Raw genomic sequence first — 72,089 nt, 5'->3', positions numbered from 1 at the left:
GTAGACATTTTTCCAAAGAAGACATACAGAGGGCCCCCAGGCACAGGGAAAGATCCTCAACATCACTGATCATCAGGGAAACTATGAATTAAAACTACAGTGAGACATCACCTCACACCTGTCAGAATGGCTAAAATCAACAACAGAAGAAACAACCGGTGTTGGTGAGGATGTGGAGAAAGGGAAACCTTCCTGCAGACTGGTACAGTCACTCTGAGAAACAGTATGGAGTTTCCTCAAAAAGTTAGAAATAGAACTACCCTACAATCCAGCAATGGCACTAAGTATCTACACAAAGGATACAAAAATACTAAATGAAAGGGATACATTCACCCCAACGTTTATAGCAGCATTGTCAACAATAGCCAAATTGGACATCTATGCTCTCAAAAAGACTTGTACAAATGTTCACAGCAGCTTTATTATAGCCCCAAACTGGAAAGATGCAGATGTATGTTAATAGGAAAATGGATAAACGAAATGTGATATATCCATGAAGGGAGATATACTTAGCAATAAAAAGTAACAAACTACTTATAAATACAATATAGCTGAATTTCATGGACATTGTGATAAGCAAAAAGAGCAGATATAATACATTCTGTCTGTGTTTCATTTATATGAAGTTCTAGAAAGGCAGTAATACTCTTATGATAAAACTTAAGTGTTTGCTGCTGGGAAAACTTGGGCATGGAAATGTTCTTCATCCTAGTATGGGTGTTGACTTAGTGTGGGTGTGCACATTTGTCAAAAGTCATCAAAGTATAACACTTATGATCTGTGAAATTCTCTGTAGAAAAATCAATAGAAAAAAGTTAAAACGAAAAAAAGTAAAGGGAAATAAAATCAAAGGAAAATTTTTAAGAGGTGACAGAAAAACATCAGATATAATAGTCATATTTGGTTCTTGATAAACTTTAATAATTAATGAGGAAGAAACATATTGATATGTTAATCACTTTGTAATTTACCCCTTTTTATTTAAAAAAGATACTAATAGGTTTTATTATGCTTCTTAAAATTACTCCGTTTAAAGCAGAGCCATCTCTTTGATAATTAGGTGTGGCATTGATGATGTAGTTTCTCTGCTGCTTTGAGATGGTTGTACAATCATGTGCGAACCATTTATGATACGTACACAGGCACCAAACACTCCATTACTTTATTAAACAGATATTTATTAAATAGCCATTAAACGCTTGACAAAAGGCTAAGGATCAGTACACAAAGATCCACAAAGCTTCTGCCCTTTAAGAATCTCCATTAATATTAAATGAAATAAAAAACCCTTCTTATCATTGCACTTGACAGCCAACAATTATTCAATAAATGTTAATTGCATGTAAAACAGTATTTCTACCTTTTTTGGTCATTTTGGGAATTTGATGAAAGCTATAGATATACATTCTGGAAAAAATATATAGGCATATCACGGTTTCCTTACAGGAACTCTCCCTTTAGGGAATTCATGGTCTCTTGAAATTGTTTTATGAAACCTAACATCAGACCTTAGAAACTCTTATCATATGAAAGACATTGGAACAAATAATGTATGTGTGTCAACATTCTAAACAAAAGAATGTTTTGGGCCCTGTTAAGGGAGCAGCCGATTAAGAGCAGTACATTCAGAAGGAGAAAAGTCACTGTACAGTGGGTTGGATGGCCAAAATCTGCTTCAACTTGCTTATTGCCACATCTAAATTATCGGTATGGAAAATCCTTGTTTTGACTTAAAACATACAAGTTTTATTTCTTTGTGTTAACTCAACAGTTGCAATATACTTGAGAAGTGGCATAACGTTGAATTCTGAGGTCAGACTTTTTTGGTCTTAAAGCCCAGCTTTTAATAATTATTCATTCTAAGTTATGGGGTTTTTTTTCTCCGTAAAATTAAACTCATACCATCAAACTTATGGTGATTCTTGAGGTTTAAATTAGTTAATATTTGTAAAGAACTAAATGTGACATGTGAAAATACTAAAGGGCATATGAATAGATATCAAATAGTATCTCACTGCTTTGTCATGAGGTAAGGAAATCCTGAGATGTGAAGACATCAAATTAGAGAAAGCAAAGCGAGTTGGTAAAATTACTGAGAAAGGCCTAAGACTGACAAGTTATGCCCACATACTATTTTTACAGCTACAAAAACTGTTGTAGCATGCTATTGAAAGTAAAAAGAGGATTCTGAAAAATCTCTTTGTATTTAAATCTCTATACGTGTACTTCCACAATGATCTGAACTACTAAAATGCATATTTTTTAAGCAGCTTGCTAGGGGCACCTGGATGGCACAGTCGGTTGAGCATCTGACTTCAGCTCAGGTCATGATCTCTCGGTCTGTGAGTTAGAGCCCCTTGTCGGGCTCTGTGCTGACAGCTCAGAGCCTGGAGCCTGCTTCAGATTCCGTGTCTCTCTCTCTCCCTGTTCCTCCCTTGCTCATGCTCTGTCTCTCTCTCTCTCTAAAAAATAAATAAAGATTAAGAAAATAAAGGTAAAGCAGCTTGCTAGATGCTTTTTGTAGATGTCTCAATTATGAAAGATACACAGGGTAAGGAGAATGTTTATGTGCCCATTGTTAGGCTATAGTAGGTCTATAAGGAGATAACAGAATGAAGGTTGAAAAATGAAAAGAATAGAAAAGAAAACAAAAAAAAAAAGGAAAAACCAAAGAAAAAGAGCTTGGAAAGCATTCTCTGTTGCTCATACACAAAACTAAGTGAAGGCAGAGTTAGGCCTGGATATGGGGGAATCTGAGGGCAAAAATGTGCCATTCACAAAACCTGGAATTTTTCAACCATTTCCACTTTGATTAAATATCTGGGCATATAGTCATTTTCGGTATCCTAGTAATTTCCTTTATCTCTTTCTTTCATTCAGTAAATATTTACTGAGTACTTAATATCTGCTAGTTTCTGGAGAAGAAATAAATAGAGAAAGATGCCTTGCACTCTGTCTCTGATGCTGATGTGCGTAGGCAAAGGCAGAGAGGCTTACATAAATATATAAGCTGCAAAGATATAAGTGCCATAGCAAAAATATAAACAAATTGCCAAGGAAGCAGGAAAGAAGGAATGAGTAAGTGAGGAAAGCAGAATCGAAAGTGGGTTTCTGCCATTTATCCTTCTTTAGTTACACATTTTTTTAGCTATGAGAGTCTACACTTTTCATTTTTATTTCAGTCTTTTCTCTCCTTTAACAGGCATATTTCTTGTATTTTTAAAAATCATCTTCAGGACCCTCTTCCAGAACCTTTCTTCATTATCCTCTATTTAAAATCACTTATTGTTAAATTGTGCTTTCATTTTTAAATTATAATATGTGAATAATAACAGCAAAGGATTTCTTTTCTGATTTCTACATGAAATTATTTTCAGCATTGGAAAAGAATTGATTTGAATGACATAAAAGAAGCCCCTGATCTACCTCCAATTAAAACATGGAATAGAAATATTACAAATTTTAAAGTCACCTGAAGTAATTCATAATTGTTTATGTAAGATGGGGCTCTAAATAGACCAGGTGTCTCAAATGGGCTTTTTAAAAATTAGCACATTTGAATCCATCTCCCTATGTATGACAAAAATCACAGCTTCAGTCTTCACTATTGAGACAGCGTTGGATACAAGAAAAGACAAATTCAGATACTTATTAGTCCATAACAAAAGAAAAGATAATAATCTTTTACATCTGAATTGTCCTGAAGCTGTAAATTATTCTATGCACAAATGCATAAACATATGAAAAAATCAAAAGACTAAATAAAATAGAGCACAATCATCTTGTCTCTGCTCAGGCGTATTCTCTATGTGAATCATCCTTTTGATAGAAATGACTACTTTTCTACAACATAGACTACCTGTCCATGTTAGCTCTTTCTTACTTTGCCCATTTCAAAATATGGACAAGAATTCTTAACTACTTCATACATATCATGAGGATTAATGATTCTAAGAAGCTTTCAAGATGGAATTTCTTTCAAGTATAAAGCATCATTAATAATAAAGGAAAAGGAAATTAAACCTTTGCATAAATATCTTTGCACATGATGACAAATTGATGTCCTGATGAACATAATTGGCATTTCATATTCCTGGCTGTAAGGCAGATTTTGTAATGCACCATTATAATTCTACCCAGGTACACAAATGACACTCATAATGAAACTTACGCATATGTGCATAAAATGCATACACACAAACACACACACTCACATATCAAATCTCACATGCTTTCCAAAAACTTACCAAAGGAAGAACTTAATTTCATGGGTGGGTTTAATCAACTAAATATGCTTTCATCTTCAAAATCCGAAAGCAAGTTAAGTTGACCACAAATAATATACATGCATTTTTTTTGCTATATCTAATATTTTAATATCTCTCAGGTATCTTTGAGAGTTTACCTGCAATAAATAGCTATTTTGTCAAACCACACAATGTCATAATCTGACTTTATAGGATATTAATTAAAATATGAATAAAATCAGTATTCTCAGAAAATATGCAATAATAGTTTTGCTAGTAAGAGAAATAGTGATAATTTTCAAGTCAGGTCCAATTCCGTGGTCACTAAGTAGATAGTTTTAAATCTTTGCCATCACTTAAGAGACAATCTAATATGCAAAGACACACACAGACATTTGTAGGAGAATCACAATTAATGTTGATATGTTTAAATAAGAGGGTACTTCAATCAAAACATATATTCCAAAACAATTCTCTGTGATGCTTTTGATTCAGAAGTTTAGAGATGATAACACTGATGAGAATGTGGACAGTAAAATATCAAAACTGGAAGTACACGACTTTAATTTAGAAAAGAAATTAGGTTCCCCTGAGAAATAAATTAGGAAAGGAAGTAGAGACAAAGTGTGATAGAACACAAAGAAAATTCAAGCAACTCTTTCGAAACTGGAAAGCTGGGTTTGCATTTCTGCTTCATGAACTGGATGATTTAAAGACCAGCTCCTCAGGCTTTAAATGGGGAGAGCTGGTAAAATAGTTACTGGGAACTCTGCTTTGAGATTTAAAATATCCGTGCTGAGCATGACACACTACTCTTGCCTTTCTGTAGTTCTAGAACTCTAAAATATTTACTTGTCCTAAAAATAGAGAATATTTTAATCAAAAAGTGTTTAAAGGTATAGAGTTATTCCAGTGCTAAAAGTAAAAACAACATAACATTGGTAACTCACATTTGTAATCATCTAAAATACTCATTGAGTTACTGCTGGTTGCCAAGTCTCTTTCTAAGAGGGTAACTTTTGTGGAGATAACTTTCCTGAGTGTGACTTTCTAGTAGAAGATAGACAACAGAGAAAAAAAAAATACAAGAAGACTACATAGAATATTAAAGGTGCTGAGTATTATGGAGAGAATAAATATAAAGCAGGGAAGATGGCCAGAAGGTGCCTAGCTTAGGGGTGAAGGTTGAAATATGAAAAGGTGGTCAGGAAAGGACTCACTGAGGGAGTAATGTGAATGAAAGAGGCTTGAAGGAGCAGAGAGAACTAGCCCCTGAGGCTAATTCTGGTTCTGGCTGGAGCTTACTAGCACAAATACCCAGAGGCTATAGTGTCTTGGCTACTCTAGGGATGACAGTGAGTAGTTGGAGGGCAGGGAGATAGGGAAATAGAGAGAGAGAGAGAGAGAGAGAGAGAGAGAGAGGGAGAGTGCAATAGGAGATGGAGACAGAAAGAACAAGATTCAGATCACGTAGATTTGTAGGCCATTGGAAACCTTTGCTTTACTCTGAATGAAATAGAAAAGCATTGGATGCTTTCAAGCACGAGGTGACATAGTTGGACTAGAAAGGATCACATAAGAATATGGCATTTATATATTATACATATTATCTACACATACACATAATGTTTAGATAACTAAAATATTGCTTATTTCCTTGCTAGTTTTAAAAGGTGTGAAATCATTTCCATTGATCTTTATGTAAAAGGGTTGTATTATGTACAGTAGGCATCTTATCTTCTTTTTTTAGCTTTAGAAATTGAGAACATGCATGTGCACACAAGTTGGGGAAGGGCAGAGAGAGAAAGTGACAGAGAGACAGAGAGAGAGAGGGAGGGAGAATCGTAAGCAGGGTCCACACTCCCCATGGATCTGGATGAGAGGCTTGATCTCAAAACACTGAGATCATGACCTGGGCCAAAATCAAGAGTCAGTCGCTCATCCACCTGTGCCACTCAGGTGTCCCAAGTAGCTTATCCTCTGAATTTGATGTTTTCTTTAAAACAATTCCAGTAGAATACACTATAACACTATAGTGTATAGTTATGGTAGAAACTACTTGTTTTTTCCTTAAATCCATTTTGTCTTTCATCCATAGTAGTAAAATGGTTAGCTGGGTGTGTTGCCATCTAGAATATGATTATATTACACAGCCTTCCTTGCAGATAGTTGTGACTAATTTCTGGCCAATGTCATGTATGTAGTAGTGTCTATCCTAAAGAAAGAGTTTGCATACACAGTGCCTTGTCCCTTATTCATCCCCTGACCTTCCATTCTGTCAAGGGACCACAACATTTCATAGTTCTTATGTTGCCCTCCAAACTTATTTCTGCCCTCTAGCTTTATCTTTCTGGACAGTTAAAAGTGTGATGATAATATTGTGGTTAAGACTGTGGGCTCTAATGCAAGAATAATCAGATTCAAATCCCAGATTTGCCATTGGCTTACCTGTGTGAGCTTCAGTGAGCTATTTAACTTATTGGCGCTTAAATTTTATCATCTGTAATGGGGTTATTCTGAGAATTAAATTCATACAAATGAATTCATATAAATCTACATAAATGAATTCTGGAGAGTGTCATTAGTCTTATTCTTATTCCTTTTAGCAGCAAGTAAACAGATATATCCCAACATTATAAATCAGGCCCAAAATATAAACACTTTGAAAATTGCATTCAACTAGATAGGTAACACTATCTGAAATGGGCATAAATGAGATTATAATTTTGTAAATGTTTTAAGAGTTAGTAATGATTGGGTGGAGAAAAAAGAGATGTAGTGTCTTAGTGAAAGACTGTGCTGAAATTGTGCATATTATAGAAGGAGTAAAAACCTAGAAGAGATATGGCACAGAGCTAAAAATTAAAAATAAGGGCACATCTTCATGACAAAAAAAAAAAGAAGAAACATTTGGGCCTGCAAAATAGGGCATGGACTTTCAAATTATGGAGTTATAAATTAGAGAATTTTAAATTTTAGATTAAAGAGATACTAAAGGACTGAAAGTAAAAAGGTATAAACCAAGTAGTTTGTCCTTGGGCCAACTACCCAATCTCAGTTACCTATAAAGGAGGATACAGTATAATGCTAAAAATATATTTATGATGATTTAATTAGGTAAAACATAGCAAATGATCATCAAATTTCTCCTCTCTTAAATTTCACCTCTCTTAAAGAAAGGAATTTCAGAATTGTTTGGTTAACACTAGAAATTAATGGAAGAAATTTAAAAATTTTATCTTGGAAAAACTGCTTGATTTTTTGAAAAATAGATACATTCTGTTTATCTTCTAACTTTAATAGTTAATTTTTACTAAACTACACAACTACATGAATATAAAGAAAAAATAAAGAATAACCATAAACAAGAAACTTACAGTAATGCACACCATATTATAAATGCAGCTATTACAACACTAAATGTAAACCTGCTAATGTCCCTTAGCACAGGTAGCAATAAGAATAAACTGAACAGTATGTAAACTATCATTTGAGAATTGAACTTGAAAATCAACATATTGCGGATCCTAACTGACAGAGCCAAAAATCACCTTCAAGAGATGGAAATGAATAAGAAGAAATGCCAATTCCAAGGAACCAACACTGACCAGGCCCTTCAAAGTACCATCTGGGAAAACAGTGTTCTTTGAGAGAAATCAGTTATCTAATTTCGTGACAATCTGTCAGCATATATGTGGTCATCAGAGTTGGGACCAGGAAATCTTTGAATTATTAGGATAGGCCTTTTTGCTCTGATTTGAAGCTCAGCCAGTAACCTTCTGTCAGTTTGATTTCCATGAAGTTTGCCTACAGGGAGAGAATATGCTGATATGCAAGCTGCAAATATTTCTTTCACTTAGCACTTATATTTATCATTTAAATTAATAAATTAGCACTCTGCTTTTTTATGATCAGTCTCCTGTCATCTTTGCTATGTTGGCATCTGTCATTCTAACAAACTGTGTGACAAAGACAAGGTCAAGTATAATATCTAGAAGATCAAGAACTGAACCCTTCATCATGCCAGCCTATTTTCCCCTGGATTCTCCCTCAACTACTCACTTTTTATTTTAAAAACAAGCCCAATATGTAAAACATAATGCTCAATTATTGTATTTTGCAATGTTAATCATACATTGCAGACATACCTTTGAAACCAAAAGGCCAACTACTCATTTCAAATTGACTTTGGCAGCAAATACAAGAAATAAAAAAGGATTATTATTTTGGTGAAGTGAGTAAACTATGTCAAACTATGATAGTAACATATACATTAAATCAAAAAATAGATTTGATAAGGTTTATATTTAGAAAGTTAACTCATGTGATATACTGAAGAAGAGGCAGATCACTGAAAAGAGGGCAATTAAGAGATGATAGAGTAATAAGGACCCATCAGCAGCAGGGATGGAGAGAAGATTTTTGCTTAGAAAACCCTTAATATGTGTTTTAAATTGCAACTATAAAAGCTGACTGCTAGATGAAGCAGGAAAGGGGTTTATTAAAAGGATCCTGGGTAGCTCAAGAACTGAGAAAGCTAGATAACATATTCCTAGGTGAGTTTTCAGTAACAATGCTATAAACCTGACTACCAACTTTACCAAATGAGAAAACATTGCTTTTCCACTCAAGCCATTGATGGTGATGATATATATACAGCAAGTTTTATTGCCAGCAACTGGAGATTAATGTCATTGCTACTTCTTTTCCACGATCTTGACCTTAAAATTATTGCTAGGCACCTCCCCTAACCAATACAACTAATTCTGTATGGAACCTCATTCCTCAGTTTGCTTATTTTTAAATCAGACTTTCAAACAAGTCTACTTAATTGTAGACTTAATCAGACTAGGTCCTAGATGCAAAACTTGGGGAAGCTAGGTATTTTTACTTCTACTTTGGTAGAGTCAAAGAAGAAAATCTCCCCAATGATAGTGCATGTGATAAAAAATGTTGGATGTTCCAGAAAACAATGGCAAATTCTATTACAGGGAGACATTTTAGAATTCAAAATTTTGTGATGCTTTGAAGTGGTTTGTAGGATGTAGTGAAAGTGAAGAATGAGGGAGAAGGAGCTAGAGTAGCAAGATTGGCCCCACCAAGAGCCTTCCCTGGGAACTATACTCAGCATCTCAGCTGCCATGGCTTGGAACTGTGTCTGTGAACATCTGCACTTCATCGTAATTTATTTTGTGCATCTGTTAATGAGATGTATCCTAAGGTATTAGAAAAGCCTAAGAGAGGTTATTTTTGGGATCTGGGAATGTTCAAAAGTTTTTTTCTTGTAAATTAATGATAATGGCTTCTTTGCTTTATGCCATTTCAGCTTTTTATAAAAGGTTCCATAGGAATTCTGTACTTTTGGATACTGGGAGAAACCTGTAATATACTCCGTAATTGCTTATTATTTCATAAAGCCTGTATTTTTATTACTAATTTCTATTAGTTGCAAAACACAATAGATTATTAGTTGCAAAAACACAACAAAAGCACCTCCTTAACTTTATGAATTTATTAGGGCTCTCTTTTCCAATCTCAGAAATTATATTTTTTAAAAAATATTTTTTTAATTTGTAGAGGAATTCAGTTTAAGTATTTGGAAACCACACTGGGAGATTTCTTCAGACTTGCTGCTGTATTTCCCACTTCGGTGCTGAAGTGATATAATAATCTCTTTCCTTCACAGGGGCGCCTGGGTGGCTCAGTCGGTTGAGCATCTGACTTCAGCTCAGGTCATGATCTCTCTGTCTGTGAGTTCAAGCCCCTCGTTGGGCTCTGTGCTGACAGCCCAGTGCCCACTTCAGATTCTGTGTTTCCCTCTCTCTCTGCCCCTTCCCCTGCTCATGCTCTGTCCTTCTGTCAAAAATAAATAAAAACATTAAAAAAAATTTTTTTAAATAATCTCTCCTTCACAGTCCCAACCCTCTCCCGTATGGGTAAATCCTTAACACATGATAATGTGTTAGTCTTTGCAGGCATCTAGCTGTCTTCATAGCATGTTAAATTCTTCACAAAGTGTTGTCTCTAGTACCTGCCGGAACTTTCCCATAATTCTCAGAAATACTTGTATAAATCAATCCAGATCTGAACTTCAGATTGCAAATGAGTAAATTTTTAAAAATAATACTCTACCAAGTGAATTATTTATAACATAAAACAATTCAAGTGTAAGAACAGGTCCCTGAAAAACTTGAAAATCTGATGGTTAAGAATCACTTCTTGTGAAGTGATTTACAGGTTTTACAGGTTAAAAATGAGCCACCAATAGTGCTGGGACAAAGATGCCCTAAGACAATGGTGATGGTGATTGGGAGTTAAAGTCTGAAGAGAGAAATATTTTTCAGGCCAAGATGAAAGAAGGAAGTCACATGACTGGTAGTTGAAATCTTATAAAAGATATCCTGAAAAATTATTTTCTCCTAGAAGTGAAACCTTTTTTTAACATTAAAAATTCCACACACGTAGTATTTAAAATCAGTACTGTAAGGATAACCCCAGTGTTATCTTCAGAGAGTAGGTTGATAAATTTAACTGCTGAGATCACTATGCAATTCTCAGAATAGTGCTTTTTCTGCCCCATAGATGGGTGACCTTTAAAACAGCTGGCTTCAAAAACTTTGTCTTGAGTTAACTTGCAAATGTGAGTGACAGCTTCAGGGTACAACTTACAAATTAATACAATTAATTAATCACTAAAACAATAGAGGTGTCCATTAAACATCAATTAACTGCTTTTATTTTAAGGAATGTTCTACTCCTCCCTCAAAATATCAGTTTTAATGGATGTATTTAAGTCACCTTAAATCCACAATTTAAAGTAATCTTTAACTCAAAGAATAATGTATACGAGTTCTCCGACAGAAGACAGAAAAGTAAATTGATTTATCAAATAAAATGCTACAGTTTCTGCCTAAGTTTTGCTCCAGGAAGCAAACTAATTCTTCCAATTTAGCTATTGTTATCTGGGTATTATGAGGATGACAATCAGATTGAATCAGTCTAAGAAGTGAATGAGTGAGATCTCCACCCACCGGCCCCCAGGGTTTTTGCATTTTCAATGGACAAATTTTTTCGGGAGTATGACACAGCAAAATGAAAAAAAAGAAAAAGTCAAATTATAACAAGGAGATATTTTTGAACTAGGATACATTTTTAGACTGTTAAATCTTACTTAGCCATCTCAATGTCTATCCTAGTCTGCTTGAGCTGCTCTAACAGAATACCACAGACTGGACGGCTCATAAAACAGATTTTTTTTTTTTTTTCTCACAGTTCTGGAGTCTGGGAAGGCCAAGATTAAGATACTGGCAGAATTGGTATCTGGTAAAAGCCAGCTTCCTGGTTTGTCGAAGGGAGTCTTCTAGCTTTGAGCTCACAGGGCCGAAAGGCAAGGAAGCCCGCTGAGGCCCCTATTATAAGGACACTAATCTCATTCATGAAGCCTCAGCCCTCATGATCTGATCACCTCTGAAACCCCATCTCCTGATAACATTGTACTGGGGAAGTGGCGGCAACAAATAACTTTGGGGTATACATAAATATCCATTCTATAGAAGACTATTTTTCAGATTATTTCCACCCTGGATAGGGCATCTTTGTTTACATGTTCTTTATATATGTGTAGTTTGCTCATGGGAAAACTTGATTTGAGGAAAATCTTCTAAAGCCACAGAGAATTTGGGAGAATGAGGGATGTCCATCTACCATAAGCAAGTCATAGATTATTATTATTTGGGTTAATTTCCCCTTTTTAATTTAAAAGGAAAGAAACAAATTAATTTTATTAAAGGTTTGCATTTTAAACTGTTCATGTGAAAATCAATAGTTCCTATCTTATTTAACTTGACACTTACTCTGATGACTAGGTAAATGGAAATATTTCTTCTCTTTGTCCCATACTCTTTCATTTCATTATGTGATACTGATGACAAGCTTTTCACCTAGATTGCAGTGAGCAGGCTTGAGTATCGCCTGCCAGAAGTGATTAATACCAATCAAACCGAGTTTGTTCAGTTGGAAAGACTGGCAGAAAACATTTATCATCTTCTCAAGGAATTAGAGTTCCAGATTGGCTCTGCACTTGAGATAAAGAGGATACAAATGCGTTTGCTCCAATGTTCACCTTGTTATCACATGTATTGAGCTTGTTTCCCAAGCAATGAAAGTAACTGTGCCCACACTTTCCAATGGCCTTCATGCTTAAATTGCAAACACTGACAATCTTTCAATAATAATTCTAATGTCCAAATCTTAAAATCAGGGAGAAACTGCTCACACCCACTAAGACAAAGTGTTAACCTCAAACTCTTTCTTAGATCTCTTTTTAGGTAATGGAATATAAATGAGATGCTATAAACCTCACATGTTGAGGCATTCATTTATGCTTCCCTAATGTTACATTTTATCATAAAACAAGTTCACTTTACTATGTTCCCCCTCCCAAAGAAAGATGTTAAGAGAACTCCTGTTAATACTACCATTGCCTTCTGTTTCAAGAGGGTGAAACTGGGTGGCTGAAATAGACCCAGAGAGGACAAAATGAGAGCAATGAGAAGAATAGGCAGGTAACATCTGATACTCACTTAGGGCTCTTTCCTATCTCTTCCATCCCCCCCCCCCCCCGCCCCCGAGCAGTTCCAAGACGTGTGCTCTCAGCCCTAGCTCCAAGTTCCTAAAAGTTCACACCCCTCTTCCCTTGTTGTGCACCTTCTAACTCCAACCCTGGTTATGTATATGCAGCCCTCCCAGGATAATGTAGTTTATCTCCTCATCTAATTGCTTTCCAGTCTCATGTTTGGATGTAAGCTCTGCCAGGCTTTCCTCAAATTGTTTCTCTTTCATTTTTAAGAATCTACATTGCAGTTAAAAATAAACATTAAAATAAGCATTTCTGCTTTAATAATTTTCCTCAAGGGTATGTGGTAGATTCCCAGGGAAGCCTGGGCTGGTGGCTGATCAGGGAAAGATCATAGCCAAGAAAAGAAAAGCAAACGTGGAAATCACACAACCATCATCCTGTGGTTTGTTCTTTCCTTCACATAGTAAACATTTATTCAGCATTTGCCTTTTATGAAAAGGTAAGGGGCTCTCAAGGGGCTCATTGACTCATGGGCTGGACAGAACAAAACAAAAAAAAATCAATCCTTACAATAACTTACATTAAAATAAGTGTATGTGCACAGTGTATATCTAAGAGGTCCAAGGAGAATATTTGGAAGGACACTTGATCTGACTTTTAGAGATGAATAAGAGTTCAGGGAATTCCATCTAGACCAATGGAACAATGGGAGCAAATACAGAGACACAAACAGGTCGAGTAAAGCTGGGGAATGAAAGAAAAGTTGTTCAGTTTGCCCCCTGATGACAGATGGCAAGAGGGAAACAGGAAGCAGAATTCATATCAGAAAAGGTCTTATTTATCATGATAAGCACTCTGAACATTAAGCAAAGCAAGGGAAGACATTATCAAACCTCAGAAAGATTTTAAACAGGAAGTAATACAATTAGACTGACAAATAACAAGGTTAATCACTGTAAGTGTGAAGGATGGTTTGGAGGGAAAAGAAACAGAAGACGGGGTACTGCATTTATCTAAGAGAAATTATGAGAGCCCCAAGGCAATGGAAGCAGACATTTTCAACTCAGGTTTTCAATATAGAATCTCTCTCAAGCAATTTTTATACATAGTGCTGTTTCTTTCCAATTAGTTACTGCACAGATTCTGTGGCATAGTCAGCATCAAATGATGTTGTACTTTTGACATTCCTACTCTAAGACACATGGTGGTTGCAAGTTTGGGGAAATATCCTCTTTCCTGTGGTAGAGGGGGATAGTCATGTACTGACAGGTACCACGAGAGCCAGCCTGGCAATTAGTTAAAAAAGTCAAGCCAAATATTGTTTGATCCTTTGATGACATTAAAATATGAAAATGCCTAACGTTTAGTTTTACCTAAAAATTCTGTTTTTGACTTGGTAAGTATAGCTTTAAAAAAACACAGACTAAAACATGCTATATAACATAATTCTTCAACCTAGACACATAAAACAGTCTTAAAACACAGTTTGTGCCTTTTCAGTGAGCTTGGATTCCTGCTTGTGACAGAAGCCATAAACAGTTTCTTACTAATAAGATTTTAGAAAAGGTCACAAGTAGGAAACCGTGTAGGTGGGAGGTCACAGTTAGCACTTCAAGTACTTACTAAAAAGCATGTGTTGCCTGAAACTGTTTACTCAAGTCAGAACCTTTATTAACTGCATTCTTTTCTTCTGGAAGATAGGATTCAACTATAAATTATTTGGATAGGCTACAATCTCCACATTAATTTACCAAGGCTTTTATCCTCCTACACTGAAGTGTATTTCTTAATACAACTCAAAAGGCATCAAGTACCTCATCTAACCTATTCACCAACTCTAAATGGGATTTGACATTACGAGGTCAGCATTGCTTTTCCTCATAGATGACTAACAAATTTGTGGAGACATAAGTTCACTGTTCTCACATGGATCACTGCTCAACAGACCAGTGGTTTTTGATCATAACATTTAGGTTTCAGTTATTAAATGAAAGTGGAAACTCAGGCTGTGACAAATTGCTTGGCACCTAAACAATGATCCAGAGAGATGCCCAGAAGGAAAGCCAACATGTTGTTAGGTTTCAAGATGGAAATTTGGCCAAAAGTAATGAAATTACATTATTTTATGAAATTCAACCATTAGAATAAATTCAAGTATGATGTACAATCTTAACATTCCATTAATTTACATGAAATTATTTTTTGAAATTATAATGAATTTCAAGTTTTGTGAAAATTTCCACAAAGCTAATAATAATAGTATGAAAGTAAACATTTATAAAATTATAGCTTATTTTGTCATGTACAAAATTCCAAACCTGAGATTGGAAACTGATTGCCCTCTTACTAGAAAAACCAAGCAAGTGAAGAGAAAAATCCATGTGAATCTCCAGTGAAAAGGGGACTCATAGTTCATTGTCTATGTCTACATGAAGTTACAAATTCAAAGGAGGAAACTACTCATATATTCCAGTGTGTCCAGACGCAGGCAAGCTTTGACTTGGGACAAATGTTTTAGGAATGGCTTGTTGACAGGAAAAAATTAGTAGTGGCATGTTGGCTCACAAGCCACAATTTCAACTTTTGCTTCCTAATTCAGAGCAACTTGCAAGTGACTGGTCTGGACAAATGCCTTTTCTTATTTATGCATCCATCATGGTAATTGCACTCTCTTTCTTTACTTAGGCAACAAGTTTTCCATGTTTAAAAATAGTAACTTCACCTCTCCTTCACCCCTCACTTCTACTTCATTTCTCTGCCTTTTTCTCCATAGTTGGAAAATGTGTTTTCAATATCTTTGGTTATAAACCTGAAAGCATTCTGCCATTGAAAGCATAGATACTCACAGAATCAATGTTATAATGCTTGTTGAGTTGAGGTGAAAAAGCACTAAAGAAATCCCTTTTCCAATGCATAATTCATGTATCAATTCAATAAAAATGTATTAAGAACACAGTACATGCCAGGTACTAGAGGTAAGAGAAGCAAGAAACTAAACAAAACTTCTTTAAATGTCCTTTCTAGTAGAGGACAAAGACAAAAAAATAATTACAATACAGCTAGTGGGTATTGTAGGTTATTTACCCAGATTCATTCTTTCCTTCTAAATTAAGCTTAAATTTTCTTGAATTATCCATAAATCCTCCAGAAGGCTAGGGATCTGAAGTACGTCTTTAATAGTCTAAGCCAGTGTTCTTCAACTGGGAGTGGTTTTGCCAATCAGGAGATATTAGGCAATTATGGAAGACATTGTTCATTGTTACAACTTGGGGGGATGCAGGTAGTGCATAGAATCCAAGAATGTTGGTGATACTCTACAATGCACAGAATAAAGCATTATCTGGTCCAAAATGTCAATGCTGTCACCATTGAAAATCTCTGGTCTAAACTCAGGGTAGTAACCCTATGCCTACCTGATTTAGTAATTCAGGAATGAGATTATAATTTTATTCTAGCAACTGCCATTTGTCCAGTTGGTGTAATCAGAATAATGGGGGAAAGGCTTTCTCTTTCATCTTTAAGACTTGAATAAGGAGACATTTTGCTCCATTTTTTCTTGCAATCACGTTGGATTCCTTGGGTAGTCAAACAGAGAATAAAGCCAACACAAGGAAGCATGCAAAAACCCATTTATTTGTCAAGAGAGAACCAGAGCCTTGACAGTAGCATACTTTGTGGGGGCTTTAATGTGATATAATACATTTCCTTATTATCTAAGTTTTTTGGTTACTTAAAAGTCTCCTAAACAAAGGTAATATTAAGGTATACTTATGTATTGGGGAATTAGGGGAGTACAAAGATACAACTAGGAAAGCTAGAAAAGTCTTGTATGGTTCCAAGGGGCCACACCTATTAGGTGCTATTACAGTAAGCTAAGAGCAGGTGTTGGAAGCTGGGCCTAAGATAATAATAGGAGTGGAGAGAAGGGGATAGATAACATTAAACACTAAATTTGAAAGAGGTTAGATTAGAATGGTTTCACTGGTTCACTAGAGGAAGAGATGAGGCAAAGATGATGATAATGAGAATCATGATCCACAAAACTTAACAGGAGTAGTATGTCCATTCACAAGAGTGCTCATACTTGTGAGGTGGGTGATGGTTTAAGCTGTTGATTTATGAGATTGAGGTAGAAGGAAACAGTTTTCTGTGGCAGGACCCTAGAGATTTGTAATGAAAGTTCTAAAGGAGCAAGGGGATGAGAAATAACCAATGTCTTAAAATCAGAAAAGTGTTGTTGTAGAGAGAAAAATGGCCTTCCAGAGATGTCCATGCCTATTCTCTGGGGTGTGTGAATGTTACTTTATTAGTCAAAATTCTTTAATGGAACGGAATTAATAGAATATGTGTGTGTGTGTGTGTGTGTGTGTGTGTGAGAGAGAGAGAGAGAGAGAGAGAGAGAGAGAGAGAGAGAGGGAGAGAGAGAGAGAGAGAAAATGATTATAAGAAATAGGCATATGCAATTACGGAGGCTGAAAATTCCAAGATCTGCAAAGTGAGTTGGCAAGCTGAAAACCCAGAAGAACCAAAGGTTTAGTTGCAGTCTGAGTTAAAGACCTGAGAAATGGAAGAACTGATAGTGTAGCTCCAGTTCAAAGGCTGCCATCTCAAGAACCAGGAAGACCTGATATTTCAGTTCAAGTCTGAAGGCAAGAAAAAAGTTGATCTAATTTGAAAGCAGTCAAGCACAAGGGATTCTCCCTTACTCAGGGGAAGGTCAGCATTTTTGTTCTATTCAATCCTTCATCTGACTGGGTGATGCCCCCCCCACATTAGGAGGACAATCTGCTTTACCCGGTCTACTGATGATAATGTCATTCAAAAAGATCCCCACAGAAACATCCAGAAAAATGTTTGACAAATACTTAACATTTGGGTACCTAGTGGCTCAATGAAGTTGACACATAAAATTACCATCACAGTAACCCCACTTGGCAAAATGGGAGGTATAATTGGCAGATATAATTAAGTTAGAATCTCCAGAATATCTTGGGTCATATGAGTGAAGCCAATATAATCACAAGGGTTCTTGTAAGAAGGAGACAAAGGGATCAAAGAGAAGAGATGTGACAATAGAAGCAAGTTTGGAGTGATGTGTTTTGAAGGTAAAGGAAGGGACTATTAGCAAAGCAAAGCAGACAGGCTGTAAAAGCTGAAAAAGAGAAGGAAACAGGTTCTCACCTTGTACCTCCAGAAGGAAATGGAAAAAATAACCCCACTGACACTGTGATTTGGGACTTCTGATGTCCAAAACTGTAATGAAATAAATTTGTATTGTTTTAAATCACTAAGTTTGTTGTGATACGTTACACAATCAATAAGACACTAAAACGTGAATTGAACATTTGAATGGGATGCTCAACGGGAAAAATATGCATCAAAATATTCATAGTTCTGTCACAAAATTAATTTAAGCACATTTGGAAATGGCTTTGTTGAAGTAGAGGGAAAGAGAGTTTATAAACCCTCTACCTGTATTCTCTCAATTAATAAAATAATCTCTTGAGTTAGGACTATAATTTTCTCTGTTTCATGGATGTTGAATTGAAGCAGGGAGGTTAAGGAGTTGACACAATGTCACATGGTTGGAAAAACTGGAGTCTTCAAGAAGAGAATGTAAAACTATTTGTCTCATGGTTTTTACAGTATTGAGGTGAGGATAAGTTCACATATTCCTTTTAGTTTGCGATCTTGGCCTTCTGCTAACATACTGTATTACAACTGTGTGATGAAGGAGAAAGCAGTACCCGAGAGATTTCTAGTGCACAGTCTAGGGTTGGCAAGGCTTAAGGGCAAGTCATATGGTATTAGACAAGTTGCATTCTCCCAGTTGTCTGCCTTTTTGCTGCTGTAAGATTTAAGAAAAATGTTTTGTCTTTTCTGAATTTCCTCCCACTCATACATGTTTTACTATGAGTATAATGTTAATATGTGACTTTAATTTACAAACTATAGATAATTAAATTTTAATAACTCTGTGTTGCCTGATTTTTAAGTGAGCTGTCAGTTACTCCTACATTTACATACTAAGTTTAGTTCCTGAGTTCTAAATTAAACGACTTTATAAGATCCTGCTGTAATCAGTTTACCGTTGTATTCAGATTGCTTATATTCATTTTTGCTATAATACATACAATCATCAGTCACTGATGCATATCCATAAGATGTCTGATTATAGAAGAGCTTTAACCATAAAATAATGTTTTCCTATTTTACATAGTCTACAGAATGCTTCTAGTTTTCTGTGTTGTTCAATAAATTCTACAGATTAAATGTCTCTCCCCACCAGGATCTTTGCCTTTAAGATGTCAAGCATTTTGTGGTTCATACTACACAGTTTTTGAAACCAAATTTGTCTGAATTATGTGATTTGTGGAATGATGTTCAAATGTGATAATCAGTGATCTAACCTTTTCTTTAAAAGGATGAATGGTGAATTTTTTTGTTTGGTTTTGTAAGCTTTATGATCTCTATCACAACTACTTAACTCTAGTACTGTAGCATGAAAGTAGCCATTGATAGACAGTATATCAACAATGGATGTAGTTATGTCTCAATACAACTTTTTTTTTACAAAAGGAATTGCAGGACATGTTTGTTTTGTTGGCCATAGTCAACCTACCAACTCAATAATGTTGAAAGAGCAAATATTTTGGTTATTTGTAGAGGGGGTGTGAAGGGCATTGGTAAGGAAGGGTGGTAAGAATTTTTGCCCTGATAGTTGCCTAGTTGTCTCCTTAGAAATATTTTTATTTTGGAGTGCTCTGTGTTATTTCTCTCCCTAATCCAGCTGGGGGCAATGAAAACGAATGAATGAATAATAAAAATCACACACACAAAAGACTATATTTAAGAACTCTCAATAATCAGTAGACTACTAAGAGTTTAGAAACTCCAAATTTGTAATAAACAAACCTCTTTTCCCCCTCCATTTTTATGCAATCTTCCCTGAATAGTTCTGCTTTACATTCCAAATTGCAAATTAGATTTTTTTTTATTGCAATAGCTAGGACTTCAGAACGAATTTATGTTTACCTGTCCTCTCAGGGAAAATGACTGACTACTACCCTGTGAGCATTGTACACTGACTCTTAAGGGAGAAAACATGAGAGTCACATTCCACTTTGTTCATTAGGACTAAAGCTCTGACTGTCCTGTTATACAGTCACTGCACAACTGAGTTCTCAGCTGAAAAGAATTGAGGAAATGGTGTTGGGCTCTCTAGCAAACAGAAAGAAACGGCAGAAAGTAAAGTAGCAATAAGGCCATCATTGTAGAATCTCTTTCCTCCAGTCCTCCCAAGCTATCATCTTAAATATGAAACATGCATGATTATTCAGGACCATAGAAACAATCACTAGAAGAAGATGCAAAAATATTCAGTCACAGCACAATCACTTGCAAATGATTTCAGGAAACAATTTTGTTCTCCATTTGTACATTTCTTTGACCAGAAAGTTGCTGCATTAGCTGTCTTCCTAACTCTGATAGAGAAATATCATATCAAGTATAATTGTAAATATAATTGAGGCTTATATAACTACAGAATAAAACTGTAAATCTTCTAAAAGAAAATCCAATGTAGAGTGGACCTACTGTTTAAAAAACAAGAAGAAAAAAAGAAAGATTAATAGATATGTGCTCCCATGGAATGAGGGCTCTCATGCATTTAGCGTGAAATTGGTATTCTGCCATTAAAAAAGGGAGACATTTTAGAGACCTTTTCAGTTATAAGAGGAGGTATTGAAAAAAATTTTGAGGGGAGTGAAGGAGAGGATAACTATAACAAAGAATTATTGGATATTATGTTATTCTCACCTGACTTAAAAAACACATTAATATCTGTCAATGAGTGTGTTACAGAAATTTTAATAGAGGCACTTCTCATATGCTTACTATTATTACCTCAGAGGATCATCTCCTGCCTATTAACATAATCTTGTTATCAATGTTCCATTAAATAAAATTTGGGGGAAAACTTTTCATTAAATCATATTTTTATAGAGTTGAAAGACTTAAAATATATACTTTATATTTTTTAGAAATATCCAGTAGAAATGTTTACTGTGGTGCCTAATACATGTTAGTTACTCTAAAAAACTGAGCTTCTAGTAGAGAGACAGTCTATTTATGTGAAAATTTTTATGGACTGGGTGTGGGACATGTTCTATCTCTGTAATGGTAGGGACTTATTAAAATTTCTATATCTAAAATCTTCATTTTATCTTGAGAAAATATGGTTTTCACTAGATCGTTGTTACCAGATGTTATTGTATTGCTTTCTATTTCTCCTATCATCCTGGAGCTTCTCTAGATTTTAAGGATGCTATGCACTGAATTATGTCCCTCCAAACATTCATATGTTGAATCCCTAACCCCAATGTGATGGTATTTGGTAATTGTTCCTATAGGAGGTAATTAGGTTCAGATAAGACCATGAGAGTGGGGGCCTCATGATGGGATAAGAAGGTACTCATAAGAAGGCACTTTTTCGCTTTCTTTCCTTACCTTCTGAAGACATGGCAAAAAGATGGCCATCTGCAAGCCAGCAAGAGGAGTCTCATAAGAAATCGAATCAGCTGTGACCTTGATCTTTGACTTCCAGCCTCCAGAACTATAAGAAATAAATATCTCTTGTTTAAGGCACTCATTTGTGATATTTTGTTATAGCAGTCTAAACCAACACAAGAGGAACCCACCCCTACCTCACCTTCAGGACAAGCTGTTAATGTGGATATCAGTTCCAGCCCTTTGGTGGGCACAAAGGCTGTCAGTAAATATATCGTCTCAGTGTAATAAATGCCCCTCAGGTGTTCATATGGGGATTTAAAGATTTTTCTCATGCTTTTGAACCTGGAAGAATGAAGCATCAAGAGCTCAGAAAGTCATAATGAAACCATGGTGGGAAAGCTTGTTTAAAAAATGGAGTCGGGAGCACCTGGGTGGCTCATTTGTTTAAGCCTCTGACTTAGGCTCAGGTCATGATCTCACAGTTAGTGAGTTTAAGCCCCATGTTCCTCTCTGTGCTGATGGTGAGGAGCCTGCTTCGGATTCTCTCTCTCTCTCTCTCTCTCTCTCTCTGCCCCTCCTCTGCTTGCTCTCTCTCTCTCTCTCTCTCTCTCTCTCTCAAAAATAAATAAACATTTAAAAAATAAAATAAAACAAACAAGAAAAATAACAAATAGAGTCAAGGGGCTCAATCAGTTAAGCATACAACTCTTGATTTCAGCTCAGGTCATGATCTCACAGTTCATGAGTTCAATCCCTGTGAATGGCTCTGCTCCAGGTTCTGACATTGCAGAACCTGCTTGGGATTCTCTCACTCTGCCCCCACCCCCCAACTCATGTGCTAACACTCCCTGTCTGTCTGTCTGTCTGTCTCTCAAAATAAATAAACTTTTTTAAAAAATAGAGTCAACCCTGAATAAGAATTTCCAATTGGGTATGGCTGAGGTGGGAGAGAGAAAGAAAGAGGCAGAGAGACAAAGAAACACAGGGGTTTTTAAATATTTATTTATTTTGGGAGAGTGCAAGCCGGGGAGGGGCAGAGAGAGAGGGACAGAGGATCTGAAGTGGGCTCTCTACTGACAGGCTGACAACAGTGAGCCTGATGTGGGGCTCAAACTCACAAACTGTGTCCTGAACTGAGCCAAAGTTGGGCGCTCAACCGACTGGGCCCATGTTTTAAACTGAAGTCAGAAAGATCCCTGGATTGTTTTAGTTTCGTTAGGTTTTTGTAGTCAGTTTGTTCAAGATGTTGTATATTATCTATGCCTAAGGACTCTTACATGTTTCAACCTCTAAAGATTGAGTTCTAAAAATCTGTACTATTAGTTTGATCCATAATGATATTATACTCCACAATAAAGTTATATGTAGAACTTCATATGCTAAGTGCTACTCTGTTATCACTGGTTAGCTAATAAATATGATAGACTCCCTTTTACACTGTTTGACCCCAGTTTCGTCATATGTAAAATAGAACACTCCTATCTGTCTTTAATGAAGATAATCAGTACCAGTCTCACCCAGTTCACCTTTCAAGTTTAATGTCTCTAGAACCCATTCTCTGAACTGTGCCCATTATCTCCTAACATGTTACGTACATTTACCCCTCATTTCACTGAATATATTTTTTTTCCTTTGTTCAACATGACCTGCTCATGTTTCTATATCTGGCAAAGAACATTTGATTTTCTAGACTTGCTTAATTTTCAGTTATCTGACCTCTCCTGAAAACTATTACATCATCTCTATACTAATCTCTACATGACTCTAATATGCCTCATGCTATTTTGAAATGTAGTGATTTGGTGGTTTTCTTTACATGAATATAATTGTTAGAGGTACTGGGGAATGTGGTATTATCTTGGTATCTTTAGTATACACAAACAATTACACATACACAAATGCTTTTTGAGGATGGCCTCTTAGAGTCATTCGCTCTTTGTAGAAATATCGAGAAGTAGTATTTTAAAAAAGCTAAAAAATAGGGAGATGAGTTAGTAAATTAGGATTTAATCTTGTAGCTTTGGTTTTGTGACTTCAGAGTCTTGCAAATAGTTAGAATTCAAAAAAAAATGTTTGTGGTTTGCAAAAATAATTATTGAATGAGAAGCTCAGCTCAGAGAAGCAAGAATGATGCTACATATCCCTAACAAAATGTCTCATTCATTAATTATTACTTATCAAACCACCCCAAAATTTAAAACAACCAACATTTTATTGGCTTATTATTCTATATGTTATCAATTTGTACTGTATTCAGTTGGCTGTTTTTCCGCAATCATCTGGACTTTGACTTGAAGGTTTGATGACCTAAGCGTTCCCTCCTGCCGGAATGGTTCATCTATGTCAGGTGATCATATCTTCCAACAGACTGACTATAATAACTTGTGAGGGCTTCCACAACAAAGTACCACAGACTGGGTAGTTTAAACAACAGAAATTTATTTTCTCACAGTTCTAGAAGCTATAAGGCCAAGATCAAGGTGATTGCAGGTTTGGTTTCTTTTGAGGTCTTTCCTTGCCTTGCAGATGGCTGCCTTCTTGCCATGTCCTCACATTGTCTGTCTTCTGTGTTTGTGCAACCCTAGTGTCTATTTTTATCTATTTTATATGTCCAACTTTCCTCTTTTTACAAGGATACCATTCAGAAAGGAGGAGGGCACACTTATATGATTTAATTTAACCTTAACTACTATTTAAAAAGCTTTATCTCCAATAGTCACAATCTGAGGTACTAGAGGTTAGGTAGGACTTCAGCATATGAATGGAGGGGGGACACAGTTCAGCCCATAACATTAGCCAGAGCTGCCTCAATGATGATACCACTTTGTAAAAAATCAAATTATACAGCTTCTTTAGGCCTGGACTTAGAATCCATGCACTTCTGCCACACTCAATTGTTCAAAGCAAAACATAAGAAAAGTCTAGATTCAAGGATGGGGAAATACAAGTAATGGCAAAAAGGATGTGCATTGGGAAGATTAATTTCAGCCATCTTTGCAAATGATCACTAATGGAAGTACTAATGAAAATAATTATTTTAAAAGAATCTTAGAGGAATGTCCATAGAACACAGCCATGGAGAAAAATATATTCTAGTAGACATAGTAGTTACAACTGAACAATAGCAAGGAAAATACTTTCCTAGAAGATCCAAACTTCTTATTCTTCTAAGGAATGATGCTAAGTCCTTAACTGTATATAATCCTCAAAACCATATTTGGAGATATGTACAATTATTAATTACATTTTATAAATAGAGAAATTAAGCTTTGTTGTGATTAAGTAATTGTTCACGTTTTAGGATTGCTAATTTATAAGCTGAACTGTTAGATAATTCATCAACATCACTATATTTGTGAGCTATTTAGTTTCAATGCCAAGGGTTCCAATAATAGGAGACTTAATTTATTTTTGATATCTGTAAAGTTCATATAAGTCAATACAGATTACATTATGATTAATAACACCTTATTCTACCTTGAATTTATCACCTATCTTATCTCAAGGTGATAATTTATCTTTACATATCTAGGTTTGTGATTTTTTAGAAACAGTTAATTTTTAGGATCAATCCTCATAGACTTTGCACTATCAGATATTGAAGTTGTTTCTTTAAACACATAAGTGAACTTGAAATGTAACTTATACTGAGCCACACAGTGATTATGTAAGCGGAAGCAAACCTTTTTTTAAGCATACTTTTAAAAAATTGGATATACAACTCTTGCTAAAGGATGGGCATCGAAACAATAAGATTGTTATAAAATTTTTGTTATTAATATGAATTCAAAGTTGAGAATTAAGTTATTTAAGGAAATGTGTTTAAAGGCCATGAAACCATGGGTTGGGTGACTGAGAACAATCCTAAAAGAAAATCACAACTAATATAAACAATGAGTTGGTATTTTTCATGTATCAAATCACCAAAATATCTAAAAAGGATATGACTAAATGCTGTTGAGAATGATATGATATTTTAAATGAAAATCAGTAAGCTATTTTAGAAGGCATTTACTCACTATACATTAGAAAGTATGTGACCCAATAATGACTAATTGGAAAAGATCCCTAAAGAAATATAAATAATCAGAGGTGCCTGCGTGCTCAGTCAATAAAGCATCTGACTTTTGATCTCGGCTCAGGTCATGATCTCACAGTTTCATGAGTTTGAGCCCCACATTGGGCTCTGTGCTGACAGTGCAGAGCCTGCTTAGGATTCTCTCTCTCTCCCTCCTCTGCCCCTACCCCACCCATACTGTCTCTCTCTGTCAAAAATAAATAAACTTAAAAAATAAATAAATAAAAATAATCAAAACAAACAACAAACAGTAATACACACATGTACCTTTTCACAAGGATGTCTAACAATTTATGATTCTTAATACTAAAAAAAAAAAGCCTTAAGTTTCAATATAAGATGTTGTTTAAGTGAATTATGTTAAGAGCCAGTATTTATTTTAATGAAGAGTTTAAATAACACAATTATCTTGGTCCTGATGTTAAGAGAAAAATATAGAATATTATATATGTCAGTGAGAGTAGGCCCTATTATGGCCCCATAACAAACTGTCCCCAAATCTTGTGTTCTCAACACAACAAATATTAAATTGTCACTTATACTATAGGAATAATTGTGGGTCATCAAGGGGACTCTTGTTTTTCATCAGAGACTCAGGCTGAAAGGCTTCACTCATATACATTCTTCAACCATGTCTGCACCACTGGGATAGAAACATGGTGATTGCACAGAGACTTTCAAAACTTGCACCAGAAGTGGCACATATCATTTCCCCTCATAAACCATTGGCCAAGTCACATGGCTCACCACTTTAAAGCATATAGGGCACTACAAACACACCAGGTGTGCCCAGAGTGTAGCAGAGAGGTAAATATATAATGTTTATTTACTAACTGTTAAATACACAGATACCTACAGGTGCACGCACGCGCGCGCACACACACACACACACACACACACACACACAATGATCACGGCTAAGGGAAAAAATAGTATCCATTGAAAAACAAAGCTAGAAGAAAATCTTGGAAAGTTATAATACTGAATGGACTTGAGATAATGTATTTATCATCAATCTACCCTCCTGTATTTTCTATAATAAAATATATAAAATAAAATATAATAAAAATATACAATAAATGCAGTGTGAATTATTAAATTTTTAAAAAGAATGTTTAACTTCCATTTTTATTATTATTATACATTGTGAGTTATCAGTTCTCTATTAAATACATGGTATTTATTAAGTAAAATATTATGTATTTTTTTCCAAAGCATAAAAATCTAGAAGAATATCAGTGATTATATTTTTATTGTTATTAATACATTAAAACCTGGAAAGTTTTATCAATTTTTCTCTGACTGTATTTTTCCAGCACAAATGTCAAATTGATTAATGTACTGAACATCTATTGTAATTTATTGCACAGCTCTGAAGAGCGGAGCTGAGTAAGCTGACAAATTAGGAATAAAGTTTCACAGGAAGACCAACAGTATAAATTATACTGTTACCAGTCACTGGGCATCAATGTTTTAAGAAAAAAAATAGTTATACTTTTTTGGGTAAAGTCTAAAAACTATTTTATATAGTGATGGGTAGAATACCATTCTTCTTTTCAAATAAAAATTACACATAGTAGCTTACTCTTGTCATTAGTCAAAGAACCTATTCCTATAATCCAAACTAAATTGAACATTTTCCTCATATATACCCAGGTAAGATTCACACCTGAATTTTAAATCCTTAGTGAGGAAGTTGCATATACTGGTATTGTTTCTCAGAATCATGATAATTTTAGGAGTTTGCCTACAATATGAAATATTTTATATATAAATACAAAAATAAGAATTAAGAAAGTCACAAATTTCACCCAGAGAAACAATTTAGATTATCTTAAGAATTTATAGAACTACTGAAGATTTATTTTGAAGGGAACTTGGAGATAATAACAATTCAGTGAATTATCAGTCTCTTCCCCTGCAATTTCTTTGTTCAAAAGAAATCGTAACAGGATGCCAAAACTTCAAGATACCAAATAATATAATTATGGTAGAAGTGGAGTGGGAAAGCTTCCTTCCTCCTTCCTTTTTTCTCTCTCTTTCTCTCTCTCTCTCTTTCCCTCTCCAGCCCCATCATGGTTTTTAAAATACAGAGGTTCTAGTTCAACAGAAGAGAAACTTGGAAATAAAGAATCCAACTGTCTGTACTTGTCCAATGACTTAAAAATTTCAAATAATTTTCTGATATTCAAAACAACTTAGAGTTTCTCTCTCCTTTCTTTCTTCTTTCTTTCTTTCTTTCTTTCTTTCTTTCTTTCTTTCTTTCTTTCTTTCTTCCGATTACATTCCCATCTTTCAAAGAACTTTGGATTCTAAATAGAGTGCCCTCATTATGTCAAATCAAGTGTGGCCTTAGCACTGTGCCACATCTTATCAGAATTTTATGAACTGATATTAGGAATTCTATATCCTGAGCCATTGTGGAAACTTGTTTGTTTTGTTTGCCACTGTGAAAACTCTTACCTGCTCGTAGAAGCTCATTGTTATTGTGTCCATCCACCTCAAGGCCAGGTGCTCAAGAACAGTGACTCTATTTCCAGCCCCAGGAATAAATCAAAATATTATCATGTGACCAAGTCCTAACCAATGCCACATGAAAGAAACTGCTGACACATTTTTGTGGGAGATTTTTCTCACTGTAAGAGAGATGCACAGGACCATATTCTCTCTTCTTTCCTGAACAATGTTATGTTTTCATGTTTTTGTGGAACAGCAGCAGCCATTTTGTCTCCATGAGGAGAAACACTGTAAAAAAGAGGAAATTTGTCTTTATTTCATATCATTGTAAGTAACAGAAATAGAGAACTAAACAAATGTAAAATTCTACTTTTTTTCACCCAGCAAAAAATCTCTAAGTTGGTATTTGCTGCCTTCGGGACAGCAACTCTAAGATGGTAAGAGAAAGATTTCTTCAGTTGCTTCGGCCTTTCCCTATGGTATAGGAAGGCTGTCCTAGACAACATGTCCATGTCAAAATAGCCAAAGGAGAAAGCAGGACAGAAGAAGAGGTGTGGTAACTCAGTGGGAAGACAAAACACTTTTTCATATAAACACTCTTCGTGGGAAAAGAGTCTGAGAAAGTGATTTTTTTCTTTCCAGTCTCTAAAGTAGAGAAAGCAAGGAAATGGTTCTTGAGATGGGTACTGAGTGACCCATCTACTGTATCCACCACACTCCCCAAGGGAGACAGAAAAGAAAGACCTGAATTCTCTCTTTTTTCTTTGTTTTATTTTAGAGAGAGAGAGACGGCAAGTGAGAGAGAGGGGCAGAGAGAAAATCCCAAGCACACTCCATGCTCAGCACAAAGCCCAACACAGGGCTGAATCCCATGACCATGTGATCATGACCTGAGTCAAAATCAAGAGTTGGGCGCTCACCTGACTGAGCCACCCAGGAGCCCTGAAAGACCTGAATTCTTGATGATGATGCTGATCCATTGACTAAAAAACACATGGGATAGCAATTTCCAGACTTTGTGTTATAGGAGACAACGAAAGTCTTTACTATTTAAAATACTTATAGTTTGGAATTGGGTTGTTTTTATTTGAAAATATCTTAATTATTAAAGCCAAATAAATAACCATACAAAAAGAAACTTAAAGTCACACGTCAATAAGGTCAAACTGGTGATATTTTTAAGTTAGAAAGGATAAATTAAATATACCTAAAAACTTTATACTGTAATTTATAAACATTCTTACTCTTAACTTAGAGACAAACAAATTAGTCATCACTGTATAGACATCCATTATGAGTTTTATATCTGTCTTCCACTATTAGAATGTGGCCTTTCTGAGAGAGATACCATTTCTGCTTTTTGCATTGCTGTGTACACAATGTTTTTCATATAGCACATACCAAATACATGTCTCAAAAAATACATACTTCTTTTCATTTAGCTGGATTTTTGGCAAACGTGTTTAAAAAACAACTCAAGATTTCAGAGTTAGTACAGTCTTTAATAACATGATCTCTACTACATCTGAGGCCATTGGTATGGAAGAAAAGAAAAAAAATTGTTTGTCTATATTGAGTAGTTGAGATGTTTGGTGAAATTAATTTTGTTTAAATCAATATGCTCTGAATAACAATATTTATATAAGAGAAAATGACTCATTTTCTTTCTTTTATATTTACCATTGATCTATGAATTAATGAAAGCTTCAGATCAATGTTCTCTTCATAAATGAAGGTCACTGAATCTTAGTGTAGGTCATTTAATCCAATCTCTTCTTCTTAATCCAGTTCTTATTAACAGGGAGAGACTGAATATGCAAACAAACAATGGGCAGATCACATATATAAATATACCTTTGAACCACAACCTGCACAACCTGCTCAGGAAACCAACCCTGCTATCTACAATAATCAATCAAGGAAGCCAGCCTGCTCACATTGCTATCTGTAGTGACAATCCAGGAGCTAAACAATAACTTCTGTAACAATTGGTCCAGAATTTGCAGGACTTGATCAATAAATGACAGCTTCCCCTACTTTTGTCTCTGTTTCCAATTTAGGACCAACCAGAGAAAGCCAAATATATAGACCAAACCAATCAAATAGGAAGCCCACTTCTATTTAGTCCACCCTACAGCTACCCCAGGAAAAGAACCTCCAAACAGGACATACCTGAAATCTTTCTTTTTCTCACTATAAATCTTTCCTTCTCCACTGCATGCCCAAGTTTCTGCCAAATCCACGTGACAGTGGCTGACTGCTTTGCTATAGCAAACTCAGAATGAACAGCCTTTGCTTTTCTCATTTGGTCGACTTTCGTTTATTTCCATAGCACATACTGTAAATATATTTTAACAGTTATACTATAGAACAAAATTTGCATTAAAACATATAAAGTCTATTTGTATTTCCTCAAAAGGAAATTCAAAAAATGATGCAATATAGATGATCATTAGAAAGAGACGCATTGACCAAGTGGACAACAAGGAGCATTGATTTAATTTAAAAAAATAAAAGTAATCTTTATAAGGTTTCCTGACCTATTTTAAGCATATTTATCAGTTAGAAAATAGATAACTTTGTTTCCCTGAAATATTTATTAGAATTCAGATGTAACAAAAATAGATTTAGGGTCAATAATTAATCAATCTGAAACATTCTGAATTACCTTTCAAAAACTATTTACCTCAAATTTCAATATATGAAAGAATATATAACATGTTTTAAATTAATTTGTCTTCCCAAAAAATGGAAGGAATATAGCTGCTATTCTAGATTTTTTTAACTGGCTTGTTGGAATTAAAGTTTTCTAAGAAGAAAACATGGATACCCATGTGTCAAATTTACAAAATTTCTGACCTAATCTTCTAATTATTTTTCACGTTTGAATATAGAATGATTAAATATTTTTCAAGAGAAGGGTTGTAGATGAACTAAAAGTTCGTTCTTTCTAATCTTTCAGCTGATATTTTCTCTTTATATGAAAATTCCATGTAAAGATATGACATCTATTAAGGGTATACTGATTTCATTTTTAATCACAATGGGACATTTAATCATGAAATGATAATAAATTACTTTATGTTGATCATTTTTAAGAAAAAAAATATAATTTTCAAAAACTGAAAACAATTATGAGGACTTGGTTTATTTAAAGATATTTCATTGATTTTTTGTTTTTCTTTTCCTTAGGGTTTGTCTTAGATCACAGATATCCTTCTTACCACCATAAGAGCTTAGAGACAATGATGCCACTAATCTTCAATCCATAAAATAAGAATCCAAGACATAAAAACCAAAAGAGGGCCTTTCAAGAGAGAATATTAAATCTGAGCAATGCTCAAAGGGAGAGTACTTTGCCTCAACAGGGGTTACATAAAATTCCACTATCTGAGATACTCTCTTTGGGTCATGCTGACATTTTAGTCAGTTTCTTGAACATCCCTATGAAGGTTAAACTTTTCTACACTAAAGTGGCAATATTTTAAGAGCCTTAAAATAACTTGAGAAGTTGCTGTTCAATGTTTATAAAATTTCAGTTGTGCAAAATGAATAGGTTCTAGAAATCTGCTTGTACATTATGCTTATTGTTCACAATTCTTCACTGTACATTTAAGTATTTAAGAAGGTAGATTTTATGCTATTTTTTCTTACCATAAGTAAAATTAAAAACAAAAATGGAATGTTAATAAGAAGATGTAGTCTAGAACAGTCTTCCTGAGTCTCTTTCACCAGCTCAACATACAAAAAATATAAGGTCACGTAGTATTAAGCAACACAATAACAGAGGAACTTGTAAAACATTGGTTTCCAAACAGGAATTTTTCTTTTCCTTGATTTTTCTGTCATTCTTAAAAATTTTTTCAAAAATTTTGAAAATACCTGGAATGAAATATTTAGCATTGGGCAGAGGGAGAGTGAGTGAGAATAGAAAAGAAGGAGAGCCATGTAACTACTACACAATTTGACTTGAGTTAACTTTCACATTGCCTGTAGACACCTTTACATCTATAACATATGTAACATATAAGAGGATATTGTGGGGTTGAATGCCTTAGAAATACAGCACTATTGGGGTACCTGGGTGACTCAGTTGGTTAAGCGTCTGACTTCGGTTCAGGTCATGATCTCACAGTTTGTGAGTTCGAGCCCCGGATCGGGCTCTGTGCTGACAGCTCAGAGCCTGGAGGCTGCTTCAGATTCTGTGTATCATTCTTTCTCTGCCCCTCCCCCACTTGTGCTCTCTCTCTGTCCCTCAAAAATAAATTTAAAAAATATAAAAAAAAATACATCATTATTCTGTAGGAAAGGTCATATTGCAGTGAATAATAAATATCCAGTTTCTCCTTAAAAATTACATGATATTTTATTGGAAAATGTAGGATCAATAAAATAAACATATACTTAAATAATACAACAGACAGCAGGTGGAAAATCATTTTTTACCCAGATCCTACATGTTCTTATACAATGATATCTCCAAAACAAAGAAAATTCAAATATAGAACAGAAAATATGTTGATGTTATTTTTTAATTTTAAACTTATGAGACTGTCTATAGATGAAACTTATATTACAAAATACATGTGGAAGTACTAAAAATAAGACCATGTTAAATATATAGTCAGACACTGGCATTATCAAAAAACAACACTTATGCTATTTTTTCTTTTAAAAAATGCCCATATTCAAATCTTCTTACTTCAATGCCTAATTTATTCTTCTCTAGAAGCTCAGAGGATTGTTACTTACATAAATGATTTTTTAAATTGCAAATAACAGCAATGCTACATACAGGATTATGATCTTTCAATTTTATTTCAATAAATAAATGAAATCAATTGATTCTTTCCCAAAAGCAAACTAATTTATTTTTGCTATTTATATTGTTTCCTTTCCACCTAAAATATTAATGTTATTATTAAAGGTATAAAAACAGGTATTTAGGTGGAAAAATTCCAAAGAGTGTAGGTTTTCATTCATGATGTAGTTTAGATTAGTAAAATTGAGAGAGACAGGGAGAGAGAGAGACAGAGAGAGAGAGAGAGGAAAGAAAAGAAAAGAAAAGAAAAGAAAAGAAAAGAAAAGAAAAGAAAAGAAAAGAAAAGAAGCTGAAGTATTATTTCTCCAGAGGTGCTGGAGGAGATGCCTAAGGAATTGGAAATGATGTTGGTAATGTAATGGTCTGTGTAACCTCATGAGCTGTCAAATCCTAGACTGCACAAGACTAATAGCTCTTTTATAAAGAGTTTCTTTTAGCACTGCTCCCCAAACTCAAAGGCGCAGAACACTAGCTATTTAAGGGCAAAGTGATAAAGACTCACTTACTTAGGTTGATAAGCTTTCTCAGGAGTAGCATTTCGATTCTGAAACAAGTCACAGAACTCATTAGCAGAACCAATGGCAATGATAATAGACTATGACTATCTTTAATTGTCCTTCTGTTGTGTTATGCATTTAAAGGCTATATTTGAAATGAAAGCTTTGTCGGTGATTTAATGGCAAGATTTGGGTTTTAAAGTAAGATAATCTCACACCTATAACAAGATCAGTTCTGCATTAGACACATGCCCTGGATCACCTTCAGAAATCATTGTTGACCACATAAAATGCACACATTTTAAGCTACTCATTTTGTAAAATAATAGTTAAAGTCTAACTATTGATATCCAAAGATATTAACTTTATGTTTCATGAAATATGAAATAAAACGCTAACTACAAACCAGGCACATACTTCAAATGGCATTCTAGAGTTTAAAGCATCAAAAGGTTTTAAATACGTGGTACCATTTTATATTGCAGAGCTTTCTTAAGGTTGTAAGTATGATGAAGAGACACATTTCAGCATCCCTGGAAGGTTGTATAAAATTTAAATAAGCATATTCAAAATGACAATATAGTTTTATATTTATAAATGTAAAGGAAAAGTCACTTTTTAAAAAACGTTTATTTATTTTGAGAGAGAGAGACAGAGACAGAGAGTGAAAGCTCTAGCGCACGGGGAGCACAGAGAGAGGGAGAGAGAATCCCAAGCAGGCTCCATGCTGTCAGCACAGAGTCCGACACAGGGCTTGATCTCACGAACCACTAGATCATAACCTGAGCTGAAATCAAGAGTTGAATGCTTAACTGGCTGAGCCACCAAGGTGCCCTGAAAGTCACCATTTTTTTAACACAAATTCCAGAAAGTAGGTTTATAAAGAAAGTTCTACTTCTTCGCACATTATCGATTCTCAAAACAGGAAGAGTTATTTTGGATATGGAATATGTTTCTGAGATGTTTGTTTTTAATGGAATACAGTTTATATTGTAAAAACTTGAGATCCTCCAATAGAACAAAAACATGCAATAGAGACTAAACTGGGGCCCAGAGACCTGGATTTCAGCCAGTGTTCAATATATAGCCCTAAGGATTTAGACTGCTCAATTTGGACTTGCTTAGCTTAGCAGCCCTGTGGGTCTGTCCCTTACTTGCAGAATCATATAGTTCATATAATAGCCCCCATGTTGTTTACAGTGTCCTCTGTTGTTAAAAAAAAGTGGTTTCAATTAATAATCAAATTATTTCAGATGTGCACTTATTTAAAATATTTTTTGAGAATCTAGTGAATTATATTCTCCCCAAATTTTAAGTGGTTATCCTTAATACTATAGGTTATATATAATATATATATATTAAATATATATAATAAAATACTAAAATAATATATTTTATATATAGTAAAATACTAAAATAACTGGGAAAATCAATGGAAAGGTATTTACAGTTCATTAAATCTGTGCAAAGCAATGTGATTAGAAATGGGAGGGTTACAGAGATTCAGAAACCTTTACAAATCAGTCTTCTTTATTCCCCCCCCCTTTGTTTCTCATATATCAAAAGGAGAAATCAAATAAACCAAAATAAAACTTGGTTATAGTAAATTGGATGAAGGGTCAGACCACTAGGGCATTTGTTGTTTTTATCTTCTATCATCCCTTTATTCCTTTTTTAAAATAAACAGTTCATTGGTGAAGCCACTCTGGAAAACAGTATGGAGGTTCCTTAAAAAGTTAAAAATAAATTACACTATGACCCAGCAATTGCACTACTAGGTATTTACCCAAAGGATACAAAAATACTGATTTGAAGGGGCACATGCACCCTGATGTTTATAGCAGCATTAGCAACAATATCAACAATCTGAAACAAGTCACAAACTATGGAAAGAGCCAAATGTCTATCTATTGATGAACGGATGAAGAGGATATGATATATATATTTACTCAGCCATCAAAAAGAATAAAATCTTGCCATTTGCAAGGACATGGATGGAACTAGAGTGAATTATGAAATAATTCATGAAATTGGTGAAATAAGTCAATCAGAGAAAGACAAACACCATAAAACTTCACTCATAGGTGGCATTTAAGAAACAAAACAGATGAGCATACAGATGAGGTGAGTGGAAGGAGAAAAAAAGGGAGGAGGGAAACAAACCATGAGAGACTCATAACTATAGAGAACAAACTGAAAGTTGATGGTGGGAGGTGGGCAGGGGGTGGGCTAAATGAGTGATGGTTATTAAGGAAGGCACTTGTAATGAGTACTAGATGTTGTATGTAAGTGATGAATCACTAAATTCTACACCTGAAACCAATTTTACCTTATATATTAACTAATTAGAATTTAAATAAAAACTTGAAATAAAAAAATTTCATTGAGATATGATCAACAACAAAAAAGCTGTACATATGTAATGTACACAACTTAATGAATCTGAAGAGAAGTATACATTTGTGAAATCATCACTACCATCTGTGTCGTAAACATATCTATCACTTCCAAATACTACATGATGAGAAATTTAAAATTGTCCTTTTTTTTTCTCTAATAACACTTCCATGCTTTTTCCTTTGGGGCAAATTTTTGGGAAGTAGATATTAACCACTCTTATTGAGAATATAACAAAACCACTCAATCATTTGTACCCATCCCAACTGTAAGTTACAAAATATTGGAAGGATTTTAATTTGGCTATAGGAACCTATGTGATCAGCAAACTTGAATGCAGTATAATGAAATTGGGAAAAAATAAAGGAGCCAAGGCATATGAAACACTTTGGCTTCAAAAATGTTACTTCTCAACAAACATTTACTGAGGCCCTACTATGAATTAAGTTTATTAGAAATGCAAAGATGAAAAACACACCATCTGTAGTCTAAAATATTTACTCTCTACTTGCAAGAGGATAGATAGCAAAAGATAATTAAAATCAATAATGAATGCTGTGAGAAAAGTGGACATGGGTAACTACAAGGTTTCATGGGGGAGATAAAATGAGGGATCGAGTGCAGTACCCACATTGGAAGGACACTTTAGAAGATGCTGATGCTGATTTCTAAAACATCAACAAGGGTTAGAGTCATTAAAATCTGATCCATGCAAAAGACCAAGCACATGTGAAGATATAAGAAGATAAAGCCTTATTTTTGGTGGGATCCAAATCTATGAGAGTAGAGAGTGAATGAGGATTTAAGCAGTTTATGTCGGAAAGGCCCATTACAACAAACTACGAAGTGTGCACAATAGCCTAAAAGATGTTGGAAGCCATTGAAGAATTTTAATGAAGGAGTGGTTTTTCTTTTATTCATTGTTTTAATTGAAATATAGTTGACATATAATATATTAGTTTCAGGTGAACAACAGTGATTTGGTGATCATATACACTACAAAATGGTCATCATGATAAGTATAGGTAACATCTGTCACCCTACAAAATTATTACACTATTATTGACTAGATCCCCATGCTGTATTTTCATGCCTGTAACTTGTCTTTCATAACTAGAAGTTTGTACCTCTTAATCCCTTTCAGTTATTTTTTCCATCTACCCATTCCTGTCCCCTCTGTCAACCACCAGTTCTCTATAGTTATGAGTCTGATCTCATTTTTGTTGTCGGTTTGTTTGTTTTTTTCAGATTTCACATATCAGTGAAATTATATGGTATTTGTCTTTCTCTGACTTATTTTACATAGCATAATACCCTCTGGGTCTGTCCATTTTATTGTAAATGGCAAGGTTTTATTCTTTTTTATAACTGAATAATATTCCATTGTGTGTGTGTGTGTGCGCGCGCGTGTGTGCACGCCATATCTTCTTTATCGAAGAACACTTAGATTGCTTGCATATCTTGACTATTGTAAATAATGTTGCAGTAAACATAAGCTTATTCTCCTCCCCGTCATACCCTCCCTCAGTACCACTATCTCACAGCAAGCCAGGGGTCCAAAGGTAACCAGGCTGGGGATCTCAACCCAGACAAGATGTAGCAATGCCTTGGGTCTGAGACTTCCCCAGGCTGCTTTCCTGCCTGCCCTACCTGTCTTATGTTGTATGGCTTTTTTTTATTTGTTTCATTAATTGTTGTTTTTTAATTATTTTAAATGAAATTGTCATTATTTAAATGCAATATCTCTCTATACAGACTGGCTGGGCCAGTCTGGGCCCTGCATGTGGCCATCCCACAGTATTTTGTACAACAGAGTCCCACACCCAGAAGCCTGGCTCCCAGCCTTTCCAAAGGCCCCTATTTGGAAGCCTGAGCATCACCAGACCCTTGAGTCTGCTAAGGAAGCATGCCTAGGCCATTCACCTTTCTACCCACCATCTGCCAATCCCAGCTACTGGGGGGACCTGGGAACTATTGGAGACCATCTGGGAAGTGGACAAGGTTGGGGACGCAGCACTCTTTCCCTCCCGCAGTCCATAGATGGGGCCTGCTTCCTACCCTTCCCTCATGCCCCGTTCCACTTGGTGCTGTTGAGCAGGGGCCCTAACAGAAACTGACCAACTCTTCAAAGGCCCATAGTGTTTATATGTGCACAAGTAGAGTCAGAGGGTTACGTGAGGATCTGTGCCCAAGTGTTATCCCCTAAACCCTGAGGAGGGTAAGGAAGGGCAAAGACAGTCTCTGGGGTCAATCTCAGATAGGTGGTTAGCTCCTCATCCTCCACTCTAAACCCTAAAGCTCTTGAAAGGGGTGGGAGCCCTCCTAGTGGGGTTTAGGGTGTTAGGATCCTGAATGCACCTTATTTGCTGTATGAATATTAAAGTCTAATGTGAAAAAAAAAATCTAGTATCTTTTCAAATTAGTGTTTTTCTTTCCTTCAGATAAATACCCATAAGTGGAATTACTGGATCATGTGCTACTTTCACTTTTAGTTTTTTGAGGAACCTCCATACTGTTTTCCACAGTGGCTGCACCAATTTACATTCTCATCAACAGTACATGGGGTTTCCCTTTTCACACATCCCCTAACATTTTTTATTTCTTTTCTTTTCGATACTAGTCACTTATGTGAGGTGATATATCACTGTGGTTTTGATTTGAATTTTTCTGATAAGTGCTGATTTGGGGCATCTTTTCATGTGTCTGTTAGCCATTTGTATGTATTCCTTGGAAAAATATCTTTAAGATTTTCTGCCCATGTTTTAACCTGAATATTATTGTTTTGTTGTTGTTGTTGAGTTATATAAGTTATTTATACATTTTGGATATTAACCCCTTATTGATATATCATTTGCAAGTATCTTCTTCCATTCCATAGCTTCTCTTTTTGTTTTATTGATGGTTTCGTTTGCTGTGTAAAAGCTTTTTAGTTTGATGTCATCCCAATTATTTATGTTTCCTTTTGTTTTTCTTGCCTTGGGAGACAGAGCCAGAAAAATATTGTTAAGGCTAATGTTCAAGAGTTTACTGCCTATCATTTTAGGAGTTTTATGGCTTTAGGTCTTCCATTTAGATCTTTAATACATTTTTAGATTATTTTTTGTATGCTATAAAAAAGTGGTCCAGTTTCATTCTTTTGCATGTTGCTGTTCAGTTTTTCCAGCACCATTTTTTGAAGAGACTGTCTTTTCCCCATTGTATATTCTTGCCTTCTTTGTCATAGATTAATTGACCATAGAAGTGTAGGTTTATTTCTGGGCTCTCTATTCTGTTCCATTGATCTATGTGTCTAATGAAAGAGTGGTTTTTAAATTGCATTTATAATTTGGAAAGTTCTCTTTGGCATCAGAGGGGAGGCTAACTTGGGCTGCTGTGGTAAACTTGAAGAGGAATGATAAAGTCTTGGACCAGGGTAAAGACAGTAATCAGTGATGGTAAATATACTTGAGTAGGTTCAAGAGATATTAATCCTGTCTTTCCTTAACCAAACCGTGGGCTCATGATCTATGATAACCCAATCCTACTAGCTTTTCTAGATCAAGACACATGAGTATAATGATACTGTGATAGAAGAATGTTTAGAACTCATTCATTTCAGTAGTGCTTTCTGATGCAAAGCTCCAGGGACTAGTGATGTCCAGACACCTGGACATTCCTTAGTTTTTGCCACAGATTTTTGCCTTTCAATTGATACTCTGAGTTAACTACTAGCATTTCAACAAATTCTCATTATGTACAATAAAGCTGCCTGCAGTCGGAGAACACTTAACTGCTAAATATTCCAATGCAAATGAGCAACTACAGTTAAAAGTATTGATACAGGGTTGTTTGAGATAACAAAAATCCTGGCTTTAAAATACACTATGAATATACCAGGAATTCAGTTAAGTGTTTTATAATAAATGTAAATAATTGCTTCAACTTTTTCTAAGGTTAGAAATAACAAAAATTTTGAAATAAATAAACTTTTTAAAAGGAGGCCATAAAAGCAAGATTTCTAATACAGGGTTTACTTGGAAAAATCCTTTGTCATTTTGTTTTCTAACTGTTTCATACATTTACTACATAATTTAAATGTAAAACTAGCTTTTACTTCATCATCAAATATGGAGAAACTAGACAAAATGAGTAACTTGGGACAAAACAGTGAAGTGGTCCTTAAATAAAGTTTAAACCAAAAATAAAAACTGATGGTTCCAAATATTAAAACTGTCTTTGAGAGGTTAAAGAAGTAAAATTTGAACAAAGCAAAGGAATATTTTACATTGAAGAAATGTACACAAAAACATCCTCTCTGAAGTAACTACTACCGTCAGAACAACAAAATTCATAGTTACATGGATAGTATAATTAAAGTGTAAATTAGGTACATCTAAAAAGAAAAATGTTGGAATCCTATAAGAAAAAAAATCAGTTAAGAAGAAATATGTTTTCAGGGCGCCTAGGTGGCTCAGTAAGTTAAACATCCAACTCTTGATTTCAGTTCAGGTTGTGATCTTGTGGTGGTGGGATCAAGCCCTGCATCTGGCTCTGCATTGTGTGAAGCCTGCCTGGGATTCTCTATCTCTCCCTCTCCCCCTGCCCCTCCCATGCTCTCTCTCTCTCTCTCTATCTCTCTCTTAAAGAAGAAGAAGAAGAGGAAGAAGAAGAAGAAGAAGGAGGAGGAGAAGGAGGAGGAGGTGGAGGTGGAAGAGGAGGAGGAGGGGGAGGGGGAGAAGGTGAAGGAGAAAGAAGGCAAAGGAGAAGGTGAAGGCGAAGGCAAAGGAGAAGAATAAATATGTGTTCTTACTAGGACTTGAAGCTCTTTGATGGCCAGGGACACACGTTCATTAAATCAATTAAATCATTAGTAGGCACCAAGTCATATGTGCTGTGTACTTTGAGCCTTTGAGGAACTCAGGGGAACAGATCCGAAATAAATATAATGTTGTCTTGGTCCACAAAGAAGAAGCAGTCATGGAATAACTCATTATACTAAATGTGATCAATGCCATTACAGGGCTAGGACCACAAAAGAAATATAGCAGTCTTTTCTACTTGCAGAGTGAAGAAAGACCTCAAGGACAGACTTTTTAAGGCATGACTTATGAGTATCATAGAATAGGTGTGTTTATGTGTGTGTTTAGTAATAGAATAATAGATGAGTCTTTTATGTGGCTGAACTTGAGTATTAGTAAAATGGGGTAAGTGGAGTAGAGGGAGATAGAAGTGGAAAATCTTGAGGACAGATTGTAAAAGATATTTAATAATGTGCTAAGTTATCTGAATTACTATCAACAACATGAAGTCACTAAAGGTCTTTAAGCAAGAAAATGACATGATTAATTGAGTTTGAATGATATTCTTACCTATCATGCAGAAGACAATAGGCAGGAAAGGAAACCAAGGGACTTACCAGGAGGTTAGTGTGACAGTTCTGAGGAGAAATAATACACAATAAATATGGTGTTTACACAGAGGAAGATATATATATATTTTAAATCTAGTAATCAATTAGATTTGAAGAGCAAGGAATTTGAAAATGACTCCAAGTTTCCTAGCATTAGTAACTTGTTATATAGGTAATAATTGAAGACTTAAGGAAAATGAAAACTTGGAGAAAAGACAAAGAGGTCCTATTTATATACACTAGTGGAGATGCTTGACCAGCAGACAAAATGTAAAAAGATAAATACATAAATATTAGCACTGTTTATATGCATCTTGTAGTCAACTAGTGTATAAGAGATAATTAAAATTATTGTAGTAGATTCATGCTCTAGGAAATTGCATTTATAATGAGATTGGAAATGTACTAAGGACAGAATATATGATCTAAAGGTCAGGGAACAGAAGAAGAGGAAAGAGAAAGAATAGGCAGATTACCCAGATGAAAAACAAGAAAAAGTAGAACCCCGAAGTCTAAGGGAGAAGAAATCACAAAGATGAAAAAGATGGCTGGCAGTAGACAAATATTGGTTTTATTTTCTCTTTTTGTTCCATTCTATACAATTAAATGACACCTAGTTGACATATTTCATATGGCCAAATGATTGCTTTTTTTAAATCCTTTAGGATACAGTAACTTCTAATAGGAATATAAAAATTATCTATTTTGGTTTACATTTTGAGGAGCAGAATCTTTTAATATTATATATTTATCTTCTTAAAAAATACTGAGTTTCAGAATTAAAACAGATATCACTTTAACCTACTTAAAACAATCTAATTTGTTGAGAATAAAATTCAATTTCTTATACATTTTTAAGTACACCAAATGAAATAATATAATAACTAGATTGTTAACATTCTCAAATTTTACTATAAAGTTAAGGACTGACCCAGATGGCCTTAGCATTTCTCTTGGCTTGACGAATCTTTGGACAGACTTCTTCCTGCCTGTCAGCCCCTGATCTGCCTTTCCACAGAGCATTTGCTTTAGAGAATGTGTTATTGCAAATTCTTTCTCTGCCCTTTGGAGAAGTAAATCTTTTTAAAAACCTCTTGCTGGTTTTAGAACCCAGGACAGTCTTTCTCAAGGATCTGGGAGCCATTCCTTTGAAGTGTAATTGTCAAGGAAGATAGTATCCCTACCTCTCAGTCTCTGTGGAAGGGTAAGAACCTAACTTTGATGTATGCTTTGATCCAAGTTGTAAAACTACCTTCTGTCAAGAATATTGTAGAAAGTTTGCTTTTCCTTTGGCTAATTAGCAAACACAGATGACCCACCCCTCCCTCCATCTCCAGCTCTTAGAAGCCCTCCCACCCTTTGTTTCAATGGAGTTGAGCTCAGAATGAGTTCTGGTTTCTCTCCCCTTTTGAAATAGATTTGAATGAAGTCTTTCTTGTCTTTAACTGTCTGGTGCAATTTCTGCTTTGACAGTACTTAATGTATAAAATCCACAACAATGAGTAGTCTAACACATAGGATTAGATTCAATGGGTTTGTCTTTACATTTTCCCTTTGTTCAGTACTGAAGTATACATTTTGCAGAACAAAGTTAGAAATCTGTCCTTGGCATTTCCAGTATATGAAAAAGATTGTTGTTATGTGCTTTTACTTGTTCTTCAGCTCCTTTACAAATACATGTTATATGGGAACAATCTGGTTTGTCTGCTCTTCAATTGGCAAAGTAAAAATTAAAAGAAAATATCAGTATTTTTTATCATTTATTAAAAGCACTCATTGATTTTATCAGTACAGTGTACTGAATCACAATGAAAAATACCCCCCGCAGGTTTAATCATACACAATATAAATCAAACAAAATAAAATTGTAGGTGAGGGAGATTTAGGTATAATCTCTACAAAATCACTGTCATTTCAGTGACTGGCTTCATTTAGAAAAGGAAAGTTAATATCACATGTTAAAATCAATGAACCTAAAAATTTACTTTCAACATTTAAGAGAGGCAAATTTCCCCAAACACGGCAGTTATACATATAATTAAATGTGGTATAACAAGAGAGTTTTTCCTAGAATGGTGAGAACAGTAATTCTAAAACCTCACAAGAGTCTAGAAGTTTACAATTTGTGTGAAATGATTACTAAATTTCTCTGATGACCTATTATATTTAGTATCATTTCCAAAAATGCATTTGTTAAATTACAACCACTACTTGAGGAGAAATTTGGCACGCCACACAATCACTGGGCTATAAGCATTCTTCCATGTTACGTAATAAAACACTTTATTTCTAGAAATAGCTGTTAAGACTAAACCATCTCAGATAAATAAATCTTATGACATGTCTGAATGTCTCCAATAAATGGTACTAAATACACTACATATTAAAATGGAGACAAAGTTTTCATATCTTTTAATATGTTTCAAAACATCTTGAATACAAGTATAGCAGTGGTCTTTCCAGAGCCTCTGGTTTTACCCCATGTACAATTTGAAGTCCAGGTCAGAACTTTTAACCATCTCATAACAGATTATACCTACAATTTATCGATAATATGTTTATAATGTGGGTAGATTTATGAGCTTCCTATTGTATGTTAAGCCCCAACCCCTTCCTTTTAGGCATAAGAGACGTCAGTCTCATACCCTCTTAGAATTCTACACTGTCCACACAGGCTTCTTACTGTAAATACCATGGAATCTCTGCTTGTGGGCTTTTATCTGTCCCTGGGAGCATGGTAACCTCACAAAGAAGAGAAATGCTTCCCATCAGCAGTTCTCAATAAATGATTATAGACCCTAGTTTCCTTGTCATAGTTAGAATGACTCTGATATGTGTTCTACACTGTAATTCCATAGATTCTTGGCAGAATTGAGTTTTAGTTGCCACAGTAATCGCTTGCGTGATCATTCCCTTTCATGGATTTCTGTTTCTCTTTGTCTTACCACCTGAGTCCCCTACCAGTGTTTCCAGTAAGCAGCTCAGAAATATATTACTTGCACTCATAGCATTTTCTGTTGCCTACCTTTCTTGCCATTGCACGCACTGCTAAGATACACATGAGCTCTAGACACACTTTTATAGCAAAAAGGAGAAGGCTCACCTTGTAAAATATGCAGGAAACTTTCATAGAAATTTTCATTGCATCATTTTTAAGTCTCTAGTATTTTTCTCCTTAGTTGTGTCACAACCTTCTCTTCCTTCACATTATATTTTAAAATAGTTTCTGTTATGATGAAGAATTCACTTTCTACACTCAGCTTGCACAATTGACACAAAAACAAAGCCCCAGTACTGCGCCTCAATCAGATCTTCTATTTTTTTTAGTGTGTTCTTCTAATGGGCCCTCTTGTTTCATAGGCACATAGCCCTAGAAAAAGAAACTAAAAGCTTTTCCTTGCTTAATTTTCAAATTCAGAATAAAATGGTGACAGGCAAATTGTTTCCAGGTTTAAAAATTAAAAAGCCTCAGTTTCACACATTTACATATATGAAAAATGTGCCCACAAAGGAGGGACACTGTACCTGAAAGTATGAGAAAAGAATTGAGATAAAAATAAAAATGGTTCCAGAGTATCTAGCAACGTCTCAGAGATTGAAATCTTCTGGATTCTAACAAGCCAATTCAAATAATCACACTTGCAAATGCATTGTGTGCAGTATTTACTTTAATCTTTATTGTTGTACCGTGTACAGGATAAAATTAATATATCTATTTTACATAAGAAGCAAAGGCAAAGAAAGGTTGAGGGGGAAAAAAATCTCCAGATTCTTACAAGTAGATAGTTTCAGAATTCAACCAGTGTTATCTGGTTCCAGAGCTAGTGTTTTTGAGCACCATGTGATTCTACTTTTGTCTACCTGATATTTCCTTTCACTAAGAAACATCTGTTTTGAGAAGAGTAAATAGTGGGCTTCCCTGGGACTTAAGGTGACTATCTCTCCAAAGCCATCCCATTACCTTTGTTAGTAATCCAAACTCAACTACATTTAAATCTGTAATTTAACTTCCCAGGTACTTGGTCACAGGGAATAGGGTTTGCCATAGATAGCAAAATCTTACATCCTCCATTATAAAGTAAGTATATATCTTTTGGTATTCACCTATGAGTTTGTTCAACATATGCATCTCCTAGAATAATCAGACAATGATTACTAGATACTAGAAAAGTGATTTCTGAATATGTAAATCTGAAGATTGAAAACATGAAAATGGTAACTTTAAAGGTCGGAGAATAGCCAGCTGATGTACTCAGACAGCCACATCTTCCTTGAACCCTCAGTGGTGTCGTATGGAAACATGATTTTGGTTTCAGTGTTGCCACTAAAAAATAACCAATATTTGAGTGAAATGAGCATGCACTTTGTAGTCAACAGAATCCAGCTCTATACCTGATATTTACCTGGGCAATGACTTAACTAATTTGATATTACATTTTATTTCTGTAAAATAAATACAATAATATTTAAATAGTTCTGTTGTTTTGAGGATTCAAGATAATATGTTGTCTATTTTAGAAATTTTTGGTGTTGAAACCAGGAGTCAATCCTCAGTCTTTACTAGCATTATCCAACTAATCACTTCACCTTGGATTCACTTTTTATTTGGCCTCCAGGATACTACATTTTTTTAAAATGTTTATTTATTTATTTTTGAGAGAGAGAGAGAGCATGAGTGGGAGAGAGAGAACCCCAGCAGGCTCTGCACTGTGGGGTCCAATGTGGGGCTTGATTTCATGAACCATGAGATCATGACTGAGATGAAATCAAGAGTTGGATGCTTAACTCACTAAGCCACCAGGCACCCCCAGGATACTACATTAAAAAAAAATCTAGGGGCGCCTGGGTGGTTCAGTCGGTTAATGTCCAACTTCAGCTCAGGTCCTGATCTCGCAATCCGTGAGTTCGAGCCCCGCGTCAGGCTCTGTGCTGACAGCTCAGAGCCTGGAGCCTGTTTCAGATTCTGTGTCTCCCTCTCTCTCTGATCGTCCCCCGTTCATGCTCTGTCTCTCTGTCTCAAAAATAAATAAACATTAAAAAAAATTAAAAAAAAATCTAACTGGTGGCTACTCTGTTTCCTTTAGTGGGCTCCTCATTTCTGGCCCAGTTTTCAACGTTGATATTTTCCATGTTTGTTCTTGGTCCTCTTCTAAATTTGTATTCACTTCTTTGGTGATCTTATTCAGTCTCTTAGCATTAAATACTGTTTAGATATTGATGACTTTTAGGTTTATATCTATAGCCCAGGCCACTTTTACAAACCACAGATGTATATCTAGCCACCTATTTTAAAGTGAATGTTTTTTAGAAATCTCAAAATTGACATTCAGTATTTTACATGTGATTTTGCCCCAAATCCTCAGTTGGTAGAAATTTCATCCTTCCAGCCACTCAGATCTCAGTCCTTTCATTTTCCCACACCACATATCAAATCTTTCAGGAGATTCTGTGGCTCTAGAATCTGACCACATTTGCTATTACACTGGTCTCACTAAACATGTACTTGAAGGGCTGTCTAATTTAGTCTCTTAATAGATCTCACTGTTTTCATTGTTGACCTCCCAGGGCAATCTCTACAAGGGTTTTATCATTTAAACTATTTTTTTTAACGTTTATTCATTTTTGAGAGATGGAGAGAGACAGAGCATGAGTGGGGGAAGGGGAGAGAGAGAGGGAGACACAGAATCCGAAGCAGGCTCCAGGCTCTCAGCTGTCAGCACAGAGCTTGACATGGGGCTCAAAACCATGGACCGCGAGATCATGACCAGAGCTGACGTCAGACGCTTAACTGACTGAGTCACCCAGGAGCTCCAAGGTTTTTATCATTTTAGCAACCTTATTGTGTTATGATCTGCTTAAAACCCTCTGGAAGCACCTAATTGCATTCAAAGTCAATGGCAATATCTCACAATGGCTTACAGAATCTAACATGATATGGTCCTCATTACTTTTTTGATGTCATCTTCCTCTGCTCTCTTCACTCTTTATTCCATTTCAGCTTTATTCTTGCCATAGGACCTTTGCATAAGCCTTTTTTTTTTTTAACCAAGAGATTCTCTTCTCTGAGATAAAAAAGTTTATGGCTAACTCCAATACCTTCTGCAAATTTTTATTTGACTGGTACCTTTTCATTAATTCCTACCATTACCACCAATTTAAAATTACAATCTAAAAACAAACAAACAAGACAAAAAAATAAATAAAATTACAATATGCCTTACCCATCTCCATTCACTTTTACCTTTGAGTTTTTCCATTACCACTTATCACCTTTTGATGAATTATACTACTTTTTTTATATTAAATGCATATTTAGTGATTGGCTCCATGGTAATATGAAATTCAGGCAGGCAAGGATCTATATCTTCTGGGTATATTGACAATATCCAAATACTTAGAATGGCACCTGATGTAAGTAGACATTTAATAGATTACCATGCCTGGCAAAAAGTAGTGGCTATCATTATTACCTATCCAGTCCACAGTTTATCATCAGTTATTGAATATTGCCCAGAGGTCAGCATATTCCTATTTATCATATTTTATTTAATAGGCAATGAAATTGTACATAGGCAATCCTTGAATAAAATGTAGCATAAAATTTTAATGCTATATCAAACAGGAACTCAGAAGAATTACTAGAAAAAAATCTTAAAACTAGGTTTCAGTGGATCATGAAGCTAGAGACAACCATGATGGGGATAAAAGAAATAATGATAGTGGAGGCTGTAGTGAGTCACCCAGGTCCCCAGCTAAAGGAAAGCTGGCTGGTGACAGCTCATAGATAAGCTCTTCTCCAGGTATTACTCTCAGCTGGAGAGCAATGATTTGCTCAAGAATGTGGGTCCTTCATTATGGGCAGCTGATATCTATTGACTTGTCAATGCAGGGTATAAAAACCCAGCCCCTTGCTTGATTTGAAGTGGGAGATCTTAATTCCAGCGTTGCGTATGAGATTGCTAGTGGCCTCTGTCACGAAGGTACAAACTTCCAATTCCTCCTTTTAGCTAATTTTGTTTCTCTTGCTCCCTTTGAGTTTTTTGCAACCAGAAATGTTCCCCAGTACAAGTCCTGCACATCAATCTCTATTTCAGAGTCTTTTTGGGGGAAACCTACCTAAGACAGTTTGTACCAGAAATGATCCTAGAAATCATAAACTAAATGGTATTTTGGATTGTGTTACCTGATGCCTGGCTGAAAGTGAGGACCATATCACTGGAGGTATGCTGTTTCAATGAAACTTTAAAATTTTCACTGGTGTTAAACTGGGATGGAATAATGGTGGGAGGGAATGTGCTGACTGTTGCAACATCTCAGACATCTAAGAGTTGAGAGAAAGTAGTATTTCGAGGACTCTGAAATCCTTCTTTGTTGCATACTAATACATTAGGGAAAGAAAAAGAAAGACTGGAGATGATTAATCACCAATTTAGGTGAAGTATGAAAGCTAGATGACCTTGTAAGCAGCATAAAGTTATTTTCATTTCTGAAGGTCAAAACAGCTATGCATGAGGCCTACCATTTAATTATAAGAATAAAGGAGCTTTAGAAGGAAAAAGAAAGAAAAGTTCAAATTCTGAACTCTACAAGCATGTTTATCCAAAGGTTAAGGTCTTAATTGAAAAGGCCTGAGACCCTGTTAGGGTCTCACAGGTAAGATAAGAACTGGATAAATGCATTTAAATTTCTAGATTCCTTATACACAGTGGGGCCTTGGAGAATGATCCACATCTCCCTTAAAAGGCTAGAGTTCCAGTCTTAGAAGAAGTTGATTCAGACACACTCTGCTTCTATCCCCACTTCCAGTCTGGGTTGCCATACCAAAAACTTGGGTTTAATCACATCATAACCCAACTGAGGCAGTGCTGGGACTACAAAAGGAGGAAATGGAATGCACCCTGAAAAAAGCTATAGGACATAGACAAAAGTTACTGGTAGGGGCCAAGAAAAGTATACATAGATCCTGAGAGGCTAGATTGAGAAGGGTCTAGGGGAGAGGTGTTGTTTGTTTGAATATATAAGCAGTTGTGGTAGGGGCAATGGTGCCCCCATCTGACCTCCATAAATCTCCACTTCCTAATCCATGTCTCTCACATCTTTCATGTTGTCTAAGGAGAATTAAAATAGAAAATGGAACTAAGTTTGCTAATCTTACCTTAAAATGAGAATGTTACTCTAGATTATCTAAGTTTTTCAGTAGAATTATAACGGTTCTTAACACTATAAGGGAGTAGAAAACAAAAGCTGGAAAGGAGATATGACTATTCAATCAGAGTGATGCCAGGTGAGCAGGATTCAACCTGCTATTGCTTGCTTTGAGGATGAAGAAATAGTGGCAAGACACCAAGGAATTTGAGCAGCCTCTAAAAGCTGGAAAAGGCAAGATAATGGGTCCTACCCTAGGAATTCCAGAAGTAACAGGGGTGCCTGGGTGGCTCAGTTGGTTAAACATCTGACTTCAGCTTAGTTCATGATCTCACAGTTTGTGAGTTTGAGCCCTGCACTGAGCTCTGTGCTGACAGCTCAGAGCCTGGAGCTTCAGATTCTGTGTCTCCCTCTGTCTCTGTACCTCCCCAGCTTGTGCTCGCTCGTTCTCTCTCTCTCTCTCTCAAAAATAAATACATAAGCTTAAAGAAAAAGAAACTCCAGAAGTAACACAGCTCTGGAAAATCTTAGCCTACTGAGACACATTTTAGATGTCTGTCCTCAAGTTTTGGAGACTTGTTGTTGTAGCAACAACACTTCTTCATGAAATAGGATAGAGCAGCTTGGAAAGGATCCCATGAGATGGTGCTAAGATGGTACTAGAAGGATGAATAAAACCATGACCTGCACTAAGCAAAATATTTATGCCTCAATTGCCGAGGCCCCTATCACCTGGAAGAATGATCATCTCAGCCTTGAAGGAAGGAAGTGGGCAGCCACCTCAATATCTGTTACAGTTTACCAATGCCTTTCAGATGCATTTGCTTCATGTACTTTTGCTCCATCTGGGAAAATTTCCAGCATAATTCTTTAGAGTGTGAGCTGCTGATGGCATACTGTTAATTTTTCTTCCAGAATTGTTCGTAGCAGAAGAGCTCTGCCTTTCCCAAAGTTAGTATCTTCCTCAGAAAAAGTGTGGTTGGTTTGTGAGGGAGTACAAAGACCTAGATCTTTCTCCTCAACTTGAGGCCATTAGGAAGGATCATCCCAGTTCCAGAGCTTCCTGTGGAGAGTAGCTGAGATACCTGTGGAAACCACACCACATTTCAACCTTTTCTTCCGCCCAGTACTATTTCTTAATTGCTTCCAGGTGTTGTTCTCTAGAGCGAGGGCCAATAAACCTGCATGCAACTGTCCATTTTGGAGTTTGTTTCCAGAGAATTCATCGAATGACTTTCTGAGGAAAGAAAATAACCTCTCTGCCCTTTGAAATAGTCAGTGATTTCCTAAGTAAGGGGCTACAAGCAGATCAATGTATCCTCAGATTTTCAGAGGGTCAAAGGTTGAGCTTATCTCAATATTAGCTTTCAAGTTATAGAGCTTTTTATAGTGACCTAAAGAAAGCTGCTTTGATAAGATGGATTGGGGGAGAATTTGTAGCCCACTTCTACTGTTTGATGTGATCCAGGTGTGTTGACTTATCCTAAGAATGAAATGCTATTGCTGGTTTAAGATATAACCAGCATGAGTTTGAGCATTGGCTCTGGAACCTATACTCAGGAGGCAATTACTTCAGTCATTCATTCAACAAGTGAATGAGTGTTTGTCAAAACTTTCTAAAATTCTTGGCACTGATCCAGACGTAGGGCTAGCACAACTGGGGAGAAGAGACCCTGTTCTTGTCTCTTCAGATAGGGTAGAGACTTGTAAACATACACTTTTGATATTTGATGATGAGTGCTGTGAGGTAAAAACAGAACATACCTAGGCAAGGTGGAATAATACAGCAAAGCAAAAAGCAAATGCAAAGGCCCAAACTTCAGAGACGATAGCCTGGTATTGCTCAGGGACTTGAAATACTTAAGCATCTCTGTAGGCTAGAATGGAAGGAAAGAGGAAGATGAGAGAAGGGGTGAGCAAAAACCAAATTGTGAAATGTCTTGTAGGTAGGTCATGTTAAGAGTTTAGACTTGATCCTGAAAGACAGAGGGAGATTTGGAGGATTTTAAACAGGGAGTGTAGGATCATATTTGCCTTTCAGAAATATCAGTGTGACACTCTCACAGAGCATGGCTCAGATGACACAATCTGTAGCAGTTTCTGCTACTAGGGAACTTGATCTCTCAGTGGACTGTAGAGATTTAATATACAGTTAGGGCTCTGACACCTTTTATTTATAGGATGCAAATAGATAAAGAACATCAGGAAACTCTAACCAAGAAAACACACAAAACACCTCGGAAATTATTGGTCTAGTCACCATAGTTTCTCAAATATACACATGATATGATTTGTGGCATGATTAAATATGACCTCTCAGATCACAGAACTATTCTTTGACTACATTTTTAAAAAGCAATTCTGCTCGGGGCATAGGCTATCAATTAATGAACAATGAATCTTCGCCTTATTTCCATCAGTATTTTCAAATTTTGTTCAAAGATTCCAAAGATGAATAATCATGGGTGGTAATAACACAATAACATTTTTGTAATGGTCTAGAAAATGCCATTTCCTTTAGATACCAGAGAAAAAGCCATGTCCTTGTCTGGAATTTCATTTTCATAAGCTTCAGTAAAAATCTTAGAATCTTAGCTCTTGGAGAACACTGTTATTACCCCAGCGAAGGTTCATCTGACCCTAGGCAGTAGGAAATCTTAACTTGTGATGTCAGAAATTATCAGAAATGTTGTCTTTCCTATAGCCGAATGTAGCAGGACTTACTTCCAGCTCACCTTGTTAAAGCTGAATTGTAAACAGCCTTATCCAAAACATTTAGTTTTCAGATCCAAGTCTCATTAAAAGCAACTGATCAGGATAATAAGAAGCCTTTTTAGGCTCAGTCGGCCATCATAATGCCAAGTGAGCAGTTGTGAAGCCTGGACAAGAAAACAATATGAACAAATGTTTGCTCTACAAATCTAAAATATAAATCAAATGATATGGGGGTCCCTATAGCAGAATCCTACAAAACATCAGTTGATCAAAACATTATTTATTGAGTTAGAGAAATAAAACCTGATTAAAAACCCTGAAAAAAAATAGGGTCTTTTTGGAATGGGCTCTACAATGCCTGTTTATCTTTCTATATATTAATACATATAATAGTTATTAGGCTCTCATGAAAGATAAAAATGAACTTACAAAGTCACTAATGCAAAATAATAGAATAAAATATACTGGGAAAGTAAAGATTTTTTTTTTAGGTTGTCCAGATTAAGCCATTTAATTTAAATGTTGAATGACCATGTAAATTTTATTGAATTTCCAATTTTTACAACAAACTATTAGCATGGGATATAAAGTACCATTATATCCTGTGAACTTATTCCTGATTATACCAAAAAATTTGAATATTTTTTATAATACACCCCCAATACAACATTGGTTCTATAAAATAATTATTTCCATATTTGATTAGCAATGCATTTGGGTTTTATTATAGGCCTTGTTATTAACTGTATATACCCTTTTGAGATAATGCCATGCAGTTAGGGTTTGCCTTCTATTCTGGGGTATCTATGGCATTTATTCTATATGTCCTGTATTCTAAATCTACACCTCTGACCTAATTTATTTTCCTGCCCTTTTAGACTTGCCATTCAACTGCAACCCTGATATTTGTGTTCTAATATCATCAACTAAGCATCCCAAAACAAATATTCAAAACTTAAATATTTCCCTAAATCTGTGTTTACTTCCATAATTTTCTTTTACTTGGGGCAGCATATCCTCTGATACAGCTGATAATAAAAGGAATATTTTGACAAGGAAACATCTGTACTTTTTAATTACCAAGGAATGTGTATTAAAAATATTATCTGTGCTTCATTCCATCCTTAAAACCACAACTGGAGTTTTAGACTTTGAATTCTTTCTATGTTGTTTGGGTTTTCTAAGAATACATATATTATCAGACTATCAAAAATAGTCTTAGAAAAATCTACCATGTTACATAGCAGTAATGTCTGTATACATACTGCTGATATCCCTAACATTACTGTTAATAACACAATTCATTATTTCCTGTGCAGCCTGGGATGGAAATAAAATAATCAAATACTGTCCCCTTATTGCTCCCTCCCCCCAAACTAATTCAAGACCTATGTGAAGTATCAGACTAAGTAGGCACTTAGCGAGCTCATTGTCTCCTCAAAGGAGGAAAAGTGGTAAACAGAACCAAGCCAACAATAAAAACAACTTCGTATGAATTTAACCATTTACTTCAAGTGTACTCTATGCCAAGCACTGATCTCAGGCCTTTACATCTATTTAACCCTCAGACAACTAAAGGAGTAGTTACACTTGTTATTCTCACTTTATAGATGTGTAAAAGGAGACTTGGAGAGAGAAAGTTACTAACAGTAAAAAAAAAAAAATGAACTAGGTGGAGGGAATATCTTTGGAGCCTTGTTGAGCTATAGGGCCAAGACTCTTAAACACTAAACTGTTTTTTCTCCCTGGGTGTAATGCTTTTCTTGCACTTGACATCTATTCTTATCTGCCTCTCATGACACTGTTAGTCATACCTCTAGTCCAACTTAGAAATGGGGATGGCGTTGAGAAAGAGAGGGAGATCTGAGAGGGAACAAATACTTTGTCTTTAGATGGAAAGGGAATTTGTGATTTAGATTACTTGGTGATTTTTAAAGAGTTACTCATCAAAGCACTATTTTCAGCTCACATCAAAATGCCTAATGTTTCTAAAGTAGAAATGTTGAGTGCAATCCTGGACTCCTTTCTTTCCCCTTTCCTTTCTCTTAATCAACAAATGTTATTTTATCTCAGATTGTCCTAAAATTATCCTGTTTTTTCCATCCTAACAATATTGCTGCCTCCCCTTCTCCCACGTGAACTTTCTTCATAATTGGTTCTGTATCATCATGTTTGGCTCTTTATAAATTATTCTGTAAATTTCAGTAAGTGCACACTTTCCAAAATGCAAATCCTATGCTAATCTCTTGCAAAAACTCCCTGACTCCTTCCTCATTTCTGAGTGTATAGTATATTTTTGTATAATCTGGTCTCTGCTTAGCTCTCTAGCTTCATCTGTTCCTACTCTCTAGCTCACACTTTGCACTCCAACTATGTCAAACTTCACTGGTCTTTCAATGCATTTCATGCTCTCTTGACTATGGGCTTCTGATTATTTATGTTGAAATAATTTTAGACTTTCAGAGTATTTGTAAAAATAGTACTGAGGTCCTACATATTGTTCATTCAGCTTTCCATAAGGCTAACAACTTGCACAATCATTAAAACTATGAAATTAACATTGGTAAGGACTATTATGGAAATTACAGTCTTCGTAACTGTTTTTACTAGTTTTTTTTTTTTATTTTTATTTTAGAGAGCATTGTGAGTTGGGCAGAAGGGAAGGAGGAGAGAGAATCTGGAGGCTCTGTGCTCGCAGCACAGAGCATGAACCTGGGATCATGACCTGAGATGAAATCAAGATTCAGATGCTCAATCTACTGAGCCACCCAGGCCCCCTGTTTTTACCAGTTTTTACACTAAAGTCCTATTTCTATTCCAAGATCTGGTGGAAATTCCCATATTACATTTAGTTGTCATGTCTCTTTTGTGTACTCCTTTCTGAGTCAGTTTCGCAGTCTTCTAATATCTTTCAGCATGTTAATACTACAAGAATACTAGTCAACTATTTTGTGGGATTTCATTCAGTTTGAATCTCCCTGGTGTGTTTTCCAGATTGAGGCTTGACGTTGTTCGGCAAGAATATCACAGAAGTGATATGTCATTCTCATTGCATCACAAGAAAGAGTATGTGATGTTGGTATGTCTTATTACTGATACTAACTTTGGTTAAAGATTTTTTCATGGTAAAGTTAGTTTTCCATTTATAATTGATAAATATCTGAGAGAGATTTTCAGACTATGCAAATGACTGTTACTCAAAGTTTTTTTCCCACAAATTTTAGCATCCATTGGTGGAACTAGCCTGAAAAAATTGGGTTCTGATTGTAATTTTTTATTTTTCTCAATCCTACATTACATTTTTTCTCTTTAAAAAAAAAACCTGCCTCTGAGGTGCCTGGGTGGTTCAGTTGATTAAGTGTCTGACTCTTGATTTCAGCTCAGGTCACAATCTCATGGTTCGTGAGTTTGAGCCCGTGTCAAGCTCTGTGCTGACTGTGCAGAGCCTGCTTGGAGTTTTCTCTCTCCCATTCTCTCTGCCCCTCTGCTGTTAATGCTCTCTCTCTGCCAAAAATAAGTAAACATTTTAAGAATTTAAAATAAAATTAAAAAATCAAATCTGTCTCTTCCATTTATTCACTTATTTATTTATTCATTCATAGGACTATGAATTCATGGATGTTGATTTTATTCTAGGGATGATAATCAGTGCTGCTGTATCATTATGTGATACTCAAATTGTTGAACAGTTGTTGAGCTTTAGCCACTAGGAACTCCTACAGAATGGCTCCTGTGCCTTTTCCACATTCTTACCCTTTTTTTTTTGAATTACTTGTTTTCTAACGTCCACATGATGCTATAAATTTATTTTGCATTTTCTCAGCCCTAGATTCAACCACTTCTCCAATTTGGCCTTGGTTGCTTCATTGAGAATGGCACTTAGAAATCGATATCTGAGTGTTAGAGGTGCTCATTGTTACGGTAATACCATTGCTTCTAGTCCCTCTGATTAAACAGATAACAAATAAGTATATATGTTGAAACCTATGATGCATATAAAGCAGTTCCAAGATTGCTAACACATATCCTGTGAGCAAAAAAGCTAAAGTACAATGTTGGCATATACTTCTTGTTGTCTTTAATCTTTACAGTATCATGTCAAACTACTGTTTTTCAAAGATCAGCAATTATGTTCTTCCCTACTTCATTGTTATTTAAGTAATAGGTTCATCTGTTATAGTTTGTATGTCATTTATATCTCTGCATCTTTTTGTTTTTATTTACATACAGTAAAATACATTCTCTGTGATCTACAGTTCCTATGGATTTTGGCAAATGCGTGGAGTAATTCGCCAACACTATTGTGAATCAGAACAGTTTGGTCACTCCCAAAATTGTTCTGAATTGCCCCTTTTTAGTCAATTTCTCCCCATCCTCAATGCTAAAATGCTATTTTCAATCCTACGGTTTTGTCTTTTCCAGAATATAATCTACATGGAATCCTACATTATAGGACTTTGTGGATCTAGCCAAAGCTTTCAAAAGACATTTAATTTTGCTCCATATTTTTGTATGAATTAATGGTGTATTCCATTTTATCAGTTAGTAGTATTCCTTTAGTGGCTCTACCACAGTTTATCCATCTATTTGATGAATGACATACGGGTTTCCACTGTGGGCGATTATGAACAAAGCTGTTATAAATGTCCATGGTACAGGTTTTTACGTGAACATAAGTTTTTATTTCTCTTGGGTAAATAGCTGGAAGTTGTACTGTGTGGCAATAGCTAAGTGTCTTTTTTAACTACATGAGAACTAGCCAAATTGTTATCTGTAGTGCCCATACATTTATTTTGTACCAGTAGTGGATAGGAGTTTCCATTGCTCCACATCCTTGCCAGATCTTGGTAGTGTCAATATGTTTTTATTTTAACCATTATGTGAATAGTCACATCTCAGTGCAGTTTTTATTTGTGTTCCCTAGTGGCTAATAATGCTGGGGACTTTTCCTATGCCTATTTACTACTCATCTATCTTCTTTGAAATGTCTATTTGAATTTTTTTTCCTATTTTTTCAATGGCTTTTGTGGTGGTAGTCATTAAGCTTTCAGACTTATTTAAATATTCAGGAAATATGCACTATGTCAGAAATGTGACTTGCAAATAATTTCTACCAGTATTTGTCTGTTCATTACCTTCAGACTGTCTTTCTTGGGCGCCTGGGTGGCTCACTTGGTTAAGTGTCCGACTTCGGCTCAGGTTGTGATCTCATGGTTCGTGGGTTCAAGTCCCACGTTGGGCTCTGTGCTGGCATCTCAGAGCCTGGAGCCTACTTTGGGGTCGGTCTCTCTCTCTCTCTCTCTCTCTCTCTCTCTCCCCCTTCCTCCCTCCCCCTCCACCACTCACTTTCTGTCTCTCAAAAGTGAGTGAACATTGAAAAAATTTTAAAAGATTGTCTTTCTTAAAGAAAAATATTTTAACTTTAATAAAATTCAATTTTTTATTGTATGGATTATGCTTTGGTATCCTATATTAAGGAAGAAGATAAAATTATTTGCCTGATTATTACAAGTAATTTTCCTATGTTTTCCTTCAGTATATCTATAATTTTGCATCTTTGTCTTACCTTAATCTAGTTTTTGGTATAAGATATACAGGTTATACAGGTTAAGGCTTATTATTAATGTATAAATGTTGCACCATTGCTTGTTAAAAATGTATAAATGTTCCATTATCTTTTGAAAGATTATTTTTCCACATTGAATTGCCTTTTCATCTTTGTCAAAAATAAATGGACAGCAAATAGGTGAGTCTATTCCTTGATCCTCTGTTCTCTTGTTCTAAGTGTTTTTCCACTCACCCTGATTAGTGCAGAATTACAGTAAGTCTTAAAATCTTCATGTGAGCTTTCAAAATTTGTTTCTTCCTTTTTTAAAAAAATACGTTTTTCTTCTCCTAGTTCTTTTTGTCTTGCTATGAAAATTTTAGAACAGCTTGTCAATATCTACAGATAAACTGCTTTAATCTTGACTGGATGTATTGAATCTACAGACCCATTGAGGGGAAAAAAAAGAATATTTTAAACTATTGAATCTTCTGAGCCACAGACCTAGCATATCTCTAGTTATTTAGGCCTTCAATTTATTTCATCAATGTTTTGTACTTTTCAGCATATAGATCCTGAACATTCTTTGTTAGATTTGTACATAAATAATTCTTTTTGTAATACAACTGTAAGTGACACTTCAAAACATTTTCCAATTAATTAATAATTAGTAGTTACTAGAGCTACAAATGATTTTTTGTATTTGGCCTTGTATTCTGAACCCTTTCTAAACTCACTTGTCACTTTTAGAAGCTTTTTGTATAGATCCTTTGAGATTTTCTACATAGACAATTGTGTCATCTGTAAATAGAGGCAGTTGTATTTTCTTCCCAATGTAAACACCTCTTATTTCTTTTCCTTGTGTTATTACACTAAGGCATTTTGTATAATGTTTAACAGGAGTGGTAAGGCAGACTTGTTCCCTATTATTTATTCAATCTGAAGAGAAACCAGAGTATGAGACTTGTTCCCAATTGAAAGAAAACCTTTCACCATTAAATATGTCACCTGTAGATATCTTACAGATACTTTTTATAGGTTAAGACTTTTTTTCCTGTCCTTAATTTGCTGAAAAAAAATTGACAATGATGATTTTCTTCTATTAAAATAAATCATACGATTTTTTAAAAATGTTTACGCAATGAATTAACACTGGAAAAGGTGTGTGTTCTCTATTCTGATTCAAATGTAGGTAGAAACCATGTCCCTGGGTAGAGAGCATATGACCTTTTCATTACTTCTGACTCATGAACTTTGAAGGGATCTGGGTCTGGCATATATTCCTGTCTCTCCTCCAAGGGTGGAAGAGTTGTCCCTTTCTCTGATCTGTCTGTTGCTCTGATTAAATTGGATTTTCACCAGCGACCAAGGATGTCTGTTTTGGATGACCTTTCTCTCAGAGAATAGAGCATTTTGCCATAGGAGAGATAGAGAAAAACTGGGCAGATCTTTACGTCCCTTGCACAGAAGTTGCTCTTTCTCCTCACCTAAGTGTGCACTAACTCGGATTCTTTCTCTGTATTCTTGACACTTTGTGAGCATCTCGTAGGGTTGATGGTGAAAAGATCTGCAAACATATGTCAAGTCCCCTTATTTGTGTTTCCTCCAGCCACTCCACACTGTAAACGTAGAAATGATGCTCTTCGTAGCTTTCTATACTCTGCAGTAAAATCTAGAAGGCTTATGAGCTTTTGAATGTGTTCCTCCCTCTTGTGGCACATTCTCTTCTGTCCCCCTTTTTACCCTTTGGTTACCTTTTTCAAAGGTTTTTCAACTTATATACTCTCTCACTCTCTAGGTGACTTGGGCCATCTCTCTAAAAAGAGGGGTTTCTCCTACAAGATGACTCTTTTACTTCTCTCATGATTACATTCATTTAATATCATTGTAATTTCCTATTCCCCAGTCCATCTCTTTACCCACTTTGTCCATTCCCTGGAGGCAGGAGTCTGTTGCATTGTCAGCGTCTGTCACAAATTTTTGGCATTCAAATTACATAAAAGTCTACATCAACCTACCACCCAATAATTATGATGTTAAATGTTAAATGACTGTTTATAGTCAGAGGATCTGTGCTCCAGAAAAACAGGAAAACTGATGAATTTATTTAATAGAATATAACATCAATGAAGGAAGGAATACATCCTTTTATCAATTCCCCTTCTCCCCGGTAGTACTTATTACAGAGTTAATTGACAATCTTGAGAGCTAGGATACAACAGAGGAAAGAAAAGGAAGAATATCCTTTTGTTTGGGGAAAGCAGTTAACCCTATTGAGCACTTTAAAACTTTTTTTAATTGTCCTTAATATCAGTAGGAGATCCTTTGTTGAATCCTAAATAAACTTTACATTTTGTTTTCCCTGACTTTCTAAAGATCGTCCATCTTACAGAAAAGATGCTTAGGGAAAATACAGATGAACTTCAAAGAGAACAGAAAGACCCAGATCCTCCTGTGTAGGTAATAATCATAAGGACAGTGAGCAATCCCAAGACCAATAACCAGGAAACAGATACCTGGCTCAAGATGCACAGACAATAGGCAGCTTTACAACACACTAAAGTAGATTTCCTTAGGGAACGTATTTAATTACTGTACTAGTAAAATCAATGGATATTCAAGTTATTTCCCCAAGGAGTTGAACGTTTATTCAACATTTACACAAGAACGAGGAATCCTTCACTGTCTTATCCTCTAAGCCACAGTTAATTGCAGTTGAAACTTAATTCTTTAATATATATTTTTAATTATAGTCATGAAAATGAACCTAAACATTTTAACATAACAATACTACACTAAAAAAGCTGCATCTTCTTTTCAGCATTTGATTGTAGCTAAATTCTCACTTGGCTACAGAGAGGAATTTCAATAAATCTACCAATAGTCTATAAGTGTGAAACAGTCCATAAATGTGAAACATCAATTTTGTCTCTTTCTGCAGCATATCCCATTCTAAAGAAAATATCAGCAGAATTGTTACCTTGTTAAAAAAAAAAGTTTGGTAGTATACATCTAAGAACTTGGCAGATTCCAATAACCTCCAATATCTAATATTATTTACACAGTATACATTTGTAGTCTTTGATTAGCAAGCTGAAACCAGATTTCTGGAAGTAGAATTCTCAGAGTAAAAACATTTTAGCACTGCCCTTAACCAGATTTGTGTGTGTGTGTGTGTATGTATGTGTATGTATATATATATATATATATATATATATATATATATATATATACACAGCTTGAATAACTGTGTACTCTTATCCATGTCTTTGTACAGCCTTTCTCTTGTGCATCTATACCCATAGCTGCAGAATGAGAGGCAGTGCATCATAGTGGTTCAGGGTAAGGGATTTTGGGTTGGACTGTGTGTGATTAGATGCCCAGCTACATTTAATAGATTCATGGCTTTGAGTAGCTTCCAAGATCTCTTCAAGAGTCAAATGAGAGGGTAGGACTGGCATGTACTGTACGAGGTTGTTCTCAAAATTAGATAATTTATATAAAGCAGTAAACATGGTGGCTGATACATAGTGAATACTCAAATGTTAGCTACAACAATAATCATATATATCACTGAAAGTCAGAATTGTACTACTTGAAAGATCTCAGTAAGCAGTAAACAAGTCATTCCTTTTGTTAGTAAAATGGAAGGAGTCCTATTTATATGGTTGGATTAGAATGTAAAAATGTTCCTCCTTTTGTAATGGGCTCATTGTTTCTAGAAAATCCAAATAGATCTTCTCTTTAAAACTGTTTCTTACTCCAAAATGCCCAATACTTATAAGTTATCATAGAGCAGAATCAATGGTCCCAGGTACTCAAAAGTAACCAATAGAAGAAAAAAAAACTTTCAATTACTTAACTCGTGGTCTTATTGGTATTTTGTCATTGGTGGAACACTTGATTTATGAGGGAAGAGCAAAAATTTTGGAATCTGACACGCTTTCATTGGAACACTGAATCTGTCACTTACTAGCATAAATCTGAAAAAAAAATAATCATTCTCTGCCTAAGTATTTTTTTTAATTTTTTTGTAAAGTTAACCACTTACTCATAGGGTCACTATAAGGATAAATGATAAATAAGAAGTAGGCCTGGATCATAATAAGACCTTAATAAATTGCAGCTATTATCATTTTCATTTAGTGTAGGTCATTCTGCTTTACCAAGAAAAATAAACAGTAACCCAGAAAAAGTAGCGAGGATTAAGTTTCTCTATCTGATTTATAATGCAAATTCCTGTCCTTCTATAAAAAGAGCATTAAAGTTTCCTTTGAAAATATAGCTAGAGAGGTTATATAATTTTTTCAAGTGGTTTATTAAGGGAGAAAGAAAAGTAAGCTTTTTAAACTGCCGTCAGTTATAACTTGAAGGTTTCTTCTGTTGAGTCTTTCCTAAGAACCCCAATTCCAAGCCTACATAAGTCTTATATTTGACAGCAGAGGGTCAATTAAAAATGCCTTTCTTAAATTATGAAATACTTGAAGCATGCCAAAAGTAGATGATAAAATACCTTTATACCCAGCAACTCAGCCTAAAAGATAAAGTCTTAGAACAATTGAGGTCCCAAGATACTTCTCTGAGATTCTTGCCTTCTTTGTTCTCCTCTTACCAACAACGCATGCCCTCGACATTACTATCATCCTGAATTTGGGCAATCATTTGTAGTCTGTAAGCCAAAAAAATACACATTTTGATTTCTGTAATTAAGTTTGAGAACAAATGTGATTATAAACTTAAAAGAATTTTCTGTCCTTCTTTCTGTTTTTTATTTCATTTTAAAGTAGATAGTAGTACAAATTCCTTCCATTGCTAACAACACCGTGGCACCAGAAAGTATCAAGGTCCTTTCCAAATCGGAGATGAATAAGATAAATTAATATACCTATCCTTTTATTTTAAAGATATGGAGTGGCATGATGAAAATGAATCCATCAAAAAAAATATGCAAAGCACCATGCTAAGCAAAATGAGACTTTTCTCCTTACATTTTGGGATAGATTGCAAAGCAACTGTACCTCTCCTCTTTTGTTAAATATTGTGCATAAATATCTTGGTTTATATTCATCTATACCTGCTTTAAATGTTGGCCACTCTGAGCAAATTAGTAGTGACCTTGTATAGATCTATACCAACTCTTGAAAGCTTAATGTCTTTTCTAACCTTCAAAGACTATTCTCAGGGTGTTTTTTAAAAAATGTTAAAGTATGCTTTTTAAAGTGGAAAGCCTTTCAAAATAGTCTCTAGGGAAAATTGTGTTAAGATGGGCCTTCTTTAAAAAGTCATTTTTTTCTATTTTTCTATTTACAAGACAAAACTCTGTTATCAGACAGGAAAAATTAATGTATTTTACCTTCTGTATTTATTTTAATGCTTTGGTTTTAATAAGATGTCATATTAGGAGAATGAAAGTATTAAAGGAAAATGATTTTATATATAATATAATTAACACTATATATATATAATCATTTTCCTTTAATACTTTCATATATATGTGTGTGTGTATATATATACGTATATATATATATATATATATACGTATATATATATATATATATATATGAGAGAGAGAGTGAGTTAGTTCTCTCTAAGGGGCTAGAAATCTTCTATAACCAGCTCCATGGCAATGGAGAAAGAACAAGAATATTCCTAAGGCAAAGCTGGTCACTATTGTTTAGAACTTCCTTGTGGATTCAGACCATTTCCACTGTATGTGTATATGTTTATACACTTACACACCTATATACAAATTCTACCAAAGAAAATGAATACAATGTCAAGGAAATCCTTATTGGAGACCTCTTCATTTCAGTGGCAAAAAGAAGAGCTATTTGATTTCTTGTATTAACTCAGAACATATTCTTTTACTGGCTCTAGTGCAGTACTGTGTCTTTTCCTCATTCCATCTCACTGATCCAAGCACAGATAGAAGTCTGAGATTCATGTAAGCTAAATGATCATCCCAGAGCCAAAGCTTGTATGCTTGTGTGTGTCTAATAAATTTGATCCATTTCACCTGTGACATCCAGAGTTATTAACAAGCAGAATTAGTTCTAGATCCGCTCTAGTTTACTAATTTACAAATATATATATATATATATATATATATATATATATATATATATATATATATATATAAATGATTTTCAACAAGAGGTGGAAGTGTTGATATTAAGGACATAGAAAAGTTCTTTATAATCTTGATTATGGGACTGTATATTAGAGATTCTGGCTTAATGTCTAGAATGCATACTCTGGTAAAGTGGTATGCCTGAATACAGTTGACACCTATTTGGAGTGTCTACTGGGATCCTAATAAACTACCTAAAAGCCTGTCTCCGACCGTGGCTAAAGCTCTAAGTCTTTAGTTTTTACCCTGACTCAGTGGCTATGGTTTATGAGACTAGACCCATGATGCTCAGAGTTTTCTCCCCAGGGAAGTGTCTTGCGATTATAGAAAGGAAGCTAAATAAAGTATTGGAAATGGTGTAGTGGCTATTATTTACTCTCTATGTAACTAGACAAGTAGAGAAAGCCAATAGTAGAGATAAAAAACATTGAAACTAGCATGCAGAGGATATTAAAGATGAAAGACCACTGCAATTTTCAATGTTTGGGCTCCGCTAGTGTTCTGTGGTCCAGCTGATTTTCTGTCATTGGCTTTCATGACCTGTCTGCTTCATTATAACCTATTTGTCATTTTTGCCCATGATATATCAAGTTGGCTTATTTTATTTCCAAAAAATATAGTCAATTGAAATATGTAAATTATCCAAATCTTCAGAATAACAGGTATGTAACAAAATGAAAGCCAATTTAAGGTTAGCACTATTTTTTTTTTTTTTTTGGAGATTCCTTGCAGCATCTGAGAAGGAACTAGTTGACTACTCCTTCTCATTCATATTTGCATTAATAAACCATACCTAGTAATGTATTTTGAGACTTGGGTGAGGATGGCTTTCCTCCATGGAATCTATAATCAGCAAAAAGGCTTCAAGTTAAATTCCCCAACCAATAAAGAAGTTTTCTCTGATAGTCTGACCAGTGGCCATATTCTGAATTCTAGCAATTAGGATCTCGTTAATATATGAAGCAGTTAGTTATATCATTGTTACACAGTGATGTTAGAATTTTTCTCCTATTAAAGTCTTTCAAAAGTGATACGTGGAAAATTCTGGGGAAGTTTGTCAATGCCCTTTTCAAAATGAAAAGTTTACGTTGTTAGTATCAAGGTACTGTTTTCAGAGTTGCAGCCAAAAACTCTCAAGGGATTAGAGAATAGTTACTATGACTGATGTGATGTGAATGGTCTGGTGGTGGGTAAGACTGAAAACTAAGCTGTGAAATGTTATAAATTAAAGTGAAAATGAAAACAATGGGGAGACCGTGACATTGAGAACTATGTTTCAACTGTTCTGCTTGTCATCTCGGCCCTAACTTGGCATTAATATTGGGTAAGAAATTTAACTTTCTGCATGAGTTTCTTCATCTTGAAACAAAATGGGGAAAAAATCTCTAAGTGGCCTCTTCTGACTCTGACATCCTATGGGTAAATAAAAGAACGTATCACAAATACCTAATGTAGCCACTATACTAATCAATGAGGCATGCAGTGCTCATGGAACAACGGATAGAGCTGAGCACTTCAGCACAGTACTTCATCAAATGCTGAGCCTTAACCCCTCTGTTCTTACTGTGACCCAGGATGCATGGCTAACAGAGAGTTTCAGCGTGCCATCTGTCACATCGGTATCTGTAGTTTGAGGACTGGATTATAGCCAAAGATCCATCAATTGATGTATCAGTCGTTCCATTCTTAAAGTCATACAGCTTTAAAAGTGATGTCTTTGCCTTTATCTACATTCTACTTTTGATAAATCCTAACTCAGTGGTTAGCAATGAACTAGAAAAGTAAGTGAATAGTAAATCACTGATACTGACTGTGACTTTTATCATTCAAGTGAAGATGGCCACTCAGTTGGGTCTGAGAGATTGTGAAGTAGAAAAAGCACATTGAGTGTTTCATTAGCACCGCTCCATCCTTCTCTGTGTGATTCCCTTCCTATTCTTCTGTATCCTCTCTCTCCCTTATCCCTGTCTATTGTATTGAGCTCTGAATACCAGAACCCTTTACTGCTGTACTTTTCTTCCATTCTGGTCTACTCTTCCACATTCAAGACCCTTTCTCCTTCATTCAAAGTATCCTGCACTGTGTTCTCCTACCCTTTTATCCCTGCTAAGTAGCTAGCTAGTTACTGAAATAGCTATTTGGGGCTAGACTGTTAAAAGCTAATAAAGGGCATGATTTGTTACTACTTTAAAACTAGAGAATATTTACTTGATGTCTACCATGTGCCACAAAGTGTCTTAATAGAGGATTAAGAAATGTATACCTACATTATCTTCTAGCTCTTGAAGAATATCAGCCTAAAGAGAAAGAACCTAAGCAAACATCTAAAATAGTGTGTGGTGAGTGCTCTAGTAAATATGTAAACAACATACATTGAAAGTATAGAGAAAGAATTGGTTTCAATATAGAATGAAGGGATAGAAGGTAATAACTGGAAAATATATGAAGGAGAGACTGTTATTACTCTGAGTCAGTGTGACTCAAGAGGAGAAAGGGGAGTGTCTTTCAGGAAGAAGAAAGAATATATACAAAGCAGTGTGATGAGGAAGGAAATGCTGGATTACCTAGGGCATACAAATGGAGGAATGAAAAGAGAAAAGGCTAAGAGAGACGATCTTGACATATGATCTTATACAACATATATGGCATGTGGACACTATAATAATAGAGCATATGAGTAATGGGAGACCATTAGACTATTAGAATGCAAGCATGGCTTACATGTTTGTAAAATCAAATCCCATGAGAGTACGAAAATGAGTAGGGAACATGGAGAAGGAGGCAGGGAACTGGAAGCAAAGAAAATACTTAAAAATCCACTGAAACTCAGGCCAGAATTCAGCAATGGAAATAAAAATAGAGACAAATCCCCCAGACATTTATTACTATAAAAATTGACAGGGTGTAATGATCCACTGAATGTTTGTATGAGAAAGGGAAAAGGAACCAGGTGGTTTTAAGAGAGAACAGAATTGAGGATGATATCAGAATATTTGATTTGTATGCTTGGATAGTTGTTAAAACCATATGTGGCAATCAGGAAAAATATAGGTAGATAGTATGGTAAATAATCAGTGAGAAAGAAGACACAAAGCAATGGTTATAAGTAAAGATGTTTTAGAACATAATACATTATATAAATATATATAATATGAAATATAGCAATATCTGGAAATATATATAGAAATTAGGAAATAGGGATACTCTGAATTTTTATAATTGAAATTATTAGCTAAGTGTATGACAGTGAAATTACTTATGAAGAGTGTGTAGCAGGAGAGAGAAAGATCTAGGAGGAATATTGATATTTAAGGGGTAAGAACCAATAGCCAGAAAAGTGAAAGAAAAGAGAAAATCACAGTATTGTAGTAATCAAAGAACAAGACCAATTCAAGGAGAGGATAAGCAAAAAACTTAATCTTTAACAACAAGTAGGATAATGCTTCAGAAGGAATGGCAAATGAAATGCAAAATGTCAATGACTTAAACGAAAGGCTGGTTAAAATACATTTTAGGAGTCAACATGTGGCAATCGACATTTGAATTGAATAATGAACTTTATTGCACAGAAAACTGAAAAGAAAGTGAGGTTAACAGAAATACAATTATATGTGTATTTTAAGGGACTTCGCCATTTGTAATTGTATCTTTAGTCTTAATGTGCAGCTTAGTATAAGAACTCACTTTTTTCAGTTAATAAATGAACAATTGTAAATAATTAAGATCCTTTGGTAACAACCCATTTAAAAAAAAATCACTTGCCTCCTGTATGGAAACTGTATTAATTATCTATCACTGCGTAACAATAGTACTATAAATTTAATGGATTAAAACATTATGCATGTATCATCTTAGCTTATGTGGATCAAGAGTTAGGGTGTAGCATAGCTGGGTCCTCTTCTTTAGGGTCTCATAAAGCTGCTGTAAAGGTTTTACTCCAGACTTGTGCTCTTAGCTGAAATTCAACTGGAAAAAGATGTGCTTTTAAGTCTTTGTGATTGTTGCCTGCACTTAATCCCTTGAGAGATTTTAAACTGAGATTTTATTTCTCCCTGGATGTTGGCTGGAGTCTATCTTCAGTACTTTTCTCTGTGGGTCTTTCCAACATGACAGCTTCCTTCCTCAGAGTCAAAATGGAGGGAGGTCTTGAGAGATGAATATTACAGTCTTAGGTTTTTAAAGGAATGACATTCCATTCCTTTGCACTATTAGTTAAAAACAAATCAAATTTCCTGCCCATCTCAAGGGCATGGTATTAATGAAGGCCTGAATACCAAGAAGGAGGAATCATGGGAGCTAACTTAAAGTTGCCTGCCACAACAGATAAGACCCTGCTTTAATGCAGGTGAAAGAGTTTGGACGCATGGACCAGTATCTACCTGTGGGAAGAGGTGAAATAGCCAGCAAAGGAGACTGAGAAGTGACTACCAATACAGTAGGAGAAAAATCAGAATAATGAGGTATCCTAAAAGACAAGAAAAAATCTTTCCAGAAAGAGGAAGTGATTAACTACATCAAATGTTATTAGAAGTTCAAGTAGGATAAGGAATGAGAACTGACCAAGATTTGGCAAAGTTGATTTATTGGCAACTTGGATAAGACCAATTCTATTCAGGTTGTGGGACAAAAGTTTAATTATTAAGGACAGAATTGGAGGAAGAGAAATGGAATAAGTCCTTAATGTGATGAGGATAAATGTGTAGGTGGGCCATGGGAAGCTGAAGTTCTCATTTGATCTGAATTTTTCTATCTGAAATGATACTGGCCAACAGGTATATGCTTCATGAAGTACAGGGAATATTAGGAAAAAAATTGTTGTGGGGAAAGGAAGATATAACTTACTAGAGACACTTATGATTACTTTAGACTAGAAGGTGCCTCCTCCAAAAGGGTGAATATCTCTTATTGACACATCATCACTTTCAATGTGTTAACTCATGATGGTGACGCATGACAGCAGACCCAGTAGAACAGAAAGTTGGGATCAAAAGTTTGTCCCAAGTATCTTCAAATGAAATAGGTGGTTGCAAATTTTATTTATATTTGAGATAAACCTAAGTAACAAAATCCTGGTAAATCCACTAAAATACAATAGCAAATAGCAAAAAAAAACTAGAAGTGGAAGCATTGCCTGAAAGTAAACACTATGTTCTACTTAACATAGAACTTAGGGGCACCTGGGTGGCTCAGTCAGTTAAGTGTCTGACTTGGGCTTAGGTCATGACCTCACAGTTCATGAGTTTGAGGCCCATGTTGGGCTCTGTGTAGAGAGCTCAGAGCCTGGAGCCTGTTGGAGTCTGTGTGTGTCTCTCTCTCTCTCTCTTCCCTCCCCAACTCACGCTCTGTCTCTTTCTGTCCCAAAAACAAACATTTAAAGAAACCTCAAAGTTAAATATTTTAATTGATAATTCAAAGCAGAAAAAAAAAATTAGGAAAAAGATTTTCAAATTCTTACTGTGAATTTGAATTTATCATTATGTCATAATAATTTTGGACTAAATGTATCAAAATAAAAAAGAATAACTTATAAGCATAAATTCAAGGTTATAGTTTTTATTCTGTAGGTATGTAGCTCCCCAAAGAATGTTTACCATAATGTGCCAATCAGAATGTGTGCATTTCTGAAGACTTGTCTTAAAATTATCTCTGATGGGGCACCTGGATGGCTTGTTGGTTAAGCAGCCAATTCTTGATTTCAGCTCATGATCTCACAATTTATGAGATTGAGCCCCATGTCAGGCTCTGCATGGACAGTGTGGAGCCTGCTTGGGATTCTCTCTCTCCACTCTCTTGGCCCCTCCTCCTCCTTGCTTCCTTTCTCTTGCTCTCTCCAAAGAAATGAATAAACTTATATTAACTTTTGAGCTCTTCCAGATAATTTAGTACACTAAGGAATAAAGTATGTTCATCAAGAGCTCCAAAGTGTCACTGTTTATAATTTCTCCCATTTGCTCTATGTTCTTCTTATTTTGTTTCAAGTTTTTATCTAAATTCTACTCAGTTGATGCACATATAGTGTAATATTGGTTTGGTTTCAGGGGTAGAATTTAGTGATTCATTGCTTACCTATAAAGCCCAATGTTCATCACAAGTACCTTCCTTAATACCCATCACCCACTTAACCCTTCCCCTCACCTCCCCTCCAGCAACCCTCAGTTTGTTCTCTATAGTTGAGTCTCTTATGGTTTGCCTTTTTTTCATTCCTTCTACTATGTTCATTTGCTTCTTAAATTCCACATGTGAGTGAAGTCATATGGCATTTCTTTCTCTGACTTATTTCACTTGGCATAACACTCTAGCTTCATGCACAGCAAGATTTCATTCTTCTTTATGGCTGAGTAATATTCCTGTGTGTGTGTGTGTGTGTGTGTGTGCCAGTGTGCATATATACATACACACGCACCACTTCTGTTTCCATTCATCAGTTGATGGACATATGGGATTTTTCTATAATGTGGCTATTGTTAATGCTGCAAGAAACAGCGGGGTGTATCTGCCCCTTTGAATCAGTATTTCTGTATCGTTTGGATAAATACCTAGTAGTGTAATTGCTGGATCGTAGCGTAGTTCTATTTTTACTTTTTGAGGACTCTTCATACTGTTTTCCAGAGTGGCTGCACAGTTTGCGTTCCCACCAAAAGTGTGAGAGGGTTCCCCTTTCTTCATTAGAATGTTCAACTTCCATGTACTTGTGGTCTTTCTAACTTTTTTCTTGTATAAGTTTCAGAGCACTGTGGTCTGAACTATACATTGTATGATACCAATCATCTTGTACTTGTTGAGGCCTGATTTGTGATCTTGTATGTGATCTATTCTGGAGAATGCTCCATGTGCACTTGAAAAGAATGTGGATTCTGCTGCTTTAGGGTAAAATATTCTGAATAAAATGTTCTGAATATATCTGATAAGTCCATCTGGTCCAGTGTGTCATTCAAAGCCATTGTTTCCTTGTTGATTTTTTGATTAGATGGTCTGTCCATTGCTGTAGGTGGGGTGTTAAAGTCCCCTACTAGTATTGTTTTATATTCTTGGGTTTGTCCAAGAGAGGGCATAAATATTGAGAGGATAAATACAACTGTTAGGATCTTCTTGTTGGATAGATCCCTTTAGTATGATACAGTTTCCTTCTTCATTTCTTGTTAGAGTCTTTTGTTTAAAATCTAGTTTGTCTAATATAAGTATGGTACTTCAGCTTTCTTAAGATGCCAAAAGAAGTATAAATGGTTTTCCACCCCCTCACTTTGAATATACAGGTGTCTTTAGGTCTAAAATGAGCCTCTTATAGGCAGCATATAGATGGACCTTGTTTTTTTTTTTTTTTATCCATTCTGACACTCTGTCTTTTGTTTGGAGCATTTAATCTATATACATTCAGAGTGATTACTGATAGATATGAATTTAGTGCCATTGTGTTACCTATAAAGTCATAGTTTCTGGAGATTTTCTCTGTTCCTTTCTAGTCTTTGTTGCTTTTGGTGTTAACATTCATTCAATTGCTTCCATTTCTCTGGTTGCTCATTTCTATATAAGCAACTTTTCTTCAGTTGTGAGGTATTTGACAAACACAATTGTAAGATAGTTAAAGCATATTATACAATGATGTGGGTGTCTTTTTTTTTTTATTTTAGAAAGCATGATCAGGGGAGGGGCAGAGGGGGAGAGAAAGAGAGTCTTAAGCAGGTTCCACACTCAGCACAGAGCCCTATGTGGGGCTTCATCCCCCCACCCTGGGATCATGACCTGAGCCAAAATCAAGAGTTGGATGCTCAACCTACTGAGCCTCCAACTGATGCATCCATGTTATACAATGATTGGATATCCATATACATTGTGAAAGGATCTTCCCATTGCATTAATTAGCATATCTATCACCTCAGTTATTTGTTTCGGTGAGAAAGTTTAAATTCTTGTGTAATTGAAATTTTCTAAGATAAAATACAGTATTACCAACTGTAGTCACAAAGACTTTCAAGTGCTCTAGCATTTGTCTAGGGCACTTGAAAATTCCCTTGTATCACCTCAGAACATAGTGAATTCACATTTTTTTTGTGTTAACAGGAAGATTATATGTCAAAGCAACACAGCTTAAATTATTCACAGTAGACTATTCTAGGCCAAAATAGGTGTATCACAAAGGTTCCATCATGTTAAGTTCATAGGACCACCCTCTAGAACCATAGGATTCCATACAGTAAAAGCAGAAAAATAACAAAATATCTGAACACTTATGCCAAATTATTATACTACTTGTCTCTCATAAACTCCCCACAACCCACATATGAATTTGTATATATGTTTGTCTAAATTTTCTTTTAGAGAAATATTTAAGCCCAAATAATCTGAAAATGTGTATACAAATATATGTATGATAAATTGGTATCAATAGCCCATCTGTGTCTTTTAACTAAACACTCTTGTGTAAATGTAAATAGCAAACTTATAATCGGTAAAAAGGGAAGCTTTACAAATGATCACAGATAGTTGTATTCTTATTATCCTTATTAAAACAAAAGAAGGGGCTGCTGATTTAGTTCTTGTCCTATCAGAAGAGAAAATATAAGAATCTGATTAGTCACAT

The sequence above is a fragment of the Acinonyx jubatus genome, chromosome C2, assembly GCF_027475565.1.
Source record: "Acinonyx jubatus isolate Ajub_Pintada_27869175 chromosome C2, VMU_Ajub_asm_v1.0, whole genome shotgun sequence".
NCBI classification, from domain to species: domain Eukaryota; kingdom Metazoa; phylum Chordata; class Mammalia; order Carnivora; family Felidae; genus Acinonyx; species Acinonyx jubatus.
The sequence above is the reverse complement of the archived record's forward strand: the minus strand, read 5'-3'. Positions refer to the sequence as shown.